Source organism: Lygodium microphyllum, chromosome 24 (genome assembly GCF_053477565.2).
Source record: "Lygodium microphyllum isolate KBCC chromosome 24, Lygodium_microphyllum_v1.1.10, whole genome shotgun sequence".
Lineage (NCBI taxonomy): Eukaryota > Viridiplantae > Streptophyta > Polypodiopsida > Schizaeales > Lygodiaceae > Lygodium > Lygodium microphyllum.
In genome coordinates, this window is record NC_141158.1 from 130,720,337 (window position 1) to 130,792,425 (window position 72,089).

At 41.2% G+C, this 72,089-nt stretch overlaps 2 protein-coding genes across 2 annotated transcripts; both read left to right on the top strand.

Moving 5' to 3' along the window:
* Positions 1 to 34,539: 34,539 nt before the first annotated feature.
* LOC148015646 (uncharacterized) lies at positions 34,540 to 36,079 on the top strand. Its single transcript, XM_087665227.1, has 6 exons — positions 34,540 to 34,642; positions 34,807 to 34,899; positions 35,319 to 35,411; positions 35,500 to 35,618; positions 35,955 to 36,032; positions 36,074 to 36,079. Exons 1-6 carry the CDS (start codon positions 34,540 to 34,542, stop codon positions 36,077 to 36,079), a joined length of 492 nt encoding a protein of 163 aa, XP_087521353.1.
* A 103-nt stretch (positions 36,080 to 36,182) lies between these two features.
* Positions 36,183 to 37,017, top strand: LOC148015647 (uncharacterized). Its single transcript, XM_087666087.1, has 5 exons — positions 36,183 to 36,205; positions 36,314 to 36,376; positions 36,463 to 36,525; positions 36,611 to 36,879; positions 36,980 to 37,017. Exons 1-5 carry the CDS (start codon positions 36,185 to 36,187, stop codon positions 36,993 to 36,995), a joined length of 432 nt encoding a protein of 143 aa, XP_087522213.1. The 5' UTR covers positions 36,183 to 36,184; the 3' UTR covers positions 36,996 to 37,017.
* Positions 37,018 to 72,089: the final 35,072 nt, after the last annotated feature.

Below are 72,089 nucleotides of genomic sequence, written 5' to 3' on the forward strand. Positions count from 1 at the left end.
ACAATATCTCAATCTTCATCAATCATCAACCCATCCCAAGGTATACAGAACCAATCAGAACATCACAGAACCACTAATAAACATCATAAACTTCCAAAACACAATCAATATCATCCAAAACACTCTCAAACCACTTCCAAACTAATCAATCATCTCATAAAATCAATCATTCAACTCTCAAAAATAACAAAAATCGGCCAAAAAACAAGTCATTTCAACACTCAGCATATCCCCACACTTAATAAGGAAGCGTCCTCGTGACCCAGGAAAAAGATAATACAAGTTCATTTAAAATCGCAACTTTGATCTTCAATATCGCTTCAAAAATAGTCCATCACACCATGACCTCAACTTATCTGATATAAAAATACAACGAAATGAAAACCCTTTATACATTAACACTTCTTATCAAATTGAAAATCACAACAAACTTTGTAAAGGATATAAGAGTTTTCTTCTTCTTCATCAGCATCAGCTTCAACTCTCCAACCACGACCCCATCACCACAATTCTCCAAAATGTAGCTCACACAAAATCCAATCCAATAGGCAACCACCACGTTTGTTTTACATAAATGAACTCACAACACAAACACTACACACAACACAACCATCTGAATGACTCCTCCAAAAGAGAGATTTTCATTAAAAAGCATCCACCATATATTGGAAAGGTATCAATGAAGATGATCCCTCTTGAAAGATTGATGATTTCAGAAACGATCCATAGATAAGGATTCATCTACAAATGTTTTGGGAGGATTTTGAAAAAACTGAAGACATCACATCCTTTCCAACAGGACCAGGTATCTGCTATAGGCTTGGAATCATTATGAGAGTGCCTATGCATATACGCCAAGTACCAAGCAAAGTGAGCAGTTAATCTCACTGAAGGATCTGCAGACTGTGAATACTGCTGAGCAAAATGAATATAGTTCTAATAAGCTTGACTGGCAGCTATCCATTCTCCTGGAATTACTGGCCAATTGATCTGAGGTCCTGTAAGGGAATCATTCGAGCTCCATCCCCTTCTTCTAGAAATCCGATGATCAAACCCGTCATAGTCACTAACCAACTGAGGTGGTTGAGATATAGAAGTGTTAGGTGAGGAAAGTGGAATAAGGAAGAGTGGATGAAGTGAGAGATAGGCAAAATCATAAAAGGAAGAATGATTTAAAGAAGGAGTGGCAGAAATTTGTAGGGAATCACTAAGGAAGGGTGTTAAATGATAAATAGGAAAGGTGGAAGGTACATGAATGGATGGAGAAGGACATGGCGGAGAAGGGGAAAATACTCTATCCTCAATAAAGGAACAATATGTAAAAATGGGAATTTGAGGGAAAGAGGAAGGTTGGAAAAGAAGGGGTAAAATAGTGGTGGAATTAGATTGACAAAGGGAAAGATATAGATCATATCGGTGAGCCATTTGTTGGTAATATAAGAGGGTAGGAACAGAAGGTCCTAAGAGAGATCTTCTATGATAGGCATCAAAGAAGGTAGAATCAAACGGATTATGTTTTGAAAGATAGGCTAAGAGATCCATCCTCAGTTGATTAGTACTCTGGGCATAGGTAGGAGCTGTGTTCTGTCTTTGATTCAGGACCATAGAATCAATCATGGTATGCCAGGAATTATCATGACAATCAGCCACTTTGGAGGAGTAACTCTGAAACATGTCAGCTATGCGCAACTCCAAATGGTTGACATACAAAACAGCTTGTAGAACCACGTCCCCCACATACCATGCCATATCCACCTCATCTGGAATTAACAAGTCTCCTCGTAGATACATGTAGGATATCAACATGGTATCTGTCGTGACAGAATCTTCAAACACCATCCTTACCACCTCTATCAGCAACTCAGCAGACCAAGCCCCACTCCATCCATCCTCTGGAAGAGATAAATCCATCGTGGAAAGCTTCATGTAGAAAACCAACTTCTGTAATTGGTAGTGGACAAAGAAAGAATGGTCTGGTCGAACATATTCCTGAAACTGCCCAAATGTAGACCATAACAAATCCATTCGGGATTGCAATCTTTCCACTTTATCTTGGAATAGAGGACACAAGGTAGCCTGTCTCTGAAGAGCAGCCAAGTCCTGCTGTGAGAGAGAAGGAATCAAGGGAACATTAGGGCTTGGAGGAACAGACCGTGACTTTGCCAGTTTATCTTGCAACTGCTTGATTTGGGAGGCTTGGGATGCCATTGTGTCATTAGCAGTCTAAGGCTGAAAGTTTGTCATCTAAGAGAGTTTGGAACTCCTGCGCTTCTCTGTACATCCTCTCCTTCTCCTCTGAAAGGCTAGTAACCTCTGATTGAGCCGCTAGTAACTGGATCTTCAAAGAAGATATCTCATCTCGTTGGGAGGCAACCAGTTGGGTTTGTTGTTCCATCTGCTTAAACAAATCTGCTAGGGTATCCTTAGCAGAAGCTAACTCGGATGTTGCCTTATGCAACTGGTCCTTAGACTGCATGAGCTCTTCATAAAAGGAAGCGTACAGCTGTTGAACACAGGCTGTCACTGACAATTCAATGGAACTCTGAATATCTTTACAGAGGAAAGGAATTGCATCGCCTGAGACTAGACTGTTCAGTGAGGGAACTGATATGTCCAATGAACCTTCGCGATGTGCTCTGAACAGGTTATTACAAGTGAGATACCCAGGGAGATCACTGCCAGAGATAGCAGGAATGGGCACTGAAGGAAGTACTGAAGGAGCTTTATCTGCTACCCGCTTCAAGCGTTTGCGCTAGATGACCAGGGGAAGCGGAGAATCATCATCCTCTATATCAATGGGTTCTGACTCATCTGAAGGTGGAGGAGGAGGTACAGGATCTGATGGAGGAGGTGGAGGCACACTCTTCTGTAAACCTGAATAGGTCAAGAAGGCAGACAAGTATGATCCATATGTGACATTGGTAACATTACTCCTGGTAACTTTGATAAAATGTTGATCCATTTTACTGAGGAGGTAAGTGCTCCAATCAATAGCGACTCCTTTCAACACCATCCTGGAAGCTGTGAAAAGCTCTTTGGACAAGTACTGGGATGGCGTTTTGGCAGGCATAAACCTGTCCTGGAGAAACTGACAGACCATCTTCCATACGGGATCAGTGATCATAGAAAAGGAAACTCTTGAAGAGTTTATCACTTTCTTAACATCCAGCATTCCCTTGTTTGCTTTTGCAACAGCTTCAGAATCTCTTCATTAGAGAAAAGCTGACGAGTGGTAACAAAAGGTTCACCTTTGGAGGGAAGAGACAGAGCCTTCCCTAAGCCTCGAGGTGTCAAAGTCATAGAAAGTCCCTGGACTAGTCCTGACTTCTTGCTGTAGGAAGCCAGAAACTCATCACATAATGATGGATCCTCTGGAAAAAATGGAAAGGAAGTAGCCACAAAAGCAGCGAGTCCCGCCTTCGTGAGAGGCTCAAAAGTGAGTAGGGAAGAGTAATCCCCACTAACTAATCGGACATACTGGATAGGAGAAGGAGTGTGAGAAGGCGCCATTCAGATGGTTACACACACACCACAAACACAGACAATCAAGGAGAATGCCTGCAAAGCAACAGACAAAAAACCAAGGATAAGAGAACAACCAAAACAATAAAACGTGACTCGACCAACTAACCCCAAGCAAACCACAACCTAGAAAAAATTCGACATGACCTCTAGACATATGCGACCGAAAGCTTCATGCTATGCATCAGACAAACACCCAAAACCCCGTATCAGGCAATAAAAGAAAAAAAACTACACACAGTACCCGTAACCGTAACAAAGAAGCTAAACCAAAACATCACCACAACCGACACACATCAAGACTACATCGTGGATAAACCAGTGTTTGACCATGGAAATAACTCCAATGACTGCGCATACCCATCCCATGAAACGGGTTCGTTAAAAAGGGGAATTAAGTGCAGTGAGGGGGAATTAATTTAATGAAGGGTTTATTTTAATAAATTATTAAGAATGGGTGAATTTTTATTAAGTGATAAACCTTAGCAAGAAAACGGCGATTCCTTCTTATAAATTGAATTACCAATTATTAGGTGAAAGCGGTGCTTAATTCGAATCCCAGACTTCGATACCCAGACTGGGTCTCTAAATGCAAGTTCATGGATTACAAATTAAGGTGATGTGGAGCGCTTTTTTGCCAGCGCATGCTCTTGTGATGGCTGGTTCATTTTAATTAAAAATATTAAAGTGCCTCTTTAGCGCACTTAGCGCATGCTAAGTGAACGGCGGGTTTATTTTTAATTTAAAAAAATGGTGTGTTTAGCACGAATGCGCTGCCATGGTGGTGTATAAGGGTCATTTATTTTAATTATTTGGGTGTTTGTTTTGTTTGTTTGTTTTGTTTTTTCTCTTTGTTATTTTTTTTATTTTTATATTAATCGTGGTTTTTGGGGTAGCTGAAAAAAATAACAAATAAAAGGGAAAATACCTGGTAGTGGGTGTATGGAAATGCAAAGAATGCACCCTCCTCAATCCAAAAATATCTCGATGGTTTTTCTAGATGTTTAGTTGGTGTGTGGATGAAAAAGGTGTTTTTATTGTTTTATTTTTGTATTTTTAAGGAATTTAGGTGGACAATAAAATATTATGATAGCTGAGAAAAATATGCCAAAAATAAGGAAAAATGTTGATGGAAGTGTTAGGAATTTTTCAGAAATTAATTTGGAATGTTGAAGCATTTTTTAATGAATTTTTTTATATTTTTGGGTATTTTAAAAGATTTTGGAATTTTAAAATGGGCAGAAATATTTTTTCTGAAATTTACAGGTGTAGAAAAATATGGCCATGGGTTGCAGAAATAATAGGAAAGTTTCCTAGATTTTTTTAAAAATTTTTTCAGAATTTAAAGTGTTTTTTAATTATTTTTTGTATTTTTAATGTTTTTGTGTTTTTTGTTTTTTTTTTTTATTTTAAAAGGGTTTGCGGGTGTGTGAATTAAAAAGCTGGGAAAATACCCAGAAATAAGCTACGTGGCAGTTGCATGTCAGCAACCAACGATCAAAGTCCCGCAGCCGCGCACGAACACGCACAAGCAATCTCAATCACGCACTCGCGTGTACACACGTGCGCGTGTGTCGACGTCTCGAGGGAAAACCGGGGGTTGGATGGGGTTGTTTGCGAGTTGCTGCGTGACGGGGGGTTAAGGAGGGGTCAGGTGCTGCGGGGCTGCTGGGGTAGGACAGGGGGCTTACAAAAGGGTAGGGGGGTGGGTGTGTGCAAAGGTGGGGGGAAAGGGGGCCTGGTTAGGGGTGGTGGGTGTGCGTGGTTATGGGGTGTGAAGGGGGGCTTGTATGGAGTGGGGGAGGTTGTGTGTGCTGGGGGTAGGAACAGAGATTAGTGTGGGGGTGGGTTATGGCGGTGGGAACAGGGAGTAGTGGGGGGGGTGGCTTATGGGGGTGGGAAGGGGGGTTAGTGGGGGGGGTGGCTTACGGGGGTGGGAACAGGGAGTAGTGGGGGGGTGGCTTATGGGGGTGGGAAGGGGGCTTAGTGGGGGGGGGTGGGTTATGGGGGTGGGAAGGGGGGTTAGTGGGGGGGTGGGTTATGGGGGTGGGAAGGGTTTGAATTGAGGGGAAAAGGCAGGAAGGCGGCAGGGCTAGAGCGCTGCCAGGAGCTCTGCAGCGGGGGGCAGCGAGACGGGCGTACGGCGGCCGACGAGGAGGCGGACGGCGGCCAACGACGAGGGCAGAGGCGCAGGGCCACCGGGCGGCCGACGACGAGGCGGACGGCGGCGGCTCCGACAGCGAGGGCGCTGCACGGCAGAGGCGACGTGTGGCACTGCAGGGGGCAGCTCGGCAGGCACTGCGACGGGCGTAGGGCGGCCGACGACTAGGCGGGACGGGCGGCGTTGAGGGCCACAGGGTGTTGCTACGAGGCTGGCCGAGGGCAGCGATGCCAGCGGGGCTGGGGGTCTGGGGTGGGCGTTGCAGAGGGGGCGACGAGGGAGGACGAGGGGAAGAGGGAGAGGAAGGAGGAGAGAAGGAGGATGACGGGGAGGAGGGAGGAACAGAAGGAGGAGGAGGGGAGAAAAGAACAAGGAGGGAGCAGGAGCAGCACGTGGAGGTGGGAAGGAGGGGGAAGAGAGAGGGGAGGAAGGATGAGAGAAGGAGGAGAAGAGGAGGAGGGGAGAAGAAGGGAAAGAGAGGAAGGTGGAGATGGAGGGAGGGGGGTGGAGATGGAGGTAGGGAGGTAGGGCACGCAGAAGGAGCGGGAGAGGGAGAGAGGGAGGGGAGGCAATTGGGATAGGGAGGGGTCGGGGAGAGAGAAGGTGGGGAGGGTAAAGGAAGGGGCAGGGCCCATAGGGGGATGGGGAAGGGTTAGTGGGCAGGATGCCCATGCAAGGGGGGGCAGAGGGAAGGGCAGGGCCCATGGGGGGGTGCCCATAGGGGGATGGGGAAGGGTTAGTGGGCAGGATGCCCATGCAAGGGGCGTGCCCCCTCGTCCCGCGCACGTGCGTGGGGCAGGGGTAAAAAAATTTGCCGTGACGGGATGGAAAGGGCACCTGGATGCGGGGACGAGGCACGCGGATGCGACCGAGGCACGTTAAGACGCGTAAAATTGAAAAAGGGTACATTCACGCGCGGGACGGGCGCATAAAAACATATAAAAATAAATAAAATTTAATAACTCCCAATCCGAACGTCAAAACGAAATGACGTAAAAACAAAAAATGGGCAGGACGGCAGGGGAAAGACAGGGAAAATATGCGACATAGGTTCCGGGAAGGGTAAAGGGTGGTCACGTGCAAAAAACACAAAACGTATCAAAAAACACAATTAAAAATTAATATCAGAAGATCCGTGCATCGGAACAAAGTGTAGGAAAAAGGAAAACTGTGCAGAAAGACGTGCCCGACAATCCTATCATATCAAAACATAGTTCCGACTGAGATAAGATGCGTTCACATGGGAAAAACCCAAAAAACAAACCCGAAAATGGGATCGAAAATTAATATTGGACGAACCGTTTACCGGAATGACATGCAATAAGAAGGAAAAATCTCCGCAGGAAGGAGTGGCACAGGGTTGTCATGTTAAACGTAGTTCCGGTGGAAGTAGGAGGGGTTCATATGCAAAAAACTCCAAAAATACACCCGAAAACTCATTTAAAAATTAATAATAGAAAATACAGAAGGCGAAAGAGGGTGGAGGAAAAAGGAAAAAGGTGGGGGAAGGCATGAGGGACACTGCTGTCAAATCAAATTGGAATTCCAATGCAAACAGGGCAGGTTCATATGGAAAAATGTCAAAAAGACGCACGAAAAAGTCTTAAAAAACCGAAAAATTAATATTGGACAAACCATGCATCGGAAGGACTCGGAATAAAAAGAAAAAATGTCAGGGAAAAAGTGCATATCAGGACTATGACGTCAGATCACGGTTCTGAAGCAAGAAAAGCGCATTCACATGAAAAACCGGCGAATTTGCGTAAAATGCTTCAAAAATTAATAACTCGAAAACCGTGCACCAAAAAAAGGGTAGGTAAAAAGGAAAAATGGTCAGTTCAAAGGAAGGAATAGGGCTATAAGGTTGGTTTTGGACCTCAGTGAACGTAGGGTGCATTCACATAGCAGGACCTCAAAAGCAGGGAATGAAGGAAAACTACAAGGGAACAGCCCCAAAGGTGGGTAAAAAATGAATGAATGGGTGGAAAGGGACCCCATCAGGGTAAAAGCAAGGCATGGCATAGATGCATGAGCAAGTTAAGTCATATGCAGAGGGGTATGCAATATAGACGCGCAGGGACGCGTCCCCACACTTAAGACCTTAACAGATAGGGTTAACCGAGCAATAGGGACCTAGGACCACGCCACAGACCATCCACTAACGTCCCCACACTTAAAACATGAACGTCACTGAGAAACAGAAGTTTTAGGGTTAGAAGAACTTGGCCCATTTTGTCAAGAATCAAGGTTGAGTGTCGATGGCACATCCTGTGTTGTTGGCGGCTGCTGGAGGTACCAAGGCATCTTCTCGGCACACATCCATCATGGAAGGGACCACACGGCAGCACCCAGGAAGGTAGCTGGTTGAAGGAATCACAGGAAATTCGTCGATGATGAGGGATATTGCACTCAACTCACAGTCACTCAAATGGAATGAAAGAACTGTCACTTGCCCCATGACTAATATCACTCGAGGAAGAATGATTGAAACCCATATCGCATACCCGGTTTAGAAATCGACAGGGGAATGGTGTAGAAGAAGTATGCCAGGGTGCACAGTTGATGGTGCATTAGTGCGTCGAACCCATCTGGCATAAGTGCAAGGAAGAAGGCAAGGGAGCCTTATAGTGCAGTGTACAGAACAGGGTGACGTGTCCTGTGATGATGGTAGAGACCCACCCCGTGGGTGCATAGGGAAACGGGAACATACCTGACTCCAAATGTCGTAACGTCCCTCAATCTCACCTCTCGGTAATTGATTGAAGACACTCCAGTCACACTCATCCCACCCTCTGTCTCACACTCTGTTGATAGATACAGGAGGGCAACCATGTCCTGAAACCCATTGATGTAATCCTCACAGTCACTTGTGCAAAGGTTGTATACCTTGTGCGCATTTGATGGTGCAACTGTGCATCCCGCCCTGTGTCGGCATACGGTGCGAGAAGGAAGGCCAGGGAGCCTTATGGTGCAGTGCACAGAAACAAATTGTGCTTTGTGCATTGAGAGGCCCGTCCTGTGCGTGCAACACTTCATTCACACTACTCACCTCTCATTTGATTTGAAGGGAAAAGCCTGGTCTCTCGCCCCACCCTCTGTCTCACTCATGGTTGATAGTTACAGAGGGCAATCCATACTCACTTTCCCATCCGGTTAGGATGAAAGCTCGCGTCACTCAATTGTTTGTCGATGAAGATCGCGTCATCAGGTTTGCTGAAGAGGCGTACCCAGGGAGGTAGCCATCAAATCGAATGTTGGATTGAATAGGACATGTCGTCTGCTAGAGGACAGTTAGACACTCTGCAGAGAGACCCAGGACACAGCGTACCAAGGGAGGCAGCTTCGGAATTGGATCCTGGAAATTTCAAGTGATGAATCCACTCTCTGGACTGTTGGGTGTTGCTACCTTTTCCACAGCCAGCTTCCCGCCCAAGGGTGTGTGCCACCTTTTCTTGGAACGAGGCCTCCTATGACAGGGAATTTCTTCCTTTTCTCCCATAACAATTTTATTTTTTTTCTTTTTTCTTTTTTTTTCTTTGTTTCCCCTATTCCCGAGGGTGTTTCCACCTTTTCCCGAAGAATAGGTCGGCATGACAGGGACCTAAGTCCTTTTCTCCCATGACCGATATATATATTTTTTCCTTTTTTCTTTCTTTCTTTTTTCAAATTAAACAAGGGAATGGTAGAAATACCATTTGTCAGAACCCACCTGGCCACTATCACTGGTGGAAAATAGAGGATAAGAGATCAAGGCTGGAAGGGGGGGTTGAGGGAACAGACGGTTGTGTCCGCCTCATCAGGAGTGGCTGAAGAACGGCTATCAGAAGTAGCATCATAAGAGTGATAGTGCCACGCCAATGAGGGAAAGGATCAGGTGACCGTGATTATCAGAATCCCCAAGGAGGGAAGTACTTCTTCAGGCGATATCCATTGATCAGGAAGGGATCATCAGAGGCATCAATGGTCTGCACTTGGACAGAGCCATTAGGGTTGACGGCAAGTACCTTATATGGGCCCATCCACTGTTGCTGGAGCTTGCCAGGAAACTTGCCAAATCGTGAATCATAGGCTAGGACCAAATCACCTTCTTTGAACTCCTTATGCTTGATGAAGCTGTCATGGTAAGCCTTGCATCGAGCTTGCATGGCTTCCATACACTGTAGAGCCATCCTACGAGTTTCGTCCAAACATTCCAGGTGCAGGAGACGACGTTGTAGTGAATCATCATCCCCCAAACGCTCTTTGATAGCCACTCTCAAAGAGGGTAATTCCAGTTCAACAGGGAAAACAGCTTCTGTACCATACACCAGCTGGAAGGGTGTCTGTCCTGTTGTTACTTTATGGGAGGTTCTGTACGCCCAGAGGGCCTCTGTAAGTCGATCATCCCAATCACGACGATGTGCGGCAATTATTCGTGTCAGAATCGAGCAAAGGATGCGATTCGTGACTTCGACTTGGCCGTTGGCTCTGGGATAATAAGGAGTGGACTTGCGATGGCGGATCTTATACAACTCTGTCAACTCTTCCATGACTTTGTTAAGGAAATGAGTACCTCTATCACTTACCAGCTCTAAGGGACTGCCAAAACGGGTGATGATATTCTCGTACATGAACAGGGCCACGCTGTTACCATCGTCCCGCTTTAGGGCTTTAGCTTCACACCACTTTGTGACATAATCCGTACATACGAGGATGTATCGGTTATGTTTCCTTCTAGTAGGAGGATTGATTGGGCCTACGAAGTCAATGCCCCACTTCTCAAACGGCTTCAGGGGAAGGATAGGTTGCAGTGGCATGGCACTTGTCTTTGTGGGTTTCCCCATTCTCTGACAAGCATCACATCTTTTACAGTAATCATAGGCATCCTTGTGAATGGTAGGCCACCAGGAGCCTTCCTAGCTGTAGCTTCTCCTGCAAAGTGGTCTCCACATGGCTCGTCATGGCAAGCCTTCAAAACAATCCCAATCTCATCTCCTGCAACACATCTTCTGAGCACTTCATCTTTGCTTTTCTTGTATAGTGCGCCGCCTAATAGGGTGTAGGGGGCTGATTCTAACATAAGCTTCTTCCTTTCCCGACTAGAAATACCATGAGGGTATTGTTGGGTTGCCATCAGATTGGCAATGTCTGCATACCAGGGGGTTACAGTTTCTAACAAGAATAGGGAAGCATCAGGGAGGTCTGGATCATCCTGCTCCTCGTCTGCAGTTTGTGGGATACGCAACAGATGATCAGCCAGAACATGGGAACGACCAGGTTTAGTAATCACCTCAAAGTCGAACTCCTGAAATAGAAGGAGCCATCTCATCATTCGTCCTTTCACATCTGCTTTGTTCATTAGGAAGGATAGGGCCTCATGATCCACATAAAATTTAAAGTGGGTAGATAGGAGGTAGTGGCGGAACTTTTCTAGGGCAAACACCATTGCCAAGCACTCCAGCTCTGTCACTGTATAGTTCCGTTCCCTATCAGTGACTTTTCGGCTTGCGTAATAGATCGGTTGATCCAACTTCGAGGAGCCCTTTTGGCAGAGAACTGTGCCTAAGCCTTCAATGGATGCATTAGTGTGTACATGGAACTCTTTTGTCCAATCAGGAGGTTGCAGAATGGGTGCATCAATCAGACATTGCTTCAGAGTGTTGAAGGCTTTGTCACATTCTTCCGTCCAAGTAAACTCTGCATCTTTCCTCACAAGCTTGTGCAAGGAGGTTGCCTTTGTTGCAAAATGGGCTATGAACCTTCTATAGTAACCCACATGGCCTAAGAATCCCCTCAACTGTTTGAGGTTGGTGGGTGCTGTCAAAGCTGCGATCTTTTCGATCTTTGCAGGGTCTGTTGATATCCCTTGTGCAGAGACAATGTGGCCCAATAGGACTCCAGAAGAGACCCCAAAGATGCATTTGTCGGGGTTGAGGGAAATCCCATACTCCCGGCATCGGTCAAAGCATTGTTCCAAATGTCCCTAGTGTTCATGGATCAAACTATAGACACAGAAGTCATCCAAATATACCTCAATAAAGTCATGCAGATGATTTTGAAATATGGCCATCATGACTTGCTGGAAAGTAGCAGGGGCATTGCAGAGTCCAAATGGCATCACTCGGTAAGCATAGGTCCCCCATTCTGTGGTGAAGGTTGTTTTGGATTGGTCCTCTTCTACGATCTGGACTTGGTTGTATCCGTTGAATCCATCCAGAAGGGAATAAATCTCATGTCCTGCCACTGTGTCCAACAGTTGGTCTGTGAAAGGGATAGGAAAGTGATCCTTCTTCGTCTTGGAATTGAGCTTTCGGAAATCCACACATATACGAAGCTTGCCATTCTTCTTGGGTACAACCATGATGGGTGAAACCCATTCACTATTTGCCACTGGATAAATGAACTCGGCTTCCAGAAGCTTCAGCAGCTCTGCTTTCACCAATGTGGAATAATTCGGGTTCATTCGCCTCTGTCGTTGCCGTACTGGCTTGGCATCAGGCTCCAAGTCAATATGATGTTGACATATTGTGGGATCAATCCCCTTTAGGTCTTTGTAGGACCATGCAAACACGTCCAAATTTTCTTTTAACAAGTTGTACAAGGTTTACAACTCCTCTTCTAGGAGGCTGCTACCCACCTTCAAGTGGCATTCAGTGCCATCTGCATTCACAAAAATTAACTGCCTTTCACCTTCTACTTCACGGATGAAGGTCCCGCGGACTGCTTCTGGGTACAGATCCGACTCCTTCAAGGGAGTGGTGTCCTCTTCTGATGTCCCACTAGACCCAACTTCTTCTTTTGATGGAGACTTAATTTACTCCTTGAGATGTTGAAATGGGATTAGAGCCGTTTCGGGTTTGGTTTCAAGATTAGTTACCTCTTGGCTGGAAGACTCATCTTCTGATTACACATCCACGAACGTCACATAACAGGGATCCTCTGATGCCTGTTGGGTTGGTGGGACTGGTGCTTGTTGGCATGGTGCATCATCATCATCTTTCCTTAGCAAAGGTGGTTGAGGGCGGCAAGAGCCACTGCTGAAAGACGGCTTATTCTTCTTAACCCATGTCTTATAAAGATTTTGCATATGAGAAGATTCATTTACCAGACCAAATGGTACCATCGCCATTCTGTCCCACAGCATGAGCTCGTCTGCTTCTGATGCTTTTGGAACTTCTTCTTCAAAGGTATCCTCTGCAAGTGGAATAGAATCTTCCATCTCGCTTTCATAACCTTCTTCGTCCATATCATATTCATCCTCTTCTGTCTCTGCTTCTACTTCTGTCTTTGGCTCTGCTTCTGTCTCTGTCTCTGTAGGAGCTCTGTAAGAGAAGAATAGGTTCTCTGTTTCCTCTCCTGCCTCTGTCTCTGGCTCTGCTATGGCCATGTAACAGGGAGAGCAGTACATCCATGCTTCTATCTCACTGTTAGAAGTGATTTCGGAAATAGTTCCTGGTTCAGGCAGGAAGTATTCTCCCATTGACAATGGCTTTGCATATTTTGGAAGTTGGCTTACAGTATCCACTGTTAAGGAACGTGCCACTATTTTCTTGGGAAGGATCTGTTTGACAGCATCTTCGTCTGTTGATGTTCCATCTATAGCCTCATTAGGCGAGTCAGAAGATAATTCCAAGGTGGTGGATCCATGTCCTTTTTGAGAACCACATAGCTTCAGCACCACTTTATTGGGTCCTCTACCCAAGGTCAAGGTTCCTTTGAACCAATCCGTCCTTGATCTGGCTTCAAAAAGCCATGGTCTGCCCAGTAACAGAGGGTAGGATGTACCATAAGAGTTTGACTTCACCACCAGATAGGTTAGCCAATAATCTTTTCCAGTCACTGTAGTCTTCACATATGGGAGAATTCCCAAAGGCTTGATTCTGCTCTGATCCACCAATCTCATGAGCCATTGGGTTGGTTGCACACCTTGTAGGCCTAGATCCTTCATTGTCGCATCCGTCATAATGTTCACTGATGAACCTCCATCAATCAGTGCATTTGCAATGAAGCAGCCTTCAATCCACACGCCAGTCTCTGGGGTACCTGGATCTAGGAAGGTGTTAGCTGCGTCCACTTCTTTTATAGGCTCTGGAGCTTTGTCGGACTTTGTTGCTGTTGAGGGAGCAATCCTTAAGCCACGTCTTCTTGTCAGTATACTTTTGAACCGTTTTTGGCAACTGGGAGACAACATCAATAACTGTCGGAATGTAAGGTTTGGTTTAAAGGTATCTAGATCTCTAACCAGATCGTATTCCTTAATAGGATCCACTGGCTTCTCTAATCGGTTAGGGAATGGGGCAACACCCATTTTCATTTTCCCTCTTTCTTCCAACAGAGGAATCATGGGAACTTCTTCTGCCCCTTGTGGCACTTCCTCCTCTTATATCTCCTGGACCTCTGGTCCTGTCTCTGGAACTGTCTTTGTAACTCTCTGTGGCACTGTAGTGCTCTGTACGACACTGTCAGGCTCTATTATGTGATGTTCTTCTGGTGGAAGATTGAACTTCACTGTTCTGGCAGGAGGATTATTTTCTTTCTGGATAGGTGGTTCCTTCTTCTTTGCACGCGTGATGGCAGCAACTTCCAATTCCACTAAATTGGAGATAGGCTCTTGGGCCTTGGCCGGGACTATCAGTAGCACTGTTTTTCACTGGGGCTGGGCTTGGGCAGTCTTTTGCAGTGTGGCCTTCTCCTATGCATCGACTGCATAAGGGCTTGTAATCCACTAACCTTCTGGGATTTGGACAATTTGGTGAGATGTGTCCCTTTTCTCCACATCTGTAACACTCCACTTCTGATCTCTGGCCACCGCCAGACTGTCTTCCTCTATAACTTTGGGATGGAAATCTTCTGGGTCCGAAATTAGGACCAAACTCTCTAGGCTTGGGTCCAATATCCTGTGTTGTCATTTTGGATTCCAGCAAGTTGAATCTTGCGTCTTCTTCCTTCCTTCTCCTATCATGCATCTCCTTCAGAGAGCAAATGTCCTCTGTATGGTTCTTTCGCAAACAGTAGGAACAGAAGGCTCCAGGGATGGTTGGTTTTCGTGTACATTCAGTGGCTAAATGGCCTGCTTGATGACACTTACCACACCAAGTATTTGACCGCATCACGTCTCTTCCTGCTCCTGTAACATTGGATATGCTAGCGGTATTCACTTTCAGCGTCTGTAGCTGCTCTATAATCACATCCATCAACTCCTTTTTGATGTTGGCAACTAAGTTGGATAAGTAATCCTTCAAGCTTTCTCCTCCTGAGGCACTGGCAGGAGGGTTTTGAGGAGTCTCTGTAATCACTGCATAAACAAGTTGGGCTGGTGCAGAGGGATATCTATTCTGATTCTGATTCAGAGCTCCTGTTTGAACTATTGGCTGTTGGCTCCAGTTGGTAGGGTTCCACTGTTGCTGATTTGGCATTGGGAAAATTGGTTGGGACCATTGTTGTTGTGGTTGAACCATCATTTGAGGCATGGATTGTGGCCACTGTGGATTTGGTGCACTGTACTGTGATACTGGGGGCATCTGTTGGTAGGGGTAGGGGACTGTCCCTGGGACTACATTTGGTGGGTACATCATTCATGGCATCAGAGGAGGTAGGACTCCTCTTCCTGAATTCATCGCCAATCTAGCTTCCACTTCATCGTACAGTCTTGCACCTTATGTTGCAGCTTGCAATGTGGCTGGTCTTTGCAGCTCCACAAACTTACGGACTTCTTGTTGTAATCCTCTGAGAAACACCCCCTTCTGAATGACATCATCTAGATTATGGTTAGTCCATCTCTTCAGGATGGATTCCATTCGTGAGACATAAGCTTCTACTCTTTCTCCAGAGGACTGACTTAGGTTCATAAATTCCTCTCGCATCCGCTCTTCAAAACCTTCACGCCTGAATTTAGTGAGGAAGGCCAACTTCACGTCGTCCCATGTGCCAAAAGTTCCTGCTGCTTGTCTCTCATACCACTGAAACGCCGCGCCCTTGAAAGTGGCGGGGAATATTGCTAACCAATGCTCAGGAGTTTTGGCATTGTTAGCCACATATGCTACCATAAATTCTGCTACATGAAGATCGGGGTCTTCATTGTACTCTCCCTTAAAAAGTGGCAATGGGACTACATTCACTGGCCTGTCATCAATATTTCCAGGACGGTTCTGGCTTGGAAGTGGACCTCCAGCAGGAGGAGGAAGGGCTTGATGTGCCATTGGGGCTTCTGTAAAGAGTTCCGCAAGGGTGTCAAAGGCGGCTTCTGCTACGAGCTCATTCTCGGCCTTGATTTTTTATTTCTCTCTTCTCACGTACCTCTGGACTCGTTCTAACGCTTGCCTCTTTATTGTGTCATTCATTAGGGGGTTGGCTCCACTATGTTGTTAGTGCTCCACAGAGGGATAACAGAAGGCTTCAGTCTCTGGAGGACTCTCTTGCCAACATTTCTTCTACTTCTTCCTTTTCCACGTCTCTGAATTCAGCTTTCATGCCACTGCACAGAGGAAGGTATTCGGTCCTAAAGGTGTCAAAATGCATACGTCTAAGCATTGTGGTGGTGCCATCATCATAGTAATGCCAGCTTCTGATGGTTTCAACAGTGTATGTTGTGAAAAACACTCTGTCTACCAACTTCCAGTGGGTTGCTAATTGAACAAATAGAAGATTATCAGTGCACCAAGCATCCCACGTATCTTGCTGTTGAGCATCCACGAACAAATTCCAACTCTTTTCCTTCTTGTCCTTGTGAACCTCTACAGACCAAGACTCCTAAAGCTTCTTCACAATCTCCCACTTGATAATGTCTGGAAACTTCTCAATGAATGCCAAATCTTCCATGGATGGTCATTCTCTCTGTTTTTGCTCTTCAGTTTGTTCCCAAACAATTTGCCACCAAGATGCAAGTTTATGCTGCTTCAACAGGAAGAGGAAACTGTCCACCACATAGAGCATGCATCATGATGGTGATGTGTTTCCGCCATTGTGGGATGAACTTCTTGTGGAAAGTAGCTTTGATTATGAGAAACTCCAACTCCTCAGTGGAAGAAGGAACTTTACAAACATCCATTGAATTCCTCTCTTCTTGGCAATGCCATTTCCTTCATTTTCAGCCTCTTCTGGTGCTTGTTGATGGCAAGGTTCCCCGGCTGCGCACCAAAAACATGGAGCCCCAAGAGGAACACCAAGGAAAAGGGAATTCTCTTGCAAGAAAATCTATCTTGTTACATCAACAAGCTTGTTTGTTAGGTTTTATATGATCACAATGAAGAAAAGAACACCAGGCACAACAAATCTTCATGCAGCATCATGTAGATCTCCCACGGATTTGATAGAATCAACCATATTCTTCAATATCTTCACAAAATCCATCAATAGAACAAAGAAAGCAAAGGAATACACCATCTTTGAATGGAAATACATCACATAGTATACATCTTCAATATCTTCATAGTCTTCTCTCTCAATCTCTCATATACAATCACTCTGTTTCAATAGAATTGGCTATCTCTAACTCTCTCTCTCTCTCTCTCTCTCTCTCTCTCTCTCCATCAATAATACATCATATCCTCACTACAATCTCTCATAATCACTCTCAATAATCCCTCTTAGGTCGTGGATACCCCTCCCAAGAGGTATGTTTGATATGAAGAGTCACCAGAGCCACTACAGTGTCCTTTCATAGCTCACTACTGTCACTTCACTTCAGTCTTCACTTGAGTCTTCAGCAGCTACTTCTTTCAGCTCTTTTGCACTTGTATTCATCTCTTTCCAAGGCTAGAAAACTTTCCCAAGCTACACTCTCATCCAACAGAACACATACAGAAGCATACAAAACAGTCTACAGAACAGTACCAGAACAGCTACAGTACAGAACAGAACAGAGACAGAAGCTCTACAGAAGACCTACAGAAGGTGACAGAAGGTCATCAAAACCTCATAACTCATACTCAAACCATTCCAAACTCTCAAAAACCATTCAATAAACTTTCACAATATCTCAATCTTCATCAATCACATCAACCCATCACTCCTTACAGAAGACAATCAGAACAAAACAGAAGCTATACAGAAGGTATACAGAACCAATTAAAACCTATCAGAACATCACAGAACCACTAATAAACATCATAAACTTCCAAAACACAATCAATATCATCCAAAACACTCTCAAACCACTTCCAAACTAATCAATCATCTCATAAAATCAACCATTCAACTCTCAAAAACAACAAAAATCAGCCAAAAAACAAGTCATTTCAACACTCAACATTAAGCTATGTTATTAGACTTGTGAGTCAATTTATGTAGGTGTGTAAGAAACCTCATTTGGATGCAATTAGACTCATATTAAGGTAATTTAAGTTCACCTTGTATTGTGGACTTTTTATATTAGTAGTAAAGATGTACATGTGGTTGGATATACAAACGTAGATTGGGATGGTAGCATGTCTAATATAGAATATTTACCAGTAGATTCATGTTTATTTTTAGTAGTGCAACAATTACTTAGAGCAACAAAAAGCAACCAATGGTTGGCTATCAAGTACAAAGGTTAAGTATAGCAATATTTGCTATGGCTAAAAAATTATAAGGTGATTTGAATATACAAGGAGATGGTCCAATGGTCATTAAATGTGACAATATGAGTAACACACAGTTGGCTAGAAACCTAGTGTTCTATGGTAGGAAAAAACACACCAAGTGCATTACCATTTTGTGAGAGAGGACATAATTGCAAATGAGATTAAATTGGTATGTATTAACACAAAGGATTAGGTAGCTAACATTTTTACAAAGGCATTGGGTGTAGAGAAGCTTCGAGGATTTTGAAGCTTCCTTGGAGTTATAGAGATGTAGTTGAGCTTGAGAGGGAGTGTTGACATGGCAAGCTCAATATGTGCAGACATTGATGATGGACCACTTGGTTAGATAGGTCTGTATGTCTACACTTATCATATTATTGATCACTCTGATTCTCACATGGCCAATGACTTACTATGTATTATATTTGGTTGGTCACGCCTATCTATGCTTGTCATAATTATAGTGCTAATTGATTAGTATTATCAATTATGCATTGTTTGAATTAGGAAATTTCTTTCCTTCATGTTATATCATTTCTATACTTTGTGTGCATCATATTAAGTGACCAAGAAGGAAGAAAGACTAGTAAGAAAATGTTTTGGCCTCCATCTTTCTTCTTATCTTCTTGAGTGAGCTTTGAACTTCTTCTTGCATGTATTGTGTGTGTTTAGTATAGTAGCTCAAGGAAGTCCCTTCACCACACAATTGACATGGCCAGTTTCTTCAATGTCATGTCATACCTATGGGTCCTTATGGTTCAATATATTGACTTGGATGCACTCATTGAGCACTCTTATAACCTAGTTTCTTATGATTAGTGTCAATGAAGACAAAGTGATGTTCACTACACAACAAAGGGTGGATTTTGACTTGCAAGTAAGCATTTGGGTAGTAAGACTAATATGGTTTTGAGTCTTTACACATCTAGAAAGGTTGATATCAAACTAGGAGGAAGTTGATAGGCAAGTGTGACCTAGTTGACTATGTCTGAGCCATGGACTCCAATGCTCACTTTATGGCATTCTTGACTCTCATTCTCCTATGCTGTAAAACAAGGTAACATGTATGTGGACAGGACAATGAACCTTAACCTTGGTGAGACCTTAGTCTACAATTGATAGAACAAACTCTAGGCATAAAAGCTAAATCAAGCAGATACACTAGAATATAGAAAACACCACATTTGCACAAAGGTGCACAATACCATCATAAACAGTGAAGGGGTGATGTTAAAAGGCATAATAGATTAGGATCTTTAACACTAGTGTTCCATCACCTTTTCACCTATAATAAATCCACCACCATCCCAACCAAAGTTTCCAATTGGTTATTGAAAGATATCATAATATAAAATATTATTAAACAAGACTCAAATTCCCTCTTGCTAGAATGTGTAATTGAGTCCTTAACTGAGGCAAATGAAGTCCTCTTGAAAGATCCAAATCAAAAACTCAATCTCACATAGAGGCATAATAGCATTATCAACTATGATAGTGTACTAACACGAATCATCATAGTTAGTATGGGTATGCCCTTGTAGGATATTATTGTCCATGTTTGTAGCCCAACTATCCACCACATTAGGCTACAAGAGAGCATAGCACCCAAGAAAAGGAGAAGGGAAAGAGGGAGGAAGTAGAAAACCCAAATCTTATCAATGAGCTAGAGAAAAGGAAGAAGAAACAAAGAAAAGAGATCGAGGTTGACTCATCATCTTCATTAGGAGAATCAAATGAAGGGGAAATGTAAGAACAATGGATGATTGTGAGCACTCCAAAAAGGAGATCAAGGAAGAAGTAGAAAAAGGCTAGAAGTCAAAATAAAGCAGAGGCAAGAGGAACATGAGAGGGCAATCAATGCTTTTCTTGAGAAGGTCTTGTATAAAATGGATCAATCAATCTCTCAACAAGTAGTGCATATATTAGCAGAGAAAGAAGAGTCACAGAAAAGGAAATAGAAAGTCTCAGAAGAGTCACCATCATGTGAATCAATGATTATTCATAAGTTAATGACTCAATTGGATACAGTGAAAGCATAGATTGATGAGCTCACTAAGACAAAGAAAACTACAATGATAAGTCAAGATAGCAAAACACACCCAGAAGAATCATTCAAAAGCACCCATGAACTTGCTTCAGTCACCTTCTCCTATGCTTTGCCCAGCTATTGGGGGACTTCTTTTGACACATTAGACTCCATCTTTGGGCATCATTTTGGGAAGCAATAACCATTGATTGACATCTTTGGACAAACCTACTATTCACAGTTTGGAACAACAAACATGTGAATGTTAATTATGCTTCTTTGATACTTTAATGAGCGAAGTTGTAATTTTGGGATGATGTATTAATGGTTGGGGATTGCTAATGGTAAAATGGAAAGGCAAAAAAATGGTAGAGGAAGATTGGCAAAAGGTAGACAAAGGTGGCAAAAGTAAAGAGAAGTGCAAATCAAGTAAAGGGTGTGGAATACAATAATTTTCAATCAAAGTTTACAATTAGATAACAATTATAATATTATTTTCAAAGTTGAGTGTAGTACTTGTGTAAGTTGTAGTATTTTTTGTTGAGAAAAAGGACTCACAACTCAATAAGAGTGGAGGCACTAGTTTTCATTCACTTTCGTGATGATGATGATTGGTATATTCTAAATATGAATGTATAAACTTAAAAAGACCAGCCAAGAGCCAATAGGAGAGATAGGTGCCTAACTTAAGTGGAAGACCAAACTCAAAACCCCATTTACGAAAACTAAAAAGTGAATGGATAAGCAAATTCTTATCGTGTAAACTTGAGCGCTTTGTTCTCTTGATTTTATCCTATCTTCTTATGCATCACGTTGAGAGGAAGGGAGAGTGAATGATTGAGGGACTTGGAGAGTGAAGCTTCTTTGTTGTCTCATGTTCTTCTCTTCTTTGCCTACTTCTTCCATAGTTTAAAGGGTGAAAGGTGGAGTTGAGGTGAGGTTGGGATATCTATTCTTCTTCTTTGCGTTTCCTCTTTCTGCTGGAGCACTCGAGGAGTGAGTTGGTAGAAATGAAGTGACAAAACATATCAAGGGGGCTATGCTTGGATTGTGAGGCCACTATCAAGTCTTTGAATGCATTCATACTATGACACACAAGGTTAAGAAGGTGAGTCTACTACAAACTCTATGCTGTAAGATTTATTGCTTACTTGGGATAGTAAGAAAAGAGTAGACCGTTATGGGATCAGATGATGAGCAGACTATGTGGCAATAGGTTAAGTTTGAGAGCATTGAATCTCTTGAAATAATAAGAGTTCCATCCACATCCCACTTGTCATGTGTGAAGCTCAACATCTTGGTTCCGTTGCTGAGAGACAAAGACAAAACCAATCACTCCAGGACAATTGTATTCCCAATGTTTAGTAGAATGGAGGCATAAGCACTAGAGATTGGGATGGAGGGTGAGGTGTCGCCCTCCCGATTTCATACCATACTTAATCTGAAAGTTGCATAGCTAGAGTAGGTTAAATGAGATATTGATAAAAGAGATAATTGAATTGAGATTCTGATTTGATTTTTGAGTAGACTTTTTTTTTAAGTTCATCAGAAAATAAAACAGTTTCTAATCATCTAGAGCAGAGATTCAAATTGCTTTGATTGATGATTGTTATAGAAGATTAGTTTCTACCTAATGAATAACGAGTGTATAATCAAGTGTTGAGACAATATCAATGGTGTTGGGGAGGAGATTATAGAAGAATTTGGGGCTTATGACAAGATCAATTTTCTAGATAAAATGCCATGTGGGTGGCACTCGAAAATGCAACTCTAGCTCACCCAATTCAAGTTGCAACTCATTGGAGGGTTAAGAGAACTCAAGAGTAGAGAGGACATTGGAAACAAGATAATGAGATTTTTCAACCAAATTAAACTATATGAATGTATATGGAGCCAAATAAAGAAAATCAAATTAACTACCCAAAGAGAACAGGATTACCTTGCTAGTAGAGGGTGATAAATGATCATATTTATTGTTTCTCTTAGCTCTTAGAATCGACACCTAGAATTGAAAGCTCATTGAATCAAATGCCTTAGCATTGAATCCTTATGCTTGATGATTTGAACACCTTGGCAATCAAGTAAAAATGTGTTGCGAAAGATGCCATGAAGAAAACACCTATTGAATGCCTCATGCTTGACAAAAAGCCTCGTGCTCATCAAGTTGAGCACCTTGGCAATCGTATTGAATGCCCTACAATAGCTGAATACCTTGGTAATCAAATTGCACACCTCAAGATCAAATCAAAAAGCAATTGCCTTGCTCTATTCAAAGCATGTAATTGACTATTTTGGGTGATCACCCCCTATTGTGAGCAACCACTTGGAATTGGACAACTACTTGCAAGCATTGAATCGAATCAAAGGAGTTATATAGAACGGAATGCAACAAAATGACCTATATATGTCATCATTTCCTTCTTTTACTAGAATTGAATTAAAAGCCCCACCTATTTTGAGAACCGAACACCACATCTTGGTTCTCGAACGCCCCACGCCACATTTTGTCTTGTGTAGATGGCCTAGAATCGAATGCCAAGTCCTTTGCTTTTTCACCCCCTAAAATCTGATTAACTAAGTAATAGCATTGAATAAGAAAATCGAATCAAACAAAGAAGAATCGGATCGAAAGGACAAGCATCGCCTATTTACGCATGCAATAGAATCAAGACAAAGGCTAACGCTTGAGCGAGGGAGACAGGAGGAGTTTGAATCAAACGATAGGAAGTGGAGTCCAAAGCTTGTCGGTTAGAGGATTTGAATAGGACAGTTGAGAGTATGAATTGGATGCTTGCTTTTTATACTGCTAAGGAATCGATCAGCAGCGCGGACTCGAACACCGACAAGCTGCATCGAATGCCAAGAATCGGCCGATCTAATGCCTCGGAATAAAGAAACGATCATCACATTGAATTGAACTTGGCTTTTGTGGATCGAACAGGACCCACTAATTGAGCAAGGGAATTCCTCACTGACTGCAGTTACAAGTATCGGACATCGAGGCGCGCTTGCTAATTTCCGCCAAGAATTGGGCAAAGAGATCGGATCAAATTGCAGGAAGGACTGAACAATGCATGCTTCCACCGGATGCTTATCTTGCTTAATTCAGCACATCGAATGCCCTGTCTCTTCGTCATGATCGTAATCCAACGCTTGTGCTTGCTATCGAACGACCTGCGCTTGTATAAAAACGCCTTTGCTCTCCAATCGAATGCCTTGATTATGCTTTGGAGTTACAAAAGTTTGGAAGGGCCGATCAACGCTTGCTTGAGATCAAACGATCAGCAAGATCGGATGAGAATGTCATCATGGAAAAGGCGGCATCGATCACCTGCAGGTGGGCGAATTTAACAATATAGCATCGAATCACAAGCCGCCTTGCACCCAAAACACCAGTACCGACAGTGGGCTTGGGAAATACAGAGCGTCCCATGGAGAGAAAGCATGAGACTCAGGCATCGGCCCTTTGTCTTTTGACCCGCCACTCATCACCCTGTTCGTCAGCTGCATGACCCAGCTCATTGTATCAAGACCATTGCGTGCCCTATAATTGAGTACGTCATTGCATACTCTCCTTCCCATTTGCTTCGATTAAAAAATGGCATGCGGTGCATCCATCATCGGGGATCCATCACCACACCGTTGAACAATGCAATTCATTTGATTATCAATCACCAGGCCTATTGTTACCATTGTCATCTGATTATTCGACTCTGCCTATCATCGGATCGATCACCAACCCTGTCATTGTCACTTGATTGATCGACGAATCTGCTGTGATGGTTGTCAGCATCGAACGAGTGGCCAATGTCGTCAATTTTTGACCAACACATCACCAGCATCAAGGAATAGCCAATGTTATCAATTTTCGACCAACACCTCGCCAATATCAAACGATCATCAATTTTTAACCATCCTAATGTGCTGGAAACCATGCCATAATCACCTCACCACATGCAATGTCATCAGGAACGCAAAGTAACTGGTAGCATTCGATTGCTTTGCCCATTCGAACGGCAAGCTTCGACCAATAAGACCATTCGAGCCACGAGCATCCGATGCGATTTGAATGAGTGTGCAGAAACTTGGTTTGATCGAGGCTTCACATACATACATATTGTTCGAGTCAATATTTGGCTGTAGTAAGCCAACAGATGCTCACGCAAATGGTAGCGTGGGATACAAGAAAGCAAGGTGACAATGAAAGAGGGAGCGCACAAACTCTATTATGTGCAAAATGATATGATTACATTGTATAGGACAAGTAATTGAGTTGACCAAGACGAGGGGTCACGCAAATCTATTACTATTTATTGATGGCATGGAGCACAATTTCTTATGACATATATCCACTTGCAAGGTTCGCTAAGACCATGTACTTAGGGAGTATGGTTATTGATCTTTCTTCAAGGCCCTTTGAGGCAATGGATAAATCCACATCTTCAAACAAAGAAATTTCGTCTCGTTAGTTGAAGCAAAAGTTGCAGGATATTATATGTGCAAAAAGGATCTCCCTAGGCTGCATGATAATAACCTGGGGAGTCGATTTTGCTAATTGCATACCTCCTAGAACTCAAGCAACTACACCAAACCTCTCTTGGGAACCTAGAGTCACATGAATGGCACCCTTGAGATTTCTCTTTGGTCTGTGTTGGTGGACCATGGCATGCTTGGAAGTGATCCTCAAGGTGAAAGACACTTGTAATAACTTGCTAATAAGGAGTGTCAACCTTGGAAAATCTTGAGTAGCCCGCATCTCTTAAACTTAGTTAGGCTCATGCATATAGAGGAGGCCTGGTGAGGGATAACACAAACGTAGATTGATATCACGGAAGTGAGAGTGTGGAAAAAAATTAAAGGCTTGGTAGAGATCCTGTACTTAACAGATGTGTGTAAGTATCGACCTAGGTCTTTGTAGGCATCATCAATAGAGAGGAGAGACATGGCTACAAGAAATCACCACAACCCTTGGAGGTATTGACATGAGTGCACTAATTCATAATTGATATTCTACAAGAGGGCAACCATCAAGGCACTTCATATTCTATGTCAAGGTAGGAAGGCTAGCCAGAATCATCTCAATGATTGAATAGAGCAAGCACAAATACTGAACCACTAAAGGCTAAAAAGTGTAATATGCCTTATTAATAAGTCCATAGGAGCACGATTTAGTGGTCCATTGAGAGGTTTTTCCTAAGTGGTACCATTTGATACTCTTCAAAATAACATGAGTTCTGTTGCTTAGGCTTAAGTCCACTTCACAACAATAGGAGTTTCTGGCCATAACCCATAGCAATCCATTTGAATCCGGGCTCCTAAAGTAAGCTAGGGTCAATTGTATTTGAGCATCTACTTGTGCTCATGAATCACTCAAACCGAAGCTGACTCATATCACACTTGGTTCAAGTAGAGTGAGAAGAAATGAGGGGGAATATAGGCAGGTCTGCCCCTCTGCCAATAGGGCATAGTCTCACTCTGGTACCCTAAAATGACACAAAGTCAAGGTTCTAGCTAATCTCTACTTGGTCAACGTTTTGCTTCTAACTAATGTATTAAATTATGGAGAAGCTCTCAACTCATTGAGTCCACCCGGCCTTAGGATAGATTCATCAGGGATCTCCCCCTCTCACTTATCTTAATTGATCAGATTTAGTTAACTAATTACCTATCACACTTACATTTGAACATATAAAACCAGCTTCATTAATTAACCTTTTAGAGCACAAGGTTTGTTTACGTAATTTAAGTCATAATGCACAAACAAAAGAAAACAATCGTTTGAAAAATAGCTCTTATTTATAATCAAAGAGCCTTATACAATTCCACATTTTGCCCTTATAAAAAACAATTTGAAAGTCTTATTTTTACTAAGATTCCACCCTTAACTAGTAACAAGGCTCTAAGGAAGTCCATCCTGGGTCACACATGGGTTGGGTGGTTCCTAGAAGCTTAAGGGATTTACTGGCTAGAGCCTCTTTGGCACCCTTACCTCCTTCTACCCAATGATTCCCTATGGAGCAACCTCTCGCCATTGGGGCCGGTCCGAGCTTTTTGAGGCATTAAAAACCAACCCCCTTGGTGTAATCTTTCGCAATTAGCCTTGGGAGAGGTCTAGCATGACTTTTTCTTTCATTCTATTGTGAATTAAATTCAACTAGGATTTTCTAACTGTACAATACAACATATCTTTCCGAGTGCGTCATGCAAACTTTTGTAAGCACTATTGAAAACACAAACATGATAGTCATCAAAAGTGTGATTTAATCTAGTAGGCAATCTTTTCAACCTTCCAACTTGGTTTCTCTTCCCCTTGGAAGTTTCTAGGGGTTTTGAAACCTCGAGCTAATAACCCTTATCAAATTTTCCTTTGCTATAATCAATTTACCTATTTCGTTTAGGTCTTTGATCAAAAACCTCTTTCGGTTTAAGTCCCTTGTTGAAGGTTGGACTATTAATCTATCGTGAACCTTGAGTGATAGGTTGATTTATTATTTTTTCTATGTGTTGATGTAATGGGGCTAAGTCTTGGCCTAGTTTATAAAAGCTAAATCAAGACTTTGGGGTCTTTCTAACGTGAACTTGCTTTGAGATTGCTAAGTAAGTTATGGAAGTATATTGTGTTTCCTAAAGTGTTTACATTTCTAATATCTTAGGAAAAGGATTGATAGACCCTTGTATTCACTTCGTTTATAAGGATCATACCTCGTTTCTCTATGCAGGTCTATCTCAGTTATCCTAAGGTCTCTTAATGGATTAAGTACTTTATATATCCGATTTTTTATTAACAATTTTATGTTTTTAATGATAATTAATAACAAAATAAAAAATTGATTTTTATTATATTAGCATTTCCTTTCCTATCTTAGGAAATATACTTTCAAAAACACATCACGGAAGGTTGTTATACATTACAAGATTGGTATGCATACACACACAAAAAAACACACACACACACAAGGCATTTCATTGCAATACTGTAAAAAACAATCTAATAGTAACTAAAAAGGTTGCGTTTTTTGGTATTTTGCTACTTTGACTTCATTTTTCCTAGGTTTATTTTGGAATATGTGTTGTACAGATATAATACAACAAAATCTTTGCTTATGTATGTTAAATCAAACCACCTAGTACATTATTCCATTATAGCCCCATAGAGAGAGAGAGAGAGAGAGAGAGAGAGAGAGAGAGAGAGAGAGAGAGAGAGAGAGCACAAAGTTGTTACCCTTAAGACTTCATTTTTCCTAGGTTTATTTGGGAATATGTGTTGTACAGATATATAATACAACAAAATCTTTGTTCGTGTATGACAATGGGATATGGACTAGCCCTGGAGTAGGTGTTTGAAGTATCATACCAACCATATAGAGAATCCTCATTCCAATCTATAGTAGCATAAATGATGGAATAGGAAGAAATATATGTGATGCCTCTATTATCCCTATTGTCTAGAAATATGCTTTCCAAATGTGTCCAAGTATTGTTGATTCACAAAAGTCTCCCAAAAGCAATAGCACGGTGAAATAAATTTTTGAGTGATGGCTACCTAAATTTCTTGCATGTATACGTGTAATATATCATCGTCCTCTTTGCAACAATAATAGCATGGGAGAGGTCAATCGTAAACAAAATTGGTATGCTTTCATGTAGACTTATGCAAGTTACCTCTTGCTTAAGCGTGATGCACCTCAATTCAATGACACCAAAGGGAATCCCCACGTTCTCTCAAAATTCTTGACATGAGAGAATGTAAAAATGTTAGCTCTTGAGCTTGGAGGGAGCCTAAAGAAATCGGGTCACCATTCGTGGACCTGGGGAGAATGAAAAGAAACCAAGCCAAATGTGCTTCATGAATTGGACCGAGACTTGTACGCCTCTACGACCATAAACAAGTGAGGGCTCATAGAGACCGGCGAGCGTGTAAAGAAGCGGGCAAAGCCATGTTACGATCTCTTTGTGTTTAGACCATCTGAAACTCGTAGGTGCCGGCGAGGACAAAGAAATTGGAGCTCGTGGATGGTAGCGAGTGATACAAATAAGTGGGAAAAGCCAGGTTGTGTCTCCAAAGTCGAGCTACTGTGTTGGTATGGCTGGAACGGCGGAGCAGGTGCCAAAGGAAATGCAACTGCCTAAGGGCGAGTGGTTATGTGGTCCACTATAAAATAACACTTCTGTGTGGGGACCCTTTCGGATGCCTGGCTACTGAGATGTATGGATCGTGATGGTGGATGTGTGTAATGCTTGAAAACCTAGAGCGAGCTAAAAGAAGTCGGGCCCGTGGATCTCTCGCTCTCCCTCCATCTTGACCAAGCCGTGCACGGAGCCATAAGTGAGGAGTCAAGTGGACTGGATCGAGTAGTGGGGGCCCCCTCACAACACCAAGCCATGCAATACGTCACGAGCAACTACACCAAAATCTGACACTCAGGATACGGTAGCATCTCCGTTGTGTTCTTAGTGAACATGATTGTGCATCAATGATGATGTGGATATGCATTAACATGTATTTTTGTGCATGTGGTAATTTGATGTGTCTATGTATGTTTATGGATTTGGTTACCTTGTGATTTTGAGTTTAATTTTATACATGAGTGAAGAAGTGCTATGAAAACACATTCTTTCTGTGTGTGTGTGTGTGTGTGTGTGTGTGTGTGTGTGTGTGTGTGTGTGTGTGTGTGTGTGTGTGTGTGTGTGTGTGTGTGTGTGTGTGTGTGTGTGTGTGTGTGTGTGTGTGTGTGTGTGTGTGTGTGTGTGTGTGTGTGTGTGTGTGTGTGTGTGTGTGTGTGTGTGTGTGTGTGTGTGTGTGTGTGTGTGTGTGTGTGTGTGTGTGTGTGTGTGTGTGTGTGTGCGTGCGTGCTAGGCGCTCCACGCCTAGCTCCCAGTGCTTCGTGCCGGGAGAGAGAGAGAGGGGGGTGACACGTGGTGATAAGGGGGGTGCACAACAAACTCTAGACCACTTACTATATAGAAAGTTCACACTATAACTAGGAAGAATAGCAACCAAAATAGGAAGAATGTAGAATTATCTAGTTATAACTAGATAATTTTGTCATCACGAACCTCTTCTAACTAGTAAATCCCTTTTTCTAGATAGTATCTAGAAAGTTGAAGCCTTATCTAGTAAGTTATTGTATATCTAGTAACAATATCAACATAACTAGGAAATTATTTTTTTCACTAGTCATAACTAGCAAGTACTATCATTTAGCTAGGAAATTATGGATAGTCTTTCAAGTTAACATAGACTCACGATTTTGCTAGGTAAAACTAGTAAATAAATATTAGTTTATTTGAAATTTACATTTGTATATTACTCACTTATGAGCTAAGATTTCGATTCCACACTTATAGCTATACTCACTAGTTTGTGTAGCCTATGCTTAGTCTAGCCTATCCATAGCTTATATATAGCCTAGCTTATACATTAGGCATAGGATAAGCACATGGTAGGTTAGGCATTGGCTCGATAATATAAAGTAGGAACATTATATGCTATGCATAAGAATACAACTTATGTCTAGCATTTTCTAGGCACAAGGTAACCATAGAATAGGATAGGGTTGTGTTAGGCGTTGGCTCCTAGCATATGCTTACCCTATGTCTAAACTCTTCCTAGAATATGCTTAGCCTATGTATACACATAGGATTGGCTTATAGTATGCCTAGTATTTTCCTAACTTGCCATACGTGTACCCTATGCCTACCCCTTGTGTATTTATGTTAGACATACCTATGTCTAGCCACTCTATAGCCTCTATCAATTTGTATGTATGAGGAGCCTATGCATATACCTTGCCTATATAACTAATCCAATCTAAACCTAAGCCTAAGCTTAAGCTCTACCTTACTACAAGCCTAGCCCTAACACTAACCTTTAATGTAGTATAAGCCTAGTATATATTGAGTATATATTACACCACATACTTCATAGATTATCTTAAGGGACTGAGAATTAGCAAGATTAGTTGAAGAAGTTGATCTCTCACTTGTGCACAAGTAACTAGCTTATTGACGAGTGGAGTGTTGTTCCCATTGCATCGAGTAGCATTTTTCTCACTTGGCTATAGGTTGAGGTGTACATGGCATCTCCCCTATATCATAAGTACCTACATGAGTCTCATCTTGCAACATATCTACAAGCTATCAATATTGTATGGGTATATATTTGCATCAACCATGGCTATGCATGAGCATTCACCACATTGGTTAGTACCCTTGAACCACATTGTCTTTTCCCTCTTCATCATGCGGACCACACATTGCCTTTTTCACCCAACCACTTAAGCACCTTAGTCCACTCAACTACTATGTAGATAGGCCACATGATTATTTAGCCACATTGGAGAACTCGATCACTTGAAGCACATCGTCCTAACTACTTGGAGCACTTTGGCCACATGTTTAATTAGGCAAAAATTCAAGCACACTCTTCCACATGCATATACTCAATCACATAGTCACGTAGTTGCACAATCATGCACCTTATTTCAACTCACTTTACCTTTCCTATGTCTCTTACCCTTGATCACGAGGCACCCTTTGACCACATTGAGAACTTCATTTTTTATGATAATTTAGCATTAATACATAGTAGAGTAGAGATTGATGCAATTTCTAGCATTTCTCACAAAGCATTGACATAAATTACTTATTTTTTGGAGCCATCCCCATAGGAATCGATTTGATAATGCATATGGTCATTTGGTAGCAAGGGAGTAGCAAAGAAAGGGCACTGATTGCTATAAGGATTGTGCATTTCAGGGTTGAATAGATGGGCACTAATTGTGTAGGATGGTAAAACATCGACTTAGTGTTGATTGCTATGGCATGAAACAGATTGGGAACAGGGTTAAGGACTTGAATTTAGGCTTATGTGTGAGTTCATTTAGCAAAAGATGAGGAGGAACCTACTCGCAAGCAGCCGAGGAGTTGGTCTGTGCAAGGGCGCACCTATGCACTTGTTGACATGTATGCAAAGCGTGTCCTTCTAGCAGAGGCACAATTGTTATTTAATCAACTGAAAAATTGAAATCTGTTGTCAGGGACTGCAATGATTTCAGGGTACATGGCAGCTAGTAAACATATCATTGCTCCTAAACTGTACGTGAGAATGCTTCAGTAGGGTATAATGCCTGACAATTACCTATTCTCATCCATTTTAAAGGCATGTGGGAGCATTCAGAAAGGAGAATGGGGTACAACGATACAGTCAAGTTGTCAAAATTGGACTAGATCAATATGTCATCATTGGAATTGCCATTATTGACATGTATGTGAGCTTTTGGTACCTTGCAGGGAACGGCTTTTCAGGCCTCCCTTTGCCTCTGCCTCAGAACGGCTTCCCCAAGCGCCTTACGTCTATCTGGTTCTGTCTCCGTTTCTTTCTCTCTCGCGTTCCGTGAAACCTTATCACTGCTAATTCCTGTTTGCCCACAAGGAAGCGAGGTAACGCGTGAAACATTACTAGTGGAGTGGCATCAAGGAATACCGCTGGACAATAGACGTTAGACAGATGTGTGGCAAAGAGAGTGAGGAAGGGGCGGGAGGATGCCGTTTTGTCACGTGTCTGTCTTTCTGTCAGGAAGCCTCCTACAAGCAAGCCTTGTTTCTTCCACGACTCCCTGCATATTCCATCGCGATCCTGCCTCCACCCTTTCTTATTACAGCTCCCATGGCCGCTATTTTCTCTGCCATAAGCTCCTGTCCATCCCTGAAACCCTACCCCCGGGCTCTTGCTCTTCTCTACTGATTTTGATCGCTGCGAATGGTTGATCTCAACCTTGTGTCCGGTCCCTTCCCGGACGAGACCCGCCCCAAGAAACGACCGCGCCTTGGCTGGGACGTTCCATGTCCCTTCTTCTCCGATGAGGCCGCCGCTCGCTTGCAGCTGCAGATCGCATCCCAACTTCTGTCGGCTCACAATGCAGCCCAGAATGGGGTTCTTGCAAATCAGAACGCTCTGAGAGTTGGCCTTCCTCCAGTGTCACATCCTGCTGCTCACAAGAAGGAATCGCCGCCTAGGCATGCTGCTGATGCATAGGTCTCTTCCATGGCTTGAATCACTAAAACACAAGCTGTGGACCTTATACTCCAGAAGCATTGCCACACAAGCTTCTATACAGGATGTGGAACAATCAAAAAAGAAGGCAACAAATAGGCAGCACTAGCAACCACATGAAGTCTCAGTTTTGATTGCTGCAAAGAAGAAGCAGTTGGAGTCTGAGGCACCAGGGTTCAATAGTAGTGGAAAATCCAAGGAGCAGTGGGAGGAAATAGAAGCATTTTGTCAGAATAATGGAATTGGAAGGAATGCACAGCAATGCAGGGATAAATGGCAGAGGCTCTTACGGGTATACTCAAAGGTTGATGACTAGAAAAAAAAAAAAAGGTCTCCTGACAAATTGAGTTTTTGGCAGATGAAGTTGGATGAAAGGAAGGCAGAAGGTTTGCAATTTGGTCTTGACCAAGAGACATTTGATGCTTTGAAGGAACTCCACAGCAATGTATATGGAACAAAACCTGGAGTTGAAGAGCTCAAAATTTTACTCCAGGTATTTTGGAGCATGGGGATAAGGAAATTGATGGACATGCTTTTGAAGAGTTAGAGGATACCGTTTTGAGTGAGAAAGATCATGGTACTTCTGAGGACATAATAAAAACAATAAATGTAGAAGAAACTTGCAATGGACAACTTGATTGCAATGTAGAAGAAACTTGCAATGGATAACTTGATAGCTTTCATGCCTGATTGCAAGCAGCTAATATTGGTAAGTTTAAGGTGGCATTTAGAATTGTATATATGCTGACCTTGGCTTCTTTACTACAGTTTTTTCACTTGGTGCTGCTAATTTATTGTTTTCAAATAGGTTAGTGGAGACAGTTGCGTGTTTGTTTGGAGGCTTCCTAATCTTCTGACCAAGATGATGCAGAAATGCTGCAGTTTACAATCTGAATTGCAAACATCCAATCCTTCCATACTACTTACTGAATCAAAAGGACAACTAAACAATACTTTTTCAATCCCCATGAGATGTGACAAGTTTCAGACACACGAATTGGATGCTTCTGGTATTGTTGTCACTATTGAACCTCAGCTTCTAAGTAATACAACTCCTGCATTCAAGTTCATTGTGTCCCGGTTGCCTCATTGGGCACAGGCCAAGGTTGTAGAGACCATTTTGGAAATAAGATTTAAGTTTTGTTCTTTTGAATCAAGATGGGTGGAGGTAATATGTCCTTTTATTTACTTTTTGTTCTCTATAACTTGATTATGTTGAATTACAGCAGAGCATGATAGAATGACTCAAGCTTGATGCAGAAGATAGCATCGTAGAAGACAAGGCTTTTGATGAATCTATAGAAATCACGGGATTAGAATCTCCCCGGATGAGCTGCAAAACGCTTCTTTGGAAAAGCTCGAAGAAGTTGGTCAAGATTTTGCTTTTGGATACGTATACTTTGCATTATGTGCTATGTAAGTTCCTTTCACTTCTAACTAGTTTGAAGTTGACTTGATGGTTTGTGCAATCCATTTTTTGTGTGAGTCTAATTATGTGTATTGCTTCTTTAATTATGTAGGGACTAATTGTAAGTCATCTAAGAGACCCAATTCAGTACTAATATGGATTTGAAGAACATTCTCTGATCATAGATGTTCCACAAGGTAATCCTTTATTGTTGGGAATGGTGCTTTGTTGTTGGGAATGGTAGTTGTGCATTATGCACCTCCCCATATCCGCAAGTGCATCATACTCTACTGGTCATGTGGGAAATCTCCCTTAGCACATTGTACCACCCTCCCGTGTTACTTATAGGCACAAATTCCACTCATGTGCTTATGAGTCGCCTCCTTCCTTGAAGGACACAGGGAGTGGAAAACAATCACCTTATATTTAGACCTAGTCCCACCCTCCCTGATTGATAAATGCCAAGTTTGGATCAGTTTTTGGTTGCATGAAAGTGTATCTTCCATGGGCTATTTTTCTCCCATTTTGGGTTGTTCGAGGCAGATCTAAACTTTGGAAAGTGAGAATAGAGGATCAAGATTGGAAGGATTGGTGGCTATGTGTATCCACGAAAAAGCAATGGCAAGTACTCAAAACAAAAGCAATTGCAATTGACAATAAAAAAAGATTGTACCTACCATATGGCGTTCGCATGAGCATGAGGCAACAATGTTATGACGGTATGTTTATTAAAGTCTTTTGTTTTGTATTGCTTAATGTAATTTACATTTTCAAACATGCATTGCAAACACTTTCTTATTATTACCATGCCTATGTAGGTTTGCCATGTTGACTTCTAATCTAGAGATGATGGCTCTTTTGAAAAAAATGATGAGTGAGGTTCTCAAACTATTTGGGCTTGTGGATTCAGTTGTGGAAGAAGTGAAAGGTAACTAACTCTAATAACTAAATTTATACCTAATTTTATTACTAATTCATGTGATCTAATCCAAGTGCTAAGAAATTAAGTGATTTAGTTTGATATAGCACTTCTTTTTAAAAAATATAAGTCTCTTATGTTTCTAAACTTTGGTTTATTATGTGTACATAAAGGTAACAAAATCACAAATGATGGTACAAGAGATAATGGAACAATGAAAGCTAAGGAGGTCATTGGCCCTAATGTCTCTTCAAATCATGATACAGGTATATGTCTTTATTTCTACTAAACTTTGAAAATTAAAATTTGTACATATATTACATCTTGCTTTATTAGGTGATTCATTTTGAGATTAACTAGCTTTAATTAGTCTCTTTGCCTAATTTAAAATGTTCATAGTTATTCATATTTTTAAACTTTGAGTAATTGTGTGTATATATATAAACATAGATAAAAGAACAACAAAAGGTGGGAAAAGAGGTAATGTAAGAAAGGGAGATCAGGAGATTACTTGCGATAATGTTTCTTCAAGTCAAGATGCAAGTACCAACTTTAAGGATCAAAAACTTGTACAAATTTGGTGACCCAAATTGATACAAAATATCTAATTATTTTCTTTTGTGTTATTGAAAATTTTCATAACCTTGTATTATCGTGAGCTTTGGTTAACTCTATGTATATATAGGTAAACAAGTTACTAAAGATGACAGAAGAGACAATGCAAGAAAGGAAGACATTGAGATTGCTTGCCTTAACACTTCTTCAAGCCAAGAATCAGGTATTACCAACTTTCTTATGTTGATAATGAGTCATTTTTTGAAATGGTTATACTAACTAATGATATTTGATCACTTGAGTATCAATAGGAGTGATACGCATACCATCATATGATGATATCTATCGGCCACCCATGTTGAAATTTAGAGAAGAGGGTAGACTTTATGGAAAAAAGCTCTTGACTGAATACTTTAAAAGTCAACACACTGTCATGCTCGAAAATTATCATCGAGCACATAGGTGGTTTGAATCCTTAAACCCAAATGATCTATGTTATAAAAATGCGGATAAAGAGTATATCATGAAAGTCATATCAGAGAATCACCATGAGATTTTACCATTGAAGTTTACTGGATGTGAGTACATATGGAGAGAGAATGACATATATGACTAGTGGAAGGGTACAAAGCAAGATGAAAGAAAGTATTTGAAGAAAAAAGATCTTTTAAAGAAGGTAAGTTGATTGTTACTTTTTTTTATTGGCTTTCCTAATATTTGAGGTGTAGATTCTTAGTTATTGAACTATTAATCTTATGACATATAGAGAGAATTATCCGCATCTCTTGGAGTGGATGATATAGATAAGCTTCAAAATGTATCAAATGACATAACATCATCAATGGTAAGATGATATGATTTATAAGTTTGATATCATAAGTGTAGGATTGATTCTTTTTCTCCCATACTCATTTAGGGGTGTCTATTGATGCCAGAGTGAACCATATGTTGCTACTATTGATTCTATTCAACTTGATGTATGCATTCTTAGCATGGATGATATTTCAAATGAACAAGGTTTGGAAAATGTATCTTATAATCTTATATGTTTATCATTTTTGTACTTGATTCCATATATTTTGGAGACATTTGATGTATACACATGATCTTATTTTGTTGATGTAGCCTCTTGAAGAAAGTAGCTCCTTTGAAGGACAACAATACAAGCAAACATATTTATCATTGCAGGTAATGCTTTTAAGCTCATATCTAATAACTTTCTTTGAGAATGTCTCTTATACAGATACTTATACATTAACTTTCATTTCCCATAGATGAATATGTTTGTGGAGGAAGAAAAGAGCTTTGAAGAATTTCAATGTTATACATCCGATGAGGTTCTTTGCTTTATATTAAATTTAAGATTGACTATATGATTTATGTTCTTAACAGTATCTTATCCTTTACATGCTTAAAATGTAGGATGTTGAAAATGAAGATGAGACACTTGATATGGAAAATTGTGCCAGCTTTTCAAAGTTATTGTCACATAGTTTAGACAAAATAATGTACTCAACTAAACGTCAAGAAACTATGGAACAAAGTATCCATAGTTCAAGAAATGATAAGGTATGTAATTTTTTTTTCTATATAAATGTTTTTAATGTGATTACTAATTTTAGTTTTGAATGTAGGCTAATCCAGATGATGACATTAATGAAATATCTCGAAAAAGTCAAAGAAAGAGGAAGGTATTTGATATATGTTTGTGAGAGAACAATAGCATCATAGTTTAGTGAATAACTAAAGGTATGATTTATTACATAACTATTTATTTTACGTGTTAACTAGCCAAGTGAGAAGATGAAGGATCTTTTGCAACAAAGGAGGATGAAACGAGGTACCAATATCAACAAAAAAGAACAAAATGTGCTAGATGTAAATGTTTATATTTTTGTTTATGTCATACATGAAAAGCATAATCTGATTTTTTTATTTTATTTGAATTAGGAATTTAAAGATCTCCCAAACCAAGGCATTGAGATTAACATTTCAAATGATACTCAAAGGGTAACTTTATTGTTAATTTATATTTTAATTAGATATATATAATTGTAGTCATGTAGTTCAATTTGTAGCTTTGAGATTAACATTTCAAATGATGCTTAAAGGGTAGCTTTATAGTTGATATATATATATATAATAGTCATGTAGTTAAATTTATGGCTTTTCATATTATAATTTGTGTCATTTAATTATCTATACATAGTATAATAAGTTACTTATTCTCTTTTTGTTATTCAATGCAGGTTAATATGACAAAAGAGAACATGGAAACCATACTTTTGAAGTATCTTGGTGTGCCTACAATTCATGATATGTACTTTTCTTTAAAGAGTACATACATGAATCTCAAAAAGGAAGATCTTGGACAAAGAGTATTCGATACACGAAGTGACCCAAAGGAGAGTTGTTGAACAAAATTATTGCGTCAATGGCTCCTAAGCAGAAGACGCGAGGTGCACACGCAGGAGCTTCCAACCTGAGCACACGTGTGGACAACGCCCCAAGTCCTAATGCCCAGGTTCCGATAATAGTCTCGCATGAAAAGAATGCATTCAAGCATGTCTTTAATTCACGTAGTCAAGTTAAAATACATTGCGAAATTTATTTCCTTGCCCGATTTATAAGATTTAGCTGCATGTCGTGCATTTGAAATTGTTTGCACTTCCATGGTCAAGCTGCAATCTTTTTGAACATATAATGCATAACTTGGAAGATGATATTGTGCTAAGAAGGATAGAGCTTATGTCGCATGATGCACTTATGAAGTAAATTCATGGTCGTGGTTCATATAGAGGATAATCTTAGACGCCCATGGAATGATGTCCAAATCGTCGAAATGCATGGAAAGGAATTATGAACTTGCAAATTGCATGCGAGGATGGTTACATTTTAGGTCGGTTAAGTGCTAAAGGACGGGTTAGATCATAAATGTTCTCATGGCATTCGCTCATGCATGCAGCTCTTTAATCGAAGTTTGTATTTAGGAAAGGATGCATTTTCATATTAAAGCTTGAATTCCATGCATGAAATGAAGGGTTTATAAGCATAGTTCTTGATGTAAATCAACATAGGGTTTATACGAGTTAGCTCTGAATTGTCAATCATTACAGTTTAGGCAGGGAAAAGTAACGATCATTGTATAGCTGCATAGAAGGAAAAAGTCTATGAATCACATATTTGCATAGAATGTTATATCTTGCAATTATTTACATCTTGAGAAAAAGCATTTGCATCTCCAAGGAAATATCACCTCTTGTCGCAAGACAGTTAGGTAAATTGCTTGTAATGGTGTAACTCAAATGATGATCACCTCAATACGCTAGGTAGAGCTAAGCCGCGATAAAATTCTGCCTAGTATCGCATTCAGGAAACCGACTTAATATTTCCGACCTCAAAGGTCCTACCCACATTCACAAAATGTTAGGGTTAGCTGAATGCCTATGCAAGAACGATCTAGGGTTCTCACCCTAAGGATCAATAAACCAAATACTAGACCTCCATATGGATGTAGGAACCCTAGGGCCAAAGCATCATCGGCCTAGTAGGGTTAGGGTTGGGTTGGGTCAAGAGGACTCCTAACCCTACATCTTGACCAAAGTATTCTTGACCCGAGAATACCATGTGATGGGAGAAATAATCCCACAAGTTAGGCGCGACACTCGTCTTGTGCAACAAGTTGCAACGTCGCATGGTTTTGTGTCTAAATCACAAAATAGAATTGCCACTCCTTAGAACAAGCTTGGCGAGTTCTAAGTGCAAGTCTAATTTTCTAGAGGATGTGTAGTCATCCTGCTACATCACCCCTCCTTGGGCTGATTTGCCAAGTTAGGGAAATTATGAATTGCCTAGCAAGCAATTGACCAATCAAGTGAGGACAACGAGGTTGTCCACGATTTATTGACCTTAATGTAAGGAAACCTAAGGTATTTGTTAATTTGGCTTAACAGGGTATAAACCCTAACCCAAGGAAAGAGGGTAAACAAGCAACTCAACTTACGAAACCCTTGGGATCTCGCCAAGTCGAAATTGATCCCGGATCGAATACTAGATGTATTCGGAGAGAAGGAATTATACCTTAGCAGTTGGCCGTACAAACGACCACTGGAATGATTGTGATTGTATACCTAAGAGCACTGTTTGTACTTCTTTGCTCAATGAACTAATGCTGGAAAATAACTAATGCTTCAGGTTAAAATCCTGGAGGGAGAGACAGCATTAGTTACCCCCGACTGTCTGCCTGACCCTATCCAAGGGGGTTGTTAGCCGCGTCGGGTACGTGGACCGAACACGCTGCAAGAGGTCTCTCTGTGGGTGCTACTTGGAGCAGGAGGACGCTTGGGTGCCAAAGGGGGCTCTGGCCGTAAATCCCTTGCCTCCGGGTCTTGCACAAGAGGCCGACCTGACTCGAGATTGGATCTCGAGGCCCGTATACTAGTCTAGGGCGAAAACTTGGAATAATGATCCCTGAGGATTGCTGGAAATGCCTTCGGGCAGATTATGGAATCGCCTTCGGGCAGATTATGGAATAGCCTTCGGGCTGGATTATATGATGTATTCCAAAGACTGATAAATAAGATCAATTGTTGAAAAGGAACTTGCTTGACATTGTTTTTCTATGTCAGTGCTTAAGTTACGTGAAGGAATCGATGATTAATTAGCTAATTAAGGAAGTTGTTTTTGCTTGTCAAACTAAATGTGGTAGGTAATTAGATAACTAAAGCAACCTGAGGAAAGTGCGATGGATGTGACCATGGGTCCGTCCTACGGAAGGGTGGTCCCGGTTGACCGGGAACTTTTCTCAACGGAATTGACAGCAAGGTAACGATGACCTAGATTCTAGGAAGCTAGAGTCCCGGTTTATGATGTTTTAGGGGAACAGAATGGGACTATGCCTTACGGGTAGAGAGATCGAGCTTTGCATCCCTCTTGTTTCCCATTCTCCAAGTGCACTATAAATCCACTTCGACCCTAACGTTTTTGCACAAGTAGTTCGTCTAGGGATCGACACTAGTTACTTTCTAGGAACTTGACCATTAGGAAAATCCTGATTCAGGTCGGTCCTAAGTGGGAACGGCCGGAATGCTTCTACTTCATGGCAAACTCAGGAAGACCTAGATCGTAAACCCGTGACATTCCATGGGAGTGCGGGGTGGCACTTTCTAGACTCTCTTCCCGATGGGCTGCTAAGACATGTCCTACAAGTAGATAGGGGGACACGTTACAATCAATAAGCAGGGGTTGGCTATAATAGGAGATTTCTCATGAAAGATCACCCTACATACCTCAATGACTTGCTCAAGTTTCTTATGCATCTTATCCTCATGAAACACAACATCATGGCTATGGATAAATGTTTGGGCTTGCATATCCCAAAGATAATAGTCCATCTCACCTCCCTTACCATATCCAAGAAAGATGTATTTGATAGACTTTAGATCTAGCTTGCTATGCTTGTCTTTGGGAATATGGTAGAATATCTCACATCCAAAGATTCTCAAGTATGTATATGAGGGAGACTTATTATACCTCCTCTGCAACTCTAATACCAAGAGTAGCACATGGGGATCGAATGAGCTATAGTAACTACCTTAGCCCAAAATGTGTGGGGTAAGCCTACCCTCTCTTGAGTGGTCCTATTCATGTGCTCTATAATACCATTTTGGAGTGGGGTGTAAGGGATAGCCAATTGATGCTTAATGCCTGGATTATCACAAAATTGCTCAAAAGCATGTGAGACATACTCATCGCTATTATTTGATCTTAGATATTTAGCTTATGCCTAAAATTAGTTCTCAATCAAAGCAATAAAGCACTAAATATAGCTAAAACATCTAATTTCTACTTTATGGGATAGGCCTAGACTTTATGTGAAAATCCATCCATAAAGATGACAAAGGCACTTAGCAAAAACAATCAAAGGCTGATAGGGCATGAGACCACAAATATAAAATGAACAAGAGCCAATGGTTCATCCCTGCACATAGAGCCAAAATTTCTATGAGCATTACCAATATAACTGCCATAGAAGCAATTATCACAAGAATCAAAACAAGGAGAGGGGGAGACATTGCAAATAAGTCAAAACTTTCATTCATTTACATGACATGTATCCAAGACAATGATGATATAGAGATACATGAAGAAGATTAGTGATGACTAACACATGATTAGTAGATCCAAAAACAAGCAAGGGATAAAGATTGTCAATCCAAAAATGAGGTTGCAAAGAGTGACTTTTATGCAGAATCGCCAAAAGAGGCACAATAACCAATATCATCCACTTGTCCACTAGAGACGGGGCTTTTTGTTAAAGTTGGGACATGACATACATCATGTAAAACAAAAGAAGTACCTATAGAGAATTGCAAATGTACATGATTAATACCAATAATATCACATTTATACCTTTGCATCTCAAATTATGGCTTAACCTGCTCCTTTTGGACAAAGACTTGTCAAATCTATGTCTTCTAAGTTATTGCAATCCATGGTGAATGTTAAAGATGTCACTATCTTTAGTAGCACTAGAGCACCTATCATAATAACTACAAAATAAAAAGAGTATGGGGGTTGATATAATTTAACTAGAACAGCCCCAAAACTAAACCGAGTGTATGCAATGTTAGGAGTACAAGGTAATATAATACTATCCACAAAATAGAAATATTAAAGTCTCCAAAACAAGTGTATGTCCTCAATACAATAGCTCAAAGCTAAACTACATCAATGCTTCCCATAAAACTATATTAAATGACAGATTAACTATAGGAAAATGTTCAAAATAAAAATGATCCCATTGATAGGGAAGTCCAAATAACAATTGGGATGACAATGCAACTAACAATGACAATTTAAGAATATACAACTCTAAGTACCAAATATAGTTAGAGAGCCAAAATTGTCAAATACATAGATACATCCCAAACCAAGGGGTACTCAAATACATGAGCTAAATGTACATAAATATCTTCAAACAATAGTCAGATCTACCAAGCTATAACCAACTCATTGCTCATGAATAGTGAAGCTCAATACATAACAAAGCATGTATCCATGATTGATAACCCATTTGATAGGATCAAGTATCAGGTATCCAAAATTCAAATAGAGATCATCCCACAATGATCAATTATTGTAAGGATAGTGTTTACATAAACTAATGAGCATATATAAATGGATCCCATGGTCTCTAAAAACCAAGCTCTGTAAAAAAAATTTGAAAGTACTCCCATTGGAAGTAAATTAGAGTATCCAAGAGCAAAACAAGCTCAATACATGTATGTTATAAGTTCCAGGAGCCCAAAGGCACCAAGTAATACATCCAAGAGCGTATAAATAACATAAGCCTCTAAGCTCATAAATAATAGATCATTAACCATGTAAGCTATTCACTAACCATGTAACCTCTACCAAATATGAATGTTAAAGAGCTTGAAAGCAAAGCTCAAAACTCAAAGAAAAGCATATTCAACATAACCAGCACAATGGCAAGCATACATATGACCTACGAGCATTTGCAAGTGGCATTAAAAAAAGCATAGATTTTACTAATATTCAAGTCATATGCTTGCTATCCACAATTGTTTATGACAGCAAAGAACCTTTCAATGGTGGTTGAGAAAAATGAGCTCTAATCCATCCCTAGAGCATCCCTATTGAGCTTTACACATAAACAACTTGGATATGGATTGAACTTTGGTTGTTTTAGGAACTTGTTGAGAGACAGAGAGAAGGGTTGGAGCAACATAGAGGAGCAGTGTGCTCTCATCTCATTTCCTTTATTATTCCATAACACATAACTAAAGTGAATACAACATACTAAAAAACTTACAAACCATTCACACATAGCCTAAAGTCACCCACTTATTTAATGTCCCACACTTGTTGATACAGCTAGACATATGATAGGTGACAAAGTGTTAGTTACAAAAATACTAAAGATTAAAGAGCTTGAAGTCTTAACAGTCCCTCTCAAGCTCAAGACAGCCTCTGCACCAAGTAGCTGTCGAAAAACACTGAACTTATCTTTACCCAAAGACTTGGTAAAGATATCTACAGCTTGTTCATCAGTCTTCACATGCATAAGATCTACTTTCCCTACAAGAACCATCTCTCTAATAAAATGGCAATGTACCTCAATGTGTTTAGTCCTGCCATGATAAATTGGATTTGTTGCCAGTAGTACACTACTGAGATTGTCACATAACAAGGTCATTGGAGCATCCACTTGTATGTCCAAATCAGCCATAAGCTTGAGCGGCCATGCAATCTCACATGCTGCCAATGCAACACCCCTGTACTCTGCCTCAATGCTAAATAATGCAACTGTAGGTTGCTTCTTGCTACTCTAGCTAATCATTCCACTTCCAAATCCAAAGGCATAACCACTTGTAGATCTATGATCATATGAGCATCCTACCCAATTTGCATCTGTGTATCCAACCAGTGTCAAGGGCTTAGCTTTCATATAAAACAACCCATAATCTATAGTGGACTTTACATATCTCATAATCCATCTAGTAGCATCCAAATGTGAATTTTTGGGCTTCTGCATAAACTAACTTATGAGCCCAACAACATAACTCAAGTCATGCTTAGTGATGGTCAAGTAGATCAGACTTCCAACCATTTGCTTGTACATAGTCACATCATCAATTTTAGCTTCAGTGCTAATGTCCAACTTGACATTTTGATCCAGAGGTGTATCAGTGGTTTACATTCAACCATGCCATATTTCTTTAGCATTTCCATGGCATAGTGTTTCTGTATCAGCCATAAACCATTTTTAGCCTTGAACACCTCAATACCCAAGAAATACTTCAGTTCACCTCCTAAGTCTCTCATATCAAATTCAGATTTCAGCATCCGCATATCATGTTGTATCCCCAAGTCATCATCACCTGTGATTATCAAATCATCAACATAGATAATCAACACTACCAAACCTTTGTCTGTCTTTTTCATAAATAGACTATGATAAGCCTTGCCAATAGTGAATCCCAAACTCTGCAAGTAATTATTGATCCTTGCATGCCATGCTCTTGGAGCTTGCTTCAGCCCATACAATAATTTTTTTAGCTTGCATACATAATGCTAAAAATTAGGGTGCACATACCCTTCAGACTGATCCATATAAACATCATCCGCTAAATCACCATTGAGAAACCAATTCTTATCATTCATATGCTGCAATTTCTATCCTTTAGCGGTAGCCAATGTGATCACTATTTGTATGGTTGCCATCTTGGCAATAGGACTGAATGTTTCCTCATAGTCTAACCCATACTACTAAGCATATCCTTTAGCGACCAGCCTGGCTTTGTATCTCTCTACACTACCATCCAACTTAAAATTTAATCTTATAGACCCATTTGCAGCCAATGGTCTTCTTTCCTTCTAGCAGTGGTACAAGATCCCATGTTCTATTTTCAGCCAAGGCAGATATTTTCTCATCCATAGCTATACAAAAATTTTATCCATCATTGCTTCAACATATGTAGCAGGTTTTTTGACCTCCGTCACTTTTGTCATGTAGGCATAATGTTTCGTAGAGTAATCACTGTAAGTCAGCCTATCCACATGGTACTGTCTCTTTGCAAGCATCTAAGTTGTGGTACGCTACTCGATTCCCCTCTCTCATGAGGTGGAATATACCTGTTTTGCTTTGTGCCAAGTGTACACACAGTCGGAATACCAAGCTCACTGTCTAGATTGTTAGTTGAGTCATAGCCTAAAGTCATCCGTTCAGGTGTCATCACACTAGATGTATCATCTTAGAAGATTGCTCTTTCCCTTTGCTATCCACCACATCATATCTCCCCCTCACTGACATGGTGGTGTCAGTAGATGGTGAGACGCCAGAGCTCCGCAATCTCCCTATCCATGGAGATAGCGTCATACCACCAGGGTTGCTATCAATGCCGTACTCTACTGCAAATCAACTGTAGAAACATGTGTAGAAGGCATATCTGATGGCACTACAGTAGGTGATGCATATCAAGATGCCATCTCATCAAAGATAACATCTCTGCTCACTAGTGTCTCCCGAGTAGAGGGATCATAGCATTTATATGCCTTCTTCTCTTGCCAATAACCAATAAAGACACACTTATGTGCTTTCAGATCCAGCTTCTTCCTCTTCTCATCAGGGATGTGCACATAAGCAAGACAGCCAAATACTTTCATGTGACTGATATCAGGCTTGTAGCCGTACAACTTCTCAAATTGTGTCATATCATGAATACATGTTGTGGGAGTCCTATTCAAGATATACATGGCTGTCATAAAAGCCTCAGCCCAATAATAGAGCATCATCTTCTTCTCATTCATCATTGCACGAGCAGCTTCCATTAAGACCCTATTCTTATGTTTAGCTACCCCGTTCTGTTGTGGAGGGTAGCTACATGTAAGCTACCTATGTATGCCAATTTCAACCAAAAAATTGTCAAATTCATTTGACACATACTCCCCACCAATGTCAGATCTTAAAGAAGAGATGTAGCAATCATATTTATTTTCAATATGCTGCTTAAATTGCTGAAAAATAGCAAACACATCATTCTTTGTTTTCAGTATATAAACCCAAGTATAGCAACTGAAGTCATCGATGAATGTCACATAATACTTAGAGCCTCCCATAGATACATTATGGGCTGGCCCCACCACATCAGAGTGAACCAATTGCAATGGTCGCTCACTATTTCTTACATGCTTGATAAATGGCAAACTTGACTATTTACCAAATTGACAAGCATCGCAGACATGGCCAATATTTGTGTAGGAAAACTTGGGTAGACATGTAACAAGTTGTTTCTTCTGCATCATTTGCAACCACTGAAGATTGGCATGTCCCACTCTCTTATGCCATATTTCTAAATCTCTAATTATGCCAGAGCCATGGGCAAACATGACTGATTTCAACTGTGGCAAAGTGTCATCAAGACTAAACATCCTGCTATTCCTATGACCACGAGCAATCAATTTGCAGCCACTACCAAAATCCTCAATGAAGCAACCATGCTTATTAGATCTAACCTGTAAATTTTGCTCAGTCATCAGGTCCATAGACAACAAATTTTTTGTAATTGATGGGACATGCAATACATCATGTAAGTTCTTCTTCACGCCATCATGGATTACCAAAGGCATTTTGCCTTTATGTTCAATGCTATGATGTATGTCATTCCTTGTGTATACATAGCCATTCCTATCAGACACCATGTCAATAAACGAGTCACCATGAGGGGTCATATGATTCGATGCCCTTGAATCAATATACCAAACAACATCCTCAGTACACTTCTCAACAGCCCTGTCTTTCACATATGTCATGGCAAACAGTCTATCCCCAGAAGCATCATCTGTCTGACTGTACGATACATAATGTCCATGCTGCTTGCCTTGGTTCTTCCAGTAGTCCTTAGCAATATGACCGTACTTTCCACAGTAGTGACAATCCTTATCCTTATTAGGATTGTCAGATGGACGCTGTTATTGCTAGGAGCCTTTGCATTTAGGGCTAGGTCTCCCCCTACCTCTGAAATTTCCACCTCCTCTTGCATTTGAACCCTATTATATATTATTTTCATAAGATACATTTTGTTGGCCTCCTCTGCCAGAACCATAACCTCTACAATGGCTGTCATGGTTGTGTTGATGCGAATAAAGGATACCATCCTTACTCTTGGAGCTACTAGAGCCTGTAGCCAACCAAGCCAAGTTTAACTCCCTCATGAATAAGCAATGCAACCAGCTCATTGAAATCCAACATTTCAGCCCGCACAAATATGGAAGTATCAAATGACTTACATTCAGATCCCGAGTCATTTAATGTCACTGCAACCATGTCTTCATCCTCAACTTGTGTGCCAATGGATGCCAGTTGATTCGCAATAGTCTTAATCTTTGTGACATAATCCTGTATAGATTTGCCTTTTCTCTCCATGTTGTTGAATTTTTGCTTTAACTGTATCTTCTTGGCATTGGTAGTTGTGCCATAATACCTGATCAATATGTTACATGCATCTGTTGGTGACTTGCAGTTCATGATCTGCATTACCATAGCATCCGAGATACACAAAGATAACTAGTGTAGCCCCTTGTGAGCTCTTTTCAACCAAGCTTGGTGTACTCATCTTTGATCAACTGTAGGGTTCCTCTCTAGGATTTTAGGTTCAACTTCAACACCTGTCACCAAGTCCCAATATCCTTTACCTATATTAAGAAGTTCTCCATGTGAAACTTCCATATGGCATAATTATTGTTGTCAAGCTTTTCCCCCACTATCTAGGTTATGTTTTCGATCATGTCTGTATTTGCCATATTGTAACAGACAATGACTAGTAAATGGCTGACTTCCTTCAAGCCAACAAGTCTAATTGACCAATTGAAGTCTTTGATTGTTTATGTCAGTTTTTTGCAACAAAATGTCTACTGTAATCATGGTATTTTTGTTGGGGGTAAAGACGCCTTTGCCTAGCTGCATGTGTATTACTACACTGACAGTCACCGCCACTACACACTGCAGGTGGCGAGTGCTCGTCATCGCCACTTTATTATTTATTCTTTTAGTGACAGTTTGAATAAAGGAAGGCACGGTCACACATTGTGACTGTTGGAGTTCCCATTTCTTCTCTCTCTCTCTCTCTTGCTCTTGCTCTCTCGCCATAGCTCTCGAGTCCAAGCTTCGGCCCTTCTCTCCCTTTCAACTGGTATCAGAGCTCGGCTTCCCGACTCTTTTCTCAGCTTCCCATCGACTCCCCACTCGCATTGGGTCTCCTTCCCGGCAGACATAGCTCATTCTCTTGAGCTCCCGTAACTAATCGGCTTCCTGAACTTCTTCCCGGCCTATTGAGGCACCATCAGGGCATTGACATTGAGGTATTGCTTCATTATTTCAGAGTTTTACTTCAGTTCTCAGGTCTCACAGGCTATAAACAAGTTATGGACAGCCATAGCTCACACCTCTTAGAGCTTCCTTCACCTGGATCTTGCTTCCGGCCTATCAAGGCTTGCTGAGGCTTGGTGTAGGCCTTCTTTGGCCTCATTTGTGCCCCCTTTGGGCCCCATTGTTGACACATGGGATAGCAAACCCCCCAGCCAGCTCACGTTTTTTTTGCGCTTGTTTCAAAATTTGGCCCAAAAATCACTTTTTTTGTCATATCTCGGGCATTCGGAACCCGATTCAAGCAAGGTAAGAGTCTAAGTTGGGGTTTTGGCACGCTTCGGACGCAATGGTGATGTCAAGTTTGCCAAATTCTGATGACAAAATCTTCTGCAATAGATATCAGGTCTGAGATAGCATGTATTTGTATGCCTATGCTTGTTTGGGCATGACTACATAACCAGTTTGATACCTATTGCATCCCGATTGATTGGGGGATTGAAGCTACATGTAATGCTATGATTTTGACCTGATTTTGGGGCTGGAAATACACAATTTATAACAGTAAATGCATGCTGAATACTCTTGGGCTAAAGCTATCTTTCATGCTTTGATATATACCTATAGGTTTCGGATGTATGTCTTGGGTTATCCTATGACGGTCGATAAGCCCGCACTTATTGACATTGGTATATGCTTTGACAGAGATGCTTCTTAGGTTTATGCATACCCCTTGCCTACGGCTTGATGCTCATGTCATGGTTGATTATCCTATGCATACGTTGAGCTTGAGTGCTCATTGAAGCTCTAGCTTGGATGCATTTTGGATTATCTGGAGTAGCCTTGGATTTTACTTGGCTTGTCAGAGTTTGGATTGGAATGTATTTGATATCTTACATGCTTACGGATGCTACATACGGATGCTCTACCGCCTACATGTTTGGGATATACTATTGATATATTGTCTTGGACTTATGTCATTGGCATTGTGTCTTGCCTTGGCTTGAGCTCTTGAGCTCATACATACAGCTTTTGTGCCAGTGGGGGTATTCTTGAATGCTTATCAGACATTGAGCAGGTGGTACTTTTATGCGTTGAGCCATTACATGCCATTGAGCAGTTACAGACACTTGAGACTGTGGGACTTCTTACCTTTTGGGATGATACATCATATGTCTTGGTTCACTGTATGCTTATGAGCTAAGTGTCTCAATTTTGGATCCGTATCTTTGTGAACTGACACCTACTTGTGTCAAGTTTTGGTAGTGGCAGGAACACTTTGCCCCGTTGACTGGGGGTGTGCCTACTCACTGGCAGATGTTTGTATGACATACTTGGGTGTTGGATTCATGCTTATCGACTGTCATATGCTTATGCTATGCCCGCATGATGCCAACTTTGGTCTTGGCAATATCCGATTGCCTTGGAATCCAATTTTGGCATTGTTAGCTCTCTTTTACTGAAATCTGAAATTTATTACAGCAAGCACATATGTATGGACTGACATAGATTTTTCATGCTGAAACACTTTGAAATGATGTACTTTCACTAGTACTTGGTGGACAATAGCTTTGGTTCCAATTTTTCCTCGATTTTGGTAATTTTTTGGTCATTTTCTACAGTAAACAGCAAGCAGTTTTGAACTGTCTACACTCTTCCAGCCTGCATTATGGCGAGTTCGTCCACTAATCATGCTATTTTCAACATCACTAAGCTTGATGGTATGAATTACTCTTATTGGAAGAGCCAAATTTAGCAGGTATTGGTGCAAAAATCGCAGATCAAACCTTTGAGATTAAGTGGGCATCCACCTGCAACTATGCCAGGTGAGGAATGGCTTGAGCTTGATGAGTTATGCAAGTCCACTATTGTATTGTCTCTCACATAACAGGTTCACTATAATGTCTTTGAGGAAGAACAGTGCATGGCAGTTGTGGGAAAATATCAAAAATCTCTATAACAAGAAAAGTCCAGCGAGTCAAATGTATTGGCTGAAGCAGCTTATGGATCTGCGCATGAAGGAGAATGTGACTATGTCTGCTCACTTGAGCCAGTTCCATACTATACTCAAGAACTTGACTTCGCAGGACATCACTTTTGCAAAGAATGTCACTCCTCTTTTCTTGCTTGGTACTCTTAATGAGTCATGGGATGTATTCCGCACTGCATTATGTGCCTCTACTACTACCTTGAAATTATCTTATGTTGAGAGTGCTCTTCTGTAGGAAGAGGTTAATCGTAAGAATTTGGATGTCTCTCGTGTGTCTCATGCTATGATAGTTAGAGCCAGGAATGATGGATATGAAAAGCATGGCAATGGTAGTGGCCGTGGACAGGATTCTCAGAAATCTCGGTCCAAGTCTCGTGGAAAGTCACGTAGCAAATCCCACGGCAGGAATGCAGATGTTACTTGTCACCATTGTGGGAAAAAGGGCCATATTAGGCCACAATGCCATGAATTGTGCAATGAAAGGCGCAAAGATAAGGGGAAAGACAAAGTGCAGAATAAGTCTTCTAATCGCAGTATAGTACTTGCAAAGTCCAGTGTTAAAATTGAAGAGATCAATGCTATGCAGCCTGAGAATGTTGATGATGATTATATCCTAGCAGCTTCTTCTAGTGCTTCGTAGATGATAGAGATACACTCTATGTATACACAGTGTTGGCTCTTGGACTCAGGTGCATCCTTTCATGTGACACCTTGCCGAGAGTGGTTTCATTCATACCGTACTGTTTCGGGTTCTGTGCGCTTGGGTGATGACAGCTCTCTTAATATTGTGGGCATTGGTGATGTTAGGCTGTAGTTTTCTTCTGGCAGCAGTTTTGTTATGCAGGATGTATATCGTGTACCTGCTTTGACACGCAGTCTCATGTCAGTTGGACTGCTTGATGACGCAGGATATCATGTATATTTTGGAGACTCTTCATGGAAGATCACTCGTGGCAGACTTGTGATTGCGAGAGGTGCCAAGGCTAGTAGTCTCTACCCCTTGATTGTATCAGCTTCTTCCCTTGATCATGTTTTGTCTATGGGTTCTATCCCACATGTATCTCTTTGGCATGCCCGTTTGGGCCATATGTCTTTGAAGGGAATGAAAATGCTTTCTGGTTTGCAGTACTTACCGCCCCTTGATTATGCATGTTTTGATTCATGTGAGCATTGTCTTTATGGCAGGCAGAATAGGTCTACGCATAAGAAGTTTGGTAGGCCATGCATGAGTGAGCCCTTGGCATTGGTACATTCGGATGTCTGTGGGCCCATGCCTTGTCAGTCTATGGGTGGTGCAAAGTATTTTGTTACATTCGTAGATGATTTTTCACAGTCACAGAAAGTTTGGGCTTATCCCATTAAGCTGAAATCCAATATCTTGGCTGTGTTTCAGAGATGGCTTGCATTGGTTGAGAACTAGTCTGGGTATAGGCTAAAATGCCTAAGGACAAATAATAGGGGTGAGTATGTCTCACGTGCTTTTTAGCAGTTATGTGATGAGAGGGGTATTAAGTGTCAGTTGACTGCCCCCTACACCCCCCCCAGAATGGTTTGGCTAAGCGGATGAATAGAACCATCCAGAAGCATGTACGCAGTATGCTTAGCCATGCAAGCCTACCACAGAGCTTTTGGCTGAGGCAGTTAGTACAGCTAAGCATGATGAATATTCTGGACCGCATCTATAATCCTTCACCCCTGTATGCGGAACGAAGATGGACGGGAGACTCAGGGATATACTACATAGCAGCCCACCTACTCACGTACCTTCAGACCAACTTGAAGAGAATCAAGTGGATGGAGGATTTAAAGATCGTGAAGCTGTTCATCTTTGTCGAAGCTCACGTAAACACAACTTTGCATGTTAACGGTCGACAAGTCAAGCTGAACAAGTATGTCTATGAAGAAGTGACCCGAGTGATCTCTGTCGAGACAGGATCAAAGTGTTAGGGCGCTATGAGAAGAACGGGTATCAAAGGAAGAGATACACTAAGCTTCCTATGACTTACCGTTTCCTGAAAATCCATGACCCTACTCGATATTACTATTCCTTCCCTGTAGCCGATTGTAATACAATCCTATTTTTCCCAAACTAATGTATCAATCAGCTTATCCTACTTATCCAAAATAAATGTACTCAAAGGGTTATGCCCTCATGAATGAATAAGACTTTTTACTATTGTCTATCTTGATCGTAAATATTAGCTAAGGTGTTAAGTGATTAAATCACTCGGCTAAAAGTTGTGCTAGTCGTATTAATGTAGTATGGGGAACGTTTGATAAGATGTTAACATAAAGAATCTTATTGTCCAAACGCAACCCCAAGCGCAGGTTCCAAGTCTGACTCTTGCACTAAGTCCAGCTGTGGTTCAAGAGAAGAAGTTCCTTCTCAAACAAATTAAGCCACCCGAGTTTGATGGGGCAAGGGAAGGATTATTCAAGCCGACGCCGAGATCTGGATGAGTCCATGGAGGACTATTTTGAGGCAGTAGGAACTGCACTTGCTAATCAAGCCATGCTCGCCAAACTTAAGCTTACAGGCGAAGCAAGACTTTGGTGGAAATAGTGGTGCAGAGACCAAGCGATCTTGGAGGGGACAGTCACTTGGGATAAGCTTAAGGAAGCTGTGCGAGGGAGGTATCTACCACCTGCCTACCGCACACAAAAGATGAATGAATTCTATGACTTGAAGCAGCTAGGATTATCCCTTGAAGCATATTATTCGAAGTTCATTTCACTCCTAAAGTATGCACCCCCAATGGATATGACACAATAGGTGTCAAAATTCTGTGTTGGGTTGAATCCACCCATAAACTCTCGATTGGAATCAATGCGCCCATCGGACCTACAAGATGCATTCATTCGAGCTACTCCAATAATACAAGAGGTGCAGACCAAACCAAGGAACAACAAGATTTGGCCTTACAAAGATCAGAATAAGGGTATGTTTAAGGCTCAAACTAAGAGAGCACAGGGTCAGAATCAGGGCCAAAGAAAGAAATCTAGGGCCAATGCTGTCAATAACTTTGTTCCTACACAAAGTAATGATCGCAACCCACGTTGCTTCCATTGCAACGAGCCCGAACACTTCAAGAGGGAGTGTCCCAAGCTTAGCAGAGGACATCACCAAGGACAATTCCAAGGTCAAAATAGAGCCACTCATGGCCAAGAAACCACCGTCATGGCCAGAGGGAGAACCTCCATTGTTTCCAACAAGGAGTTTAACGATGAAGAAGATCCATCCATGGATGCTGACATTGAGAGGGCAACGGTTCACGCCGCTCTTCACAAGAAGGGTCCGAATCGCCAATTCTCGGTGATTCAAACTCCATCAAATTATCAAGGTAAAAGCTTCAAAACCGTGATTGACTGTGGCAGTACACATTCCTTCATTTCACCAATCTGTGCAAAAAGATTAGGGATAGCTACAATAGATGCACCTACTTTACTTGTGGAATTAGCAAATGGTCGTGAGGTCACTTGCACTAGGCAAACTGCTAAGGTGAATTTCCTACTGGGTGGGAAGCCAACTTCGGTGATATTCAGGGTAATGAACCTAGGTGTCCACGAATGTTTACTTGGAATGGATTGGCTAATACCCAATGATGCCCACATCCACTATGGGAAGGGCCAAGTCTCCTTTCGAAATTCTGAAGAGGAACTAGTCACGACTCAAGGAGAGGCTGGTAAGCCAAAAATACAGTTGGCAAAAGCAACATGGATAATAAAAGGTGTTCAAAAGGGTCTATCTGTCTACCTGATTAAACTAAATAAGCTAGATGAGAATCAAGAATCTGGGGAAGAACCTTCATGGTTAAAGGAATACGCAGACGTATTTCCTAAAGATCTAACAGAACTTCCTCCTCAAAGGGAAGTCGACCACGAAATCAAACTTCTGCCAGGAGCTGCACCAGTCGCAAAGAGGCCATATAAAATGTCCATTCCAGAAGCTATCGAACTGAATGAGCAACTCAAGCAATTGTTAGACCAAGGCTACATCCATCCTAGCAGTTCACCATGGGGAGCTCCAGTGCTATTCCAAAAGAAGAAAGATGGAACGCTTCGTCTATGCATTGACTACAGAGGGTTGAATCAATCAACCATCAAAAATAAATACCCCATTCCAAGAATAGATGAATTACTTGACCGTCTTCAAGGAGCGAAGATCTTCTCTAAGATAGATCTCAGATCTGGATATTATCAGATAAGGATCAAAGACGAAGATATCCCAAAGACTGCATTCAGTACAAGGTATGGACACTTCGAATTCCTAGTGATGTCATTCGGGCTAATGAATGCTCCTGCTACCTTCAACAGGTTCATGCAGGATATCTTTAGGCCCTATCTTGATGACTTCACACTCATCTTCTTTGAGGACACCCTAGTCTACTCTAAACAAGAAAAAGATCATGAACCCTAGCTTCGCATTGTTCTTGAAACAATGAGAGCACACAAGCTTTATACCAAGAAGAAGAAGTGCGCATTTTTCAAGCGACAGATTGAATATCTGGGATTCATTGTATCATCGGAAGGAATTTCAGTAGATCTAGCTAAGGTCAGAGACGTTCTGGAATGGCCAACACCAACTTATGTCAAAGAAATACGTAGTTTTCTTGGGTTGACAGGATGGTACATGATTTTCATCAAAGATTATGCTTTGATTGCAGCACCTCTGATTGATCTACTAAAGAAGCAAGTAGCAATTGTATGGTCACCTGCCGAACAGACCAGCTTTGACAAACTAAAGTAAAGCTTAGTATCAGCACCCATCCTAAAACTTCCTGATCTTAGTAAGGAGTTTGAAGTGGTAACTGATGCTAGCACACTTGCTTTAGGATGTGTACTTATGCAAGAAGGTCATCCCGTAGCATATTCTTCAAGAAAATTGAAGAGCCATGAAAGGAATTATGCTACCCACGATCTGGAGTTATTGGCTGTCATCCATGCCCTCAAACTTTGGAGGCATTACTTACTAGGTAACAAATTTTCCTTAGTGATGGACCACAAGAGTCTTAAATGGGTCTTCACCCAGTATGAGCTCAATATGAGGCAACGTCGATGGATCGAAGTGCTGGAAGAATATGATTTTGAAATCAAATATAGGCTTGGAAAAGAGAATGTAGTTGCCGATGCACTCAATCGCAAGGCATTTCTAAACTCTCTTATTTTTCAAGATCCATCAATGGCAAGGTCTCTAGCCACAAAGGTATCAATGCCAAACAACCCGATTCTTGAGCTAGCAAAAGATGAGGCATATCATGACCCCGTCTATCAAAAAATGCTAAGGGAGATCCCCGTCAAGGATCAAGACCCAAAGCTAAAGAAGAAGTATCAAGAATTCTCTGTTAGTAGTGGACTTGTCTACTTTAGGACAAGATTATGTATCCCTACAAGTGAAACTCTCAAGCAGAAGATACTTTGGGAAGCCCATGACTCCCCTTTCTCAGGACATCCTAGTTATGCCAAGGCCCTTAATAGGGTCAGAAGGAGCTATTATTGGGAAAGGCTCAAGGGTGACGTTCTCAAATATGTCACGGAATGTTTGTCTTGTCAACGCATTAAGGCAGAACGTGTCAAAATGCCTGGGAAATTGGAACCACTGGACATCCCACAAATGAAATGGGAGCTCATTAGTATGAACTTCATTGTTGGCCTACCCCAACTTCAAGGAGGATACAACTCTATTATGGTTGTAGTAGATATGCTCAGTAAGGTCACACATCTCATCCCTGTCAGGACGAACTATAAAGCTTCAGACATCACAAGATTATTCATCAAGGAAATATTCAAACTGCATGGGTTACCCAGAAGAATCATTAGTGATCGTGACTCTCTATTCACATCACACTTCTGGAGGGCTATCTTTGAGGCTATTGGAACTCGACTCTATTTCAGTACAGGTTACCATCCCCAAACTGATGGTCAAATAGAACGAGTCAATCAAGTCATTGAAGATATGCTTAGGGCATACTGTTGTCGCGAACCCAAAAAGTGGATTCAATATTTGCCACTGGTTGAGTTTGCCTACAATGCCTCTTACCAACAAAGTATTCAGATGACCCCTTTTCAAGCAATGTATGGGCATGATTGTCGTACCCCTTTGAAATTCTTAGATTCAACTTTGAGGGTAGAAGCCTCAAGGCAGATGTTGGAAGACATGGATGATCAAATCAAGTCAATAAGACAAGACATTCAAGCTGCCAAGGATAGACAGAAGGCTTACACTGACTTGAAACAGCAAGACAAATCCTTCGTCGAAGGTGATATGGTCTTCATCCACGTACGCCCTAAAAAAAGTTCACTGTCCTATCAATTCAACTATGGGGGCAAGTAGCCAATAAAGCAAGCTCCCACTACTAGAACATAAGAGTAGCAACCAAGATACAAAGAATGCAACTAGCTATGGCTAGGCATAGACCACTAGTACTGTAACATCCCATAGGAACCCCTCCTTCTTAATTTCAAAAAGAAAGAAATTATTATTGTCTGTAGTACAAATTTTTTTACTCCCCCTCTCTCCCCGCCGACAGCACATCGGGGAGAGAGAGAGAGGGAGTGATGGTGCTAGGGGGCATGCAGCCCCCCAGGTGGGAGGGGTGGCCATGCCACCTACCTCCTCCCCCTCCCCTTATATAGGGGAGGCTTCTCCCCTCCCCTGGCAAGGGACTCAGAAGCTAGGCCCTTCGATACGTCGCCAATGTCCTCCCCCTGTCAGCTGCTACGTAGGGCCCCCGGGCCTCCAACGGGAGTTCTTTCCCCCCTCTGGGGCTCTTGCCGAAGCCATCCCCACCACCGGGACGACAGGCGCTGCACCACCCCCCTGGGGGTCTCCCGAACGAAGTCTCCCCCCCTGTGACCTATTGCAATGGCAGCCTCTCGTCCGACATGCTGCTCCACCACCTAGCCTTCCTTACGTCACCCCCCCATCAGTGCTGCTTGCGTAGGGCCACCTAGGGCCTTCGACCATAGTCACCCCCCATTTACTAGATGCCGCGGGACCCTCCCTTGGCCCTCCAAACAAGCCACCTCCCTCCCTGGTTGCCATCCAGTTTGGGCCGTGAGGAGAGAAAGAGAAGGAGAGGATAAGAAGGAGAGGGAGAGAGAAGAGGAGAAGAGGGAGAGAAGGAGAAGGAGAGAAGAGAAAGAAGGAGAGAGAAAGAAAGAAAGAAAGAAAGTTATATTAACGTCTTCTAAAGACCAAAACTGGCCTATGAGACAAACTGTGATACAACTGATGAGGTCCAGCTATCCAAAATAAAAGTGCTGAATGAAAAGCTAAAACTGGAAACTGAAAATACGGTGCTGTGAGTGTGATAAGTGTCGTATATGTGTATGTGCGTATGTAGCTCTAGTACTCCAAATAATGGCTACAAAAGGGGAACAAATGTCGGCTGTGATAGGGGAACAACTGTCGGCTGTGATAAAGTGGTGCGATGTGTATATGTAACAGATGCAGGGAGATATACAATCCTGGGATGTAGTAGCAGTCGTCGAAGTTGCTAATAGCAGGTGATCCCTCCTGGATGCAGGATGTGGTACATCGGCGGTGGAGAAAGAGCAAACTGGAGATCTAAGATCCAATGTGTCGAGTGTCGTCGGATCTCAGTCTGCTGTCGATGTAGATCAAGAATCCTCCGGATCTCCTGTCGGTGTGGCTATGGGGTTTGAAACCCCCGGATCCTCGTGTGGCGTCGGGTACGCTGGTCCTCAGCCTGCTGTAGTGTGAGCCTGGAGGTCTGGCTAGAGGCTGGTATAGTAGCTCTCACTCTGTCTGTCTGAAAGAACTGTGTAATAGTCGTCTGGGTGGGCCCCTCTCTGACTGGGACCCGCTGTGTGCTCTGCTCTCTGATGTGCCATGCCTCTCCCAGAAAACGGCCAAATGATCTCTGATCCATATCAGTCATACATCCCAGGAGTGAGCTGCTCAATGTGTATCTAGATCTCAACTCTGAGTATGCCGGGCATCTAAGAACAAAATGCTCCTCACTCTCCACCTCTGATCTGCAAAGGGGGCATATCCTCTCCTCCCGTGGGATGCCACTCTCAATCATAAGCTGATGTGATGATACCCTGAGCTCTCCAATAAGAACTCTCAATCGATGTGGCATATAGATCTGCATATATCTCGGAATCTCTATGAATCCCTGCTCTGATATGCTCAAGAACTGTGTATAATAATGTGCCATCTTCAATGGCAGTGGATGTGCAGGGCTGACCCATGAGAAGAAGAAGGAGTGGGGGAAGAGAAGGGAAGAAGAGGGAGAGAAGGAGAAGGAGAGAAGAGAAAGGAGGGAGAGAGAGAAGAGGAGGAAGAGGGAGAGAGAAGGAGAAGGAGAGAAGAAGAAGGAGTGGGAGAGAAAAGGGAAGTAGTGGGAGAGAAGGAGTGAGGAGAGAGAAGAAGAAGGAGTGGGAGAGAGAAGAGGGAGAGAAGAAGAAGGTGAGAAGAGAAAGAAGGAGGGAGAGAGAGAAGAGGAGGAAGAGGGAGAGAGAAGGAGAGAGGTAGAGGAAGAAGAGGAAGAGGTAGAAGGAAAGAGGAGAGAAGTAGTAGAAGAAGAAGAAGAAGAAGAAGAAGAGTAGAAGGAGAAAAGTAGTGGGAGAGGGAGAAGGAGAAGAAGAGAGGGAGAGAGAGAGAGAGAGAGAGAGAGAGTAGGAGAATAAGTGAAAAGAAGAAGAAGAGAGAGGGGGAGAAAGAAAGAAGGAGAGGGAGTGAAAGTTGGTAACCGCAACAAGCCACACCCAAACCACTCCCTCGGTAAAGGACCCCATCTAGCGGTCTTTCCCACCCAAACGTGTCAACCCAAAACCTGTTAAGGTCCGGACTGCCCAATCTCCATGAGGTGAATGGCTCCCAAGAAGAAAGTCACGGGAAGTGAAGGCGCCCAAGCTACCGGTAATGCTGGAGAGGTGAGCGGAGCAACCAACGCAACAAACACGAATCAAACCCAGGTTCTAAGCTTTAAAATTAATTAGGTATTATTTCTCATGGAAGAGATGAAATGGTTTGCGACGTGCATGGAACAAAAACGAGTCTTAGGGTTCTGTTTACTCTAAGTACTAAGTTGCATGTGCGAAACGGTAGAGTTTGGAATTCGCATAAGATTTTATGCATGAAATGATAGCCTTTACTCACATAAAATGATAAGGTTATCGCCTTACTTCACATAAAATGATAGCTTTTTAACCAGTTCAGTGCATGAATAGTCATTTAGAATTCACGTTTAGTGATCATGGTTGAAAAAAACACATGAAATGTTAATTTCTATTCATGAGATACACTTGCATCGTTAGAAAAAACCCTAGACTTTCATAGACGCAAGTCACATGTGATCCGGTGCCTTAGAAATAAGTACTCATTGCCAGGAATAAAGAGAGATGAAAGTCGTTTAGGAGTCACAACCATACTAAGTGAAGGTAACAATGTCCAATAGCATATAAGAGAGCATATATATGAATGCTAATAGCAAGTAGCTCCCAGTAAAGCAAATCCGAATGCTAAATAAGTAATCAAGCTAAGGACATTAAGTACATGATCATCTAGAATCCAGGATAAATCTAAAAGTATAAAACCCAAATAAGTCTTCAAATCCATAATGTCAATTACTAGAGCAACTGAAGTATAAAACCAAAACATCCCACATAGCTCAAATTCGAGTGGTAAATCCATCCATAATCATATCAAGGTCCAAGTACCAATGCTAGATATCAATGCATGTAAGTGGCATACCTGAATAGCATCAAGCCTCAATAGGCATAAAGTCAGTGTTAATAGCATGATGCCCCAACTGTTATTACAACAATGAAATTTTGCAAAACTGAGCTAATCAAGCTCTAACCAATCCAAGTAGCATTCCAAAGCATTATAATAACATCCATGTATCAAAATAGCATCATTGAAGCATCAAACAAGCATTATGAAATTTAATTGGGAAGAACAAGAAGCAAGATTTTTGAGCAAGGTTTTATGGGCAACCTCCATTTCTTGTTCCACATAGTCTACTTATTCCATCCCTAGATATTTTCACCTCCTCCACCACCATTGCCACCACCGCTGTCATCGTCACCATCACCATCATCGTCGCCATCACTACTACCATTGCTACCATCGCCATTGCTACTACTCTACCACCACTAGCACTATCCTCACCACCACCACTATTGCCACCACTACCTTTACTTTGTGAATCTCTCTTCTCTCTCTCTTTATGCCCCTCGGCCACCACCACTACCACTATCTTCACTCTCTCCTTCTCTCTCTAATCTATAATTCTCAATTTCTCTCTCTATGTATATATTTCCTCTCTCTCTTTCTACATTCTCTCTTTCTTTGTGATGTGGAAAGAACACACTCACTCACTCATTCACACACACTCTCTCTCAATATATGCTTGATATGTCATGTAAATCTCTCTCTCTCTCTCTCTCTCTCTCTCTCTCTCTCTCTCTCTCTCTCTCTCTCTCTCTCTCTCTCTCTCTCTCTCTCTCTCTCTCTCTCTCTCTCTCTCTCTCTCTCTCTCTCTCTCTCTCTCTCTCTCTCTCTCTCTCTCTCTCTCTCTCTCTCTCTCTCTCTCTCGTTATTATAATGTGAACACTTATGCAGCCATTCTATATTATTAGAACTTTAATTGCAATGGATTGATAGCTCCCTTCCCCCCTCTCTCTCCCCCCCCTCCTCAAGGAATTCAATACAAACCATCTAAATGTATATTATATTGTTTTAACTTTTCAAAATTGTGCTATTTCTTGACAAACTTGAGAGAGAGAAGTTCTCCAAAATCTTGTCAAAATTTTGATATAAGCAAACCAAGTGAATTGCATGATAGTATTTTCTTAATAAAATAAAATGTAGTTTTACTAAGAGGTAGCATTGGTATTGCTTTATTGGACATAGTATAGGTGGTGCTGGAAATGTTCTTATGCTTCAAAATATGAGGTGCAAGTTTTTTTTGTAAGTATGGGTTGGTGCATAAGCATGTTTACATTTGCATCTATTCCAAAGACTCGGAGGTACACACAGTACAAGTGCTTGCATGCCAAATATACTTTTTCTTCTGCTACACAGTCCATGAAATCTCGACAATTACATATTGGGTTCTTTACAATGTGCACATCATAACACTCTTGCAAAACACTTGAGTTAGGTGTCTTATGCTTCAAGGACTTCATCACTGTGTGGCCCTTCACATTTGCATCTAGAGCTAATGTTGAGTCTATCCTTTTCCTTGCAGCTTGCGAAGCACCTCTCCGATATCTATATGAGCCCTCATTAGCATCCACTTCTTGTGCCGCCTTTTGTAAAACAAACCCACCACTCTTCATAGCATGTAGATTTCTTCTATTGTCAAATTTGTGCCTCGTACCATTGGCCATGCTTATGGAACTCTAGGTGGTGTGTGATGAATGGAAGAATAAATGTTCTATGTATGATCCACACTATCATTACAAAACAACATGAACTAGTGCCACATTCCATGTTGATTGCTAGCTTCTCCTCTTGAGTTGGACCACTCCATGATGGCCCAAAATGAAGGCACATGCATACCATGCATTATGTTTTTTGTTGGTTTTTTACATTTTCCCTATCTAGCTTCCAACCATCCTTGACATTGGACACGATTACAAGCTAGAATCTTTCTTATAGCCCAAACAATGTTGTGAAGGACTTTTTCCACCACCATTTCCTCCAAAGAATTTGGCAATACCGCTCTTGATTGGTTGGAAGGAAAAGGATCCTCAAAGTTGAGTTTCCTTGTGCCCTTTCTTCTAGGTATGTTTTCTATCACATACTCAGGCTTGTGAGAGGCATTTGCTTCCTTTGACTCCACTTTCCCATCAACCTTTCATTTTCTCACTACAATCACATTGTCCCCTCTAAAATCAAGATGTTGATGCATTTTAGTTTATGTTGCCACCTCCTCATTCATCCTTACTGCTACTGCTAGTAGTGTGGGGCTAATTCCTTGTTGTAGTCGACTCAAAAGCTTCTTTGCATTGGGTCCTGCACCATGGAACTTTTTGCCAATGAATGCAAGCCATTTCATGCTTTGCAGTAGAGCATTGGTCACAAATCAACAACACATGGATTGTACAAGCTGATAGATCCTTTGAATTGTTGAGATTTATGCAATCACACTCCTAAGATAGCCTCTTTATACAGAGCAGTAGGTCAAGGGATATGCAACAGCCTAGAAGAAGTTGCCTTTATCCAATAGGCACAATGAAGAAAAGTGATACCATTCTACAATTATAAACCATCAAGCTCAACAAGCATAGTGTCTTTTGATACTCGTTAGTGCTTCTTAGCACTTGTGTTTCTTGGCATATCCAAGCAACTCATTTGCCAGTCTGATTTGAAATTTTTGGTGTTGATTTGTTGCTACTCCTACCATTCAGTACGCAGAAAGATTCACCATCATGCTACTTCAAAGGAACAGGCTTCCACACTTGGCAGACAAGGATCAAGTTGATCCTAATGAAAAAGGGCCTTTGGTCAATAACCAGTGTCCCAGAGAAGAGACCCAGAGATGTTGCTCTTGCAATAGTATGGCAAAAGAATGATGAGAAAGCCCAAACAATCATCAAGCTTGAGCTTGATGATAGTTATATCCACCATGTAGACACATGTGATACATCCCATGCCACTTGGGAACAATTGGATGCATTGATTAATGCCCAATCTGAATCCTCAAAGTATGGATTGTTGATTGAGTTTTTTAAGTTGGATATGAAGGCTAATACATTCCTTGCAACTCACCTTAATTCTATGAAAAGTTTTCTAACTCAAGTTGCAGGGATTAACTTAAAAATAGAAGAATACATATGCGCTGGAGTCTTGATCAAGAGTCTTCCTCCAAAATTTGGTAATGTCTCCACCACACTAATTAATATCCCAAATCCAACGTTGGCAAACATCAAAGCATCACTCCTAGAAGAAGAAAAAAAGCTCAAAGGTAAAGAAAAAGTAAGCATTTCAAAGGAAGAATAGGTTCTCTATGTCAATAACAAGTACAAAGGGAAGAAAGACATTGTCTATGACTTCTACAAAAGAACAGGACACATTGAAAAAATTTGTCATGCCAGAAAAAATCACACAAGGCCTACCTAGCAACTGCCAAAGAAGAAGAAGACCAAGAAGAAGAAGAAGAAGAAGAAGAAGAAGAAGAAGAAGATACTCAAGAGCAGAAGGATAAGCCTCATCAATCCTTCTATTCCCACTATTCAGTTCCCATTATTCGGGCCAACTTTTTTAAGCCTTGTATGTACTTGCATTAATACTCCAATCATAAGCCCTATAGCCCTCATGCAACATGTGCACTACAACCTCTACACACTTAATTAGGCCTTCTAACAGTCCATGGATGCTTACATGTCTTTGCTATACCCACACTTAGTAGAATGTTTTGTTTCCTTGCAACCTCTAAATGTTTCACCTTGTTTGTAGTTTACCCACAGTTAGCAAGGTTCTACTCATGACAGCCTCTATATACTCAATGTTTGTATGGTTGTGATTAAGGAGGGATGTTGAGATTTATGCAATCACACTTCTAAGATAGCTTCTTTATGTGGAGTAGTAGAGCAAGGGACATGCAACAGCCTAGGAGAAGTTGCATTTATCCCATAGGCACAATAGAGGAAAGTGGTACCATCCTACAACTATAAAAGAGTGTACTTAACAGCCATTTGGATGCAATGCCATTATACTTTGTACTTTCAATCTTATCTCTCTCTACTCAAGATTGTGTTTATGAGTCCAAGCTAATCTATCTTGGAACCTAATTCACTTGAATAAGCCAGCGTGTCTAGTCTCAATCATCATGTCTCTTGTCACACTGAGTTTCACCTTGCGTAGCTAAACATTGCGCAAGGATTCATGTTTCTCAACATGAATCCCTCCCTAGCCAACCAACTTGCATGCATTGGCTCTACTAGGTTTGTAATTGGCATATGAGCAATGCCCTCTACCACATGGACAAATACCAACATGAGAGGGTATGGGGTGTGACAAAATAATTGCACTGCACAACTCTTATGGATTAGTTACACCCCAACAAATTGTTGCCTCCAATGTGGATATATGATATGCCACCAACTAAGGCAACAATCCATTGCTAGAATATTGCAATCCACAACTTTTCATGAGGCCCACCGAGCCCAAATGAATCGATATTGCACTATTACATCATCTTTTGTAGCTGCACACCTCCACATGTGGCTTAAATGCTTATGCTCGTTTTGGAAACTCTTGTGCATATATTGTGATGTGTGTATTTGGAGACTTTACTTCCAATGAAATAAGCAAGGTCTCTTCATTCCTTGCATTATGTTGTTTGGGCCATCATTGAACACTATTCAGATGGCCCTCCAATTGGTGGCTATCTCATCGGCCATAAATCCTTAAAAGTCTACACTTGGATGGCCACACTTCATTCAACTTTGTCTAGAAAAGTACGTGTATCTGTATCCTCTTCCTTCATCTCACATATTGTCAATGTCATCAACCCTTATGCGCTATAGAAAAACAAGATAGAAATTAAAGTTTAAGAAAAATTATGTTCGTTAAGTTTGTGTTATGTGATGGTAAAATCATGTAAGAGAAACTACCTTGGGTCATACACATGTACTGCCATGGTGATCCAATCATTAATTTGATGCACATGGTCAAAGCATATCTAACTATTGCATAGGTTCTGTAATAAACCCCCCTTTGTGTGTTCCATAGGAACCCCTATAATTTTCCATTAAAATTAAGGCAAATTTTTTTATCTCTTCCCCCCCTATCGATGCCAAACATGTGGCAGGGGGAAAGAGAAGAAGATAATGGCAATGACGATGATGAAGGTGGAGGCCACATGGCCTACTACCCCCTAGCCACCTCACCCAGTCCATGGGCCACCTGGGGGACTGAGAACCCCCGCCACCATGCATCTATGAGTGGTGGCAGGAGTGAGGCACCACCACCACCCCATACTACCTCCCCGCCCCCCATTATAAGATCCCCCCCATGGCAAGAGAGCATGACACTTCGGCACACAACTCAAAGAGAGAGAGAGAGAGAGAGAGAGAGAGAGAGAGAGAGAAGGTTCTTTTTGTTTCCCTCCTTAGAGGGAATCCACATGCACCTCCCTTTTCCTCTTTCCCGCGAGCTTATTTCCCCCATTTTCCCCTCTATTGGAACAAGAGGCTATTGAAGTTCCTACGAGGGTTGCCCCTAAAAGAAAAGAAGATTAAGAATGGCCCCCAATGGAAGATACAACTAATACAACTACGGTACCAGATATAAAAAATCCATTTTCTAATTGTCAGATGCTTGCTTTGATTTCCACATGAGATACATTAGGTTCCGTACTACGCCGCATGAGAATAGGTCATTGAAGGGGATAATTTCCATCTTTATAATTGTAGGATGCATACTCACGTTCAAGAGTTAAATTTATGAAAAAGAAAATTGTACTCATCCGTGTATTATGAACGCATATATATCTAAGTGTAATTAGCGATGTAAAATTTATACTTGGTTGTGATTAAATGGAATCATATGTGCCCAATGGGATGGATAGGTTAATCTAAGTTAAAGGGGTTATTTCACCTAGGATATCGTAAGCATCCTCAAGTGGCACAATAAACCCTAGACGATAGTTGTAAAATCGCTATCAAGATAATCAAAATATTATCTATGATCAATTTCCATAAGCACATTGGTTTCTACCTTCATGATAAATTAGAAAGGTCACCGAGATGACGATCTCCAAGATCATTTCCATAGAAAAACCATGCAATTACCTATAGGAAATGGATGTCCACTATTACGCAAGTTAGGATTCTTCGCATTTATCTAATCTCCAATAGAGTTCTTGGAAAAAATGATTGCATAACGATTTCCATCATGGAATCAGGATACAAGAAATTCTAGAAAGTTACTTAGAGACTTGGTAGATTTAGATCAAGATACGAATGGCCAATTGGAACTTAGATTGACTTACCTAAGCTTCCTACAAAACTTTAATCTAGGAGACTAGGTAAACTTTTGGTAGATGTTGAAATTTGAACCTAAGTTCAAATGTTTGGATGCTCAATCAAAAAATAAGGATAAGTATCCTCTCGTACTGGCTTGATCATATCTTAGAAGGTAATGCTTGTATAAAGCCTCGGCATGCACCCTAGGCAAAAGAAGGGAGCATTAAGCAAAACTCGCTCTTAGATCCCAAGGGGGAGAGCGAATATGTAAATGAAAATGTTATTGTGTCTATTCTTGCATTGTTTGGAAAAATGCAATTGGTTTTTGTTAGTTGATCAAACAACATCCTAAATGCTTTTACATTCAATTGATTGTTGGATTGTCGTTTGGATGATTATTCTAAGTCCTTGTGATTGATGGTGAATTCATGGCGGGGGTCTGTGATGACAAATTGCTATGGGGATAAAGGAATGTTTTCTTGGAAGATAATATTAGGACTGACTGCCTTGACTGTGCTTGATTCTTAAATGAATTAATTAAGGAAAGGTTCTTTGCACTGCTCGATTCATGGGCCGAAGGTCGAGTGGTGAAAAGGCCAACCACAGGGATAATGTTTCACTTATAGGCAGCTTACGAGTCAGGGGAGCTTTGGACACCCCTTGCCAAGTCTGGAATGGAGTTGAAGACCTCTGTGGCCCCAATGTCTGTGGCATTGGAAGATCCTATTCTAGATAAAGGATGGAAATTGTGGTACCATGTGATTTGGACTAGCTACTTTTGCAGGGTAAAAGGGACATATAATTTCTCATGTATGGGTAGGAGATAAAGATTAACTTGAAGATAAGTTAAGGAACTTGTTTGAACTTGTTTGTAAAAAAGATTGCTTGCTCTGTATTCGTGTCTGTGCTATGAATTACACAAATGAACCCTGTTTCCTAAAAGGCCTAATTAAGGAAGTTGATTTTAAATGCCAAACATAAATGTGGTAGGACCTAATTAAATAACTAAGGAATGCCTATTAAGGGAAGCGGGTGGAAAAAACCCCCAACAAGTCTGCCTTATGGCAGGGTGGTCCTAGAGAACTGGGAGGCTTCTCACAAGTTATCTTGATCTTAGAAAAATACTAGGTTGGAACCCTGGTTGATACCATTTTAGGGGACTGGAATGGGACTATGCCCTACAAGTAAAGAGGTCAAGTGATTCATCCCTCTCATTTTCCACTCTCTTGAACCAAGTGCGACATCGATCTACTTTGACTTGGGTATCTTTGTGAAAAGTAGGATGTCCAAGACCCAACGCTAGAATGCTGTCAGGAGACCTTGACCACTAGGGACCCAAATTTCAAGTCAATCCCAATGGATTCAGCCTCAAACATTCTGTTGCAAGGTGGACTCGAGAAACCCTAGGCGACAAACGACGTAACATTCCATGGGAGTGCCAAGTAGTGTCGCTTAGATTTGTCTCTTGATGGAGTGCTAAAAACGTGCCTGGACAACCAATAGGCAGGCACGTTACAATTTCCTAGTGGCATTTCTTTGGATATGATTCACTAAGTCAACCCTTGAGATTGACCCATTTGTGGACATTTTGAATATAACAAATCTACTATCATTGACAATGGCTTGCCCAAGAAATAGGCTACCATGGAAAAATCAATATGCACAACATTGCTTTAACTTTAGAAGATGAGATTCCATCCCCTAATCACTCTCTGCGTGTGCTACACAGACCATGTGTTTGAACTTACATGCATAGAATATTGAACTTCATATGCATGGCTTTTTTATGATATATACGGGATGCATGGTATCCATGAATGGAGTAATATGCTACATGTTCCTTTGAATAAGTGGTTGGAGTTCCTCAAGCATCATTGAGAGTTTGGTGTGTCAAACATGGGAACACCTTGCTCATGAACCAAGGTACTCATCACTAGTCTTCCAGCCATAGTCATTTCCAAGTGTCAAGGTCCAACTAGAGTATAGTCTCTTACCATTTCTTGAATGATCTTTTGCACTTCTTTGACATTAGCTCTACACGTGTCTCTTTGCACCTCACAGTTATGTGTGCCTTGATGGATGAAATGTCTTGACATTGTGCTTGTCAACATCACATATTACACTACATACTCGCACTTGGAGAGAAGGATGGGGGGACGCTTACAATAGAAGCATCCAAGACTTCCAAGACCATCATCTGACATTTTGACAACTAGTATGTTGGTATTAAGTTTTCTTGCATGGCATGTAATGGGACTTAATCAGTATGATTTACTCATATTAGGATATAAAAACTAGGTCATACTATCCCACAATCCTTTTAATGACTTTGCAAATGAAGAGTCTTATACCTATCCATGCCACCTAGTTTGATGAGCCATAAATTGAGTGGCCAACAAAATTTCTATTTGGACATTCTAGTTCTCCTATGCATTTGCTTCGATGAACGATATTAGGGAATACCATCGATGTTGATGTGGGCTTTGTCCAGCAATGGCCATCATACTTTTACTCCATACCCTCCATTGGACACATTTTGTCCATTATGGGTGAAAGCTCATACGCCACATTGCCATCATACAAAACTAGGACTCCCCCACTCTCTCTATACTCATATTCTGAAGCAAATTATGTAGCACCTAATGTTGGCCCCCACATTATGTACTCAATACTCAAAAACACAAGAAGAGAGATGGAGGCCAAAAAAAATTCTTGCTGGTTTTTCTTCCTTCTTTCTCATAAAATATAATGTGCACAAAGTTAGATAAGATATAACATAAAGGAAAGTGGCCTATTGAGTCAAACTATGCATAACTAGCTATACTAATTTACTAATGCTATAACTATACCCACTATAGGTAGGTGTAACTAATCAAATTTAATAAGTATTAGGTCACTATCCATGTGAGGATCATAATGACCACCAACGTGCTAAGTGTAGATGTGCAGACCCTTTTAACTAAATGGTCCATCACATCAATATCTCCACACTGTTGAGCTTGCTATCTCAACAAGGTCATTACCCAGCAAACTAACTACATGATGTTGCTCAACCAAGGTGAAAAGGAAATTGTCTTTAGAGGCATTCTAGTACCAATTCCATGCAAAGTGATTAGATGAGGTACATTAACATTTAAGGTCTTCTATCTTGGCATGGTCATGAAGTCTTATAACTACTACATGGGTAGGAAGAATGCAATATTTTTAGAGTTGAGGTACAAAAAGTTCACAAGAGAGTTGTTCTTGGATAGGAATGCTCTTATGAAATAGGTGCTTGTGCTCTTTCCATACGGGATGCCACCAAGCTAGTGTGAGCACAACTATATGAACATAAGCTAGATCCAAATCTATCATAGTACAAAGCTTTGCAAAGGTTCCAAAGGTAGAGTCTAGGTGTAAGAAATATTCTTTTGGGCTACTTTACCATTTCGTAGTAGATGGAGCAACACTCCATGCACTTCTTTAGATGGCTAGGGAAGCGGCTTATGATCACTAACTCTATAGGGGGGGAACACATTGAGTTCATGCATGTGGGATGGTGGAGCAATTAGTTGAAGGTTTTGCGTGAGGTGATCCATTGTTGGCTAAGCTCATATCTTCTCATGCCACGAATGTTGGCTAGGCTTATAGTTTCTCATACCACATATATTTTTGTGTAGACTAAGGAGTTCTCTAAGTTTTGCTTGGGTTGATGAACCATCATAACCCCTAGTATTCTTTTGGGAATGAACAGTAGTGGTTGGTCTAAATGTGACCTAGCATGATGGGTTTAGTGGCTTTATGGGTTTATTTGCGACTCTTAACTTATAACAGCAACACGGGATTGTTGTCCCTATGGTTTTGGTGGGTGAATGTGTGTTTAGGCCAACTTAGGATAAGACAATGGCTTCAAATGATGCAATTTCATTGGTGTGGTTTGCTTGGGAAGTTAGAGGTTCATGCAACCTTGATAATATCCATGTGTCCATATGAGAGCCTTAGCAACCCATTAGGGTATTGTTCAATGGCTATGATGGTCAAAATGACACTAATTGCATGTTTCTCTAAAAGGAGGAGTAGCTAATCAAGTTCAAAAGCTTGTGTGAGAAGTGGATTGAGGTTCTTGGTGAAGTCAAGGTGGCTAAGCATTGGTGCTCATAGCTCATTGGTTTTGGGCTTGCACAATTAGTAGCTCTAAAAGGAGAGGCCTTTCAATTGTAGGGGTGTCTTGTTGAGATTGTGCTAGAGAAGTTCTTTTTGGGATGGGTCATAAAGTTAGTTCCCTAAGGCTAAAGGCTTTAATGACCCTTACACCTAGAAATTTCAAATGTATATGCTTGTCAACCTAGTTGACATGGTAGTCTGTTAGCATGCAAAGAGCTTCACACTCCATGTCGCTCACTTTATAACTTTTGGATATGAATGTTATGCACATATTCCAAAGGATAAGAGAAACAAGTAAAAAACAAAAATCACAAAACGTATCTTCTTGGATTGAGAAAAAGGTAGATGGACCATGGTTGTCTTTGAGAATAAAGAGCAAAGAAAGATTTTTGCTCACATAGTCAATATCGCCTTCATGGATTGAGATTATGAGAGAAGTAAAGGAGCCAGAAGACTTGGAAAAAGCACTTGCCAATCCAACATGGAGAGCAACTATGCAAGCTAACTATGACAACATAATGAAGAATGATACTTGAGAGCTAGTGGATTGGGAAAAAAATATGAATATGATTGGTACTAAGTGGATTTAAAAGGTAAAGTACAAGGCTTATGGAAGCTTAGAGAAGTACAAAGCTTGATTGGTTGCATAGGGATTTTCACAAGTTGAAGGATTTGATTTTCAAGAATCATTTGCTCCAACTGCTAGAATGACCACTATTTGCAAAGTAATTGTAGTGGCTAATCATAAGAAGTGGCTAGTTTACCAAATGGATATTAAATTGGTATTCTTGAATAGTGATCTCAAGAAGGAGATGTACATGGCTTAGCCACCAAGATTTGAGGTCCCCCCATTTCGAGAACAAATTTTGTAAGCCAAAGAATGCATTGTATGTGTTAAAGTAAGCCCTTAGAGCATGGTATGAGCAGGTATATAAATTCATTTTAGGCTTAAATTTCAAAATATGTGCCTTAGATGCTAACTTATATGTTTATAGGAATGGTGAAAAGCCTATAGTGATTGTCTTATATGTGAACAACCTTCTTGCATGTGACTATATAAAATATGATCCATCAAACTCGAAAGGCTTTGAGCTTTGAGTTTGAAATGACAGACTCAGGCTTGTTGCACTATTGTTTGGAAATTGAAGTCTGGCAAGAGTCTCTAACAAAATCTTCATCTCTCAAAAGCAGTATGCATGGGAGAGCTTAAAAGCATTTGGTATGATAGAGTGTAAAGAGATAGTTACACTTATGGAGATCAATGTGAAGTTATCCATTAAGGATGAAATGTAGAGTCTAACTAGAAGCACACAAGCAGAAGTAAGAGCAAAGTAAGAGCTATGGTGGATAGAGCAAAGAGCAAGAGAGAGAGACACTATATATGGAAACTCCAATAGTCACAATGTGTGATTGGCTTTCCCTTATTCAATAGTCACTAAAAGAATAAACAATGAAGTGATCATGATGGCCACCCACACCGCTTGTAGTGTACAAGTGTGCGGGTACTATCAATGTAATGAATAAATGGGTAGTTAAGAACAGACACCTTTATCCCCAACAACCTTCCACTTAAATGTGAATGTGCCCTTAGTGAGGATGTCATAAGCAAAAAGTGACAAAGTACAAATGTACATAAAGTACAACAGGATGACGAAAGATGTCATCTAATCCAATGCCCATCAACTTCCAAAGGAAAGCAAAATGTTCCACTAAGAGACTTTAGTGAGCAAATCTGAGCAAATCTACATGACTTTGGTTAGTTTTGAGATCTTAACAAGCTCGAAGGACTTGTCTCCTTAGCAACCTCTTGAATAAAGTGGTAATGCACCTCGATATGCTTTGTCTTCAAATGGAAGATCGAATTCTCGACCAACTAAATAGCACTCATGAAATCCAAATGTAGTGTAGGGACCACATCAATAATATCAAGG

Coding starts and splice junctions, on each gene's coding strand:
- LOC148015646 (XM_087665227.1), top strand. CDS start 34,540: ATGTTGACTTCTAATCTAGAGATGATGGCTCTTTTGAAAAAAATGATG. Junction 34,643..34,806: donor AGTTGTGGAAGAAGTGAAAG/GTAACTAACTCT, acceptor GTGTACATAAAG/GTAACAAAATCACAAATGAT. Junction 35,412..35,499: donor TTCTTCAAGCCAAGAATCAG/GTATTACCAACT, acceptor GAGTATCAATAG/GAGTGATACGCATACCATCA.
- LOC148015647 (XM_087666087.1), top strand. CDS start 36,185: ATGATATTTCAAATGAACAAG. Junction 36,206..36,313: donor TGATATTTCAAATGAACAAG/GTTTGGAAAATG, acceptor TTGTTGATGTAG/CCTCTTGAAGAAAGTAGCTC. Junction 36,526..36,610: donor AATGTTATACATCCGATGAG/GTTCTTTGCTTT, acceptor CTTAAAATGTAG/GATGTTGAAAATGAAGATGA.